Raw genomic sequence first — 72,089 nt, 5'->3', positions numbered from 1 at the left:
ATGTAAACTTGATCTGAAGTGGAGAGAAGGCTAATATGTAAACTTGATCTGAAGTGGAGAGAAGGCTAATATGTATTGTTAAAGATGTATAAACTTCATCTGGAGTATAGAGAGAGAGAGAGAGAGAGAGAGAGAGAAAATTTGAACACGTAGAGGAGAGCATTCTTCAAATCAGTCTTCAGTGAACCATCATGAGTTCCACAAGGAAAGTTAGTTTACCGGACAAGAAAGTGACGCTGGAGGATCTAAAACATTCCTCCAAACCAGTGGCAATAGTGAGGCCAATTGTGAGGCAGCAGCAGCAGCAGTCAGTGCGAAGAGGGTATCGCACGATACCCGAACAGCAGCAGCCACTGCGGCGGCCACATTCGCTGCCCATAGCCCTGCGGATGCTGCATGCAGCGGAGCAGCCTGCAGCGGAGCAGTCTGCAGCGGAGCAACCTGCAGCGGAGCAGTCTGCAGCGGAGCAACCTGCAGTCTCGCGTAGGCTGTAATTAATATTACGTTTACCTAATATGTAGCCTATGTGAGCTGCTAGGTTGTGTGTGTGTGACAGGCAGTCCCCACCAAATCGGTAAGAGTTAATACAAAAAAATAATAATAATAAATATTAATAATAAATATAAATAATTTTTCTTTTTAATTATAGATGCTGTTGCTGTTTTTATTGCGGTACCTATATATATATATATTTCATATGTATTTCAATAAAGAGGGTTTTTTATGCCGAAAGGCTTTTTCCCTTAAATTTATGTTTTTTTTCTATTACATTACCTCTCCACCAATCCACTGTATCCCGTACTAGAAATATTGCAAAGAATCAGCTACAGAGGAACAAAGATGGAATCTCTCTCTCTCTCTCTCTCTTAGACGTACACTGCTTAACGTAAGAGGGGGGAGGTCGCATCATCGCACTACTCTCTCTCTCTCTCTTGTATGGCTTAACGTAAGGGGGATGGGGGGCTCTCTCTCTTGTACGGATAAACGTAAGGGGGACCACGTGTGTACCCTACTATTCTGCTGGAATCTCTCTCTCTCTCTCTCTCTCTCTCTCTCTCTCTCTCTCAGGCGTCCACTGCTTAACATTAGAGGGGGGGAGGTCACGTGTGAACCCTACGAGTTTAACGTCGGGGGAGGACGATGCGCATGCGCACAACCGCGCACGAGGAGAGGGGGCAATTCCCCTACTTCCCTTGCCCCCGCGGGACCCCGACCCCCTCGCCACGCGGTCCCAGAACCATCCTAGCCTATCTACTAGTGGTATCAGGTAGATTGTAGTGTTGCAAACAATATTGATATTGCTGCACATCCGAGTCCGCGCGAATGTGCCGAGGTAATCTTTCCCACACACTCGCGATACTGTCTGGAAAGTACTCGAGCAATACGATCTTCGGTATGTGTTCGAGCTGATGATTCGTCAAGTTATGCAGAGAATCGACGACGACTAGCATGAACGCCATCGTAATGGCAACTGACCGAATAGTTCCGTAATTCGCGAAATATAAATGAACGATACGGCTGTTCCCGAAGGTTAATAGCGAGGATGCATTTCGTGAAGCACGTGCCGACTATTCGCGGGGACAAATTTGGATGCTCACAATGCTACCGCGCAAATAAAAAAAAAACGTCACGGATCGCTATTACCATCTACGATACGCTGCATAGTTTGCGGTCCGTCGAATTGCGGTAAGACAAACGTGCTGCTGAGCCTCATAGAGAGTCCGCACGGTGTGAGATTCGAGAACCTGTACGTCTATTCGAAATCGCTGCAGCAACCGAAGTATCGATATCTGGAGCAGCTTCTGCAAGAAACGGAGGAAATTGGTTACTTTCAATTTTCCAACAATTGCGAGGTTGTGAACGTCGCGGATGCAAAGCCGAATTCCATTTTCATATTCGACGATGTGGCCAACGACAAGCAGGACAATATAAGGGACTACTTTTGCATGGGTAGACATTCCAACATCGATTGTTTCTACCTCTGTCAGACTTATGCGAAAATACCGAAGCATCTGATACGAGATAACGCAAACTTGCTAATAATATTTAAGCAGGATGGAACTAATCTGAAGCATATTTTCAACGATCACGTCAACAGTGATATGTCGTATGAGAAATTTCTCACATTGTGTTCGACCTGTTGGAGTCGCGATTACGGTTTCCTAGTAATAGACAAGGATAGCTCTCTGAGGAACGGTCGTTATCGCAAAGGTTTCAACGAGTACGCCACGATCGAGTGAACGGTCTTGTCAGGCCGGTAAGGTTTCGACCTTGCCGGTAAGGTTTCGGCCTTGTGAATGTCGATAATCATGCCGGTAAGGTTTCACGATCACGGCCTTGAGTGTCAGTTTGATACTGGAGCGCAGGCTCTTCGGATCACCGTGTCAGGTCGGTTAAAACCCGTGTCGGTTCGGGGAGAATACAGCATCGCAACAGGTCGGTTAAAAACCGTTCAATTCGGGGGAAAGCTGTTTTATACAGCATCGCGATGGATGAAAAATCGCTTCTGAAGAGGATCGCCAAGACGAGCGAGGTCATTCGCGACAAGCATCGTGCCTTGAAATCGGAGAAGGCGATAATGGAGAGCAGTTTGAACGAGACATTCAAGCCTATAGTCGAACCATTGAAGAAACTCGTTTCGCAAACGGAGGATAACACAAATAATAATAATAATAGTTCGTTTGTCAAATACAACGATAAATTGAAGAGGGGAGCCTACTTCACATCGACACCGCATAAACGAGCAAAGAATCTTAGTAGTAGTAATATTAGTGAAACTATTACGAATCCATTGGATTTCATGACCGACGACGACGACGAGTCTTCTATAACCGATCAACCGTCGTCCGATTCAAAAAAAAGTTTGCTAGAAAAATTAAATGTTGATGAAAAACAGGAACCAGGCTTGTTTCAACATGTCTTTCAACATATTCAATTACATCCGATCCCTGGCAAGTATATTAAATTACTTCTGACTGATAGGGATAACTTGATTGATCGTGCTTTTGGACCTCGTTATGAAGATGATCAACTGACGCTTGGTAAATGTAAATTTGAAATAAGTCATGAGGGAGATATTATTCTCGATAAGACGTTATACACCGGTACAATGGGTACTTATGAACTAATTTTCATGAGAGAACCCAATCGAGCCATTATAAAACCCGACGATTTGGAACAATACAAGAGTATTCTCAATCAAACTAAAGCGCATAAACTGTTAAACGATAGTCTAAAACAAATCAAAGGTAATAGAGGTGCAAAATATACAGAAATTATGAAACCATTGCTATTGGGAAAACCTATTTTACCGCCTTATCGGTTACCATCAACATCACGCGCAAGAAAATCGTCAACTTCTGACGCGTCAACATCGGGCGCAAGTAAACCGTCGGGCGCAAGTAAACCGTCGGGCGCAAGTAAACCGTCGAGCGCAAGTAAACCGTCATCAGCATCATCGAAAAAAAAGGGTAAAGGTCTTATGCGTGTCACCGAGGGACCAATCAACTACGTACATTGGAACGATCCGAATGAATTGATCGAACGTTTGAGACTTTTGATCGCGTCAGTGGCTGCCGGTAATACGAGTCATCACAACGAGATACAGTCGATAATCGAGGAGTTGCGCGACGAGGATCTCATCGTATAAAGAAAGTTGCACGTTACACTCTTACCTCAGTGTAATATCAACGTCTTTCGGTAGTACGAGGTAAAAAAAAATAAATAAATGTCTGACTCCTGCTGCTGTGAAATTTGCATTTGTTTAACATACATCGTAGACTGTATACTCTCGACATTACGAGCCATCAAAAAGAGGAATAATAATAACGAGGAACAGGAGACTGATTTTTGAAATGTCGATAAATAAATTTGGAATTGGACTGGATGGTGAGAGTAGGAAACACGAACCAAATTTAGAGCATTTACTGCTTGAATTCAAGCAATATCTGACAATGGCATTGAATAAACATAATGAACAATTTGAGAAAAAGATGGACCAAATTTTTCAAACAATTTGTGAAAAATTGGATGATAAAGTGAGTAAAAGAGATCTGGAAAGAGCAATACTTAGCAACACTTTTCATTAGGAATTTCGAAGAATCTGTCTATTTTTGAAAAAATGAGCAAAGAAAAGATACAGTTGGTGGAGGAGCTCCACGCACCGGCGAGGATAAATTTTCCACGCAGAAGAGTCATCGTGCGCGGCTTCGACGATCTCTGGCAGGCCGATCTTGTTGATATGCGCAATTACGTCGATGCGGGTCACCAGTACATTCTCACTGTAATCGATACCCTCTCGAAATACGCTTGGGCGGTGGCATTGAAGACCAAGAGTGGCGGAGAAGTGACGACGGCAATGACGAGAATCCTACTGAAGAACGGCAGATGTCCGAAAAATTTACAGACCGACAACGGTAAGGAGTTTTACAACAGTGACTTTCGGGCGTTGATGAAGAAACGCGGGATAAATCACTACTCGACCTACAGCGTGATGAAAGCGTCGATAGTCGAGCGCTGGAATCGTACGTTGAAGACGGAAATGTGGAAACGATTTACGTTGAACGGTAATTACAAGTGGCGCGCTATGCTGCAAGAGTTGGTGGACGCGTACAATGCGCGAAAGCATCGTACCACGGGAATGCGTCCCGTGGATGTGAAACCCGAGCATGCAGATAAGCTACTCAAGACAGTATACAGCCACATCAAGGTCGCAGGTCGTGCCAAGTTCAAAGTCGGTGATTTCGTACGAATCAGTAAATACAAGCAGATGTTCGCCAAAGGCTACACGCCTAATTGGACGACCGAAATATTCGAGGTGGCGAAAGTGCAGAGGACCAATCCCGCTACGTATCTCCTCAAGGATTCCAGGGGTACGGAACTGTTGGGTGGATTTTACGAATACGAGCTTTCGAAAACCATCAATCCCGATGTGTATCTGGTGGAGAGAGTATTGCGTAGAAAGGGCGATAAAGTGTTCGTTAAGTGGCTGGGATTCGACAGGACGCACAATTCCTGGATAAATAAGAGCAATGTTTTATAATAACTTTTATTAAGATGTATCAAAATATAGAATAAATAAATAAATAAATAAATAAACAAATTATTTTAGACTATAATGTCCCCAGGGTAGAGTCGCCGCGGTGCCGGGTGTAACGAAACGCTTGTCGTCGTACGGACTGAGGGCGACCTTTCTCTGACTGATCGAGAAAACCTGGTGCAGCCTCGATCGAATCAAATTTTGACTGCGAGACTGTACGGTGAAATTATCCAAGCAATCCTTGTAGTCGTCAAATGTTATATTTCTATCGATAACGTAACCTTTGACACCTTTGGCTTTTTTGGTAATTCTCGCACAGTCCTGCACCTTGAAAGTATACATTTTTGCCCTCAGTCCTACGAACTCGGTCATGACACGACCATTGTTCTCGTCCTTCATCAGACCGGGTATCTTTTTGTTGACGCGTGGCAAGTCATACCGATTATCGTCAGGATAATCGCTGGTGTCGAATCGCGCGAGATCGCGTTTCATGACCGAGTAAACGTCGTCGCACTCGACACTGTATATCAGACTGTCCGTGTCGGTATACATCGCTCTACATTTACCGCCGAATGTAGGAAGCATATAGTCATAGTGAAATTCATACAAGCAAATTTTTGAAATATCTAAAATACTCATTCCCACGTAAATGGGTTTATCAAATTTCGCGGACAATTTCGACAATTGAATCGCGACCAAATTCTCGTTGAAAATCGCGAGACTGTGAAAATTCGGTTTGGAAATCAGGCTTTCCGCCCCGTATCTTCCCTCCCACTTGGTTGCGAGCCTCACGTCAACTCTATTCCTCACGTTCTCCATTGTTTTACCGAAAACCGCGTTGTTCATCAACTTGAAGAGATTCCTCTCAAATTCGTTGGTGGACGCGGTGCGCAAACGCGTGTTCAGCTCGATGTAATCGCGTAGCCAGGTGGACTGCTGAAACTCTAAACCGCGATGTATACGCTTCAGTACGAGTCCATTACGCATACATTGTTGCAGAGCGCGATAATGTATTACGTAACGGGTCTTATCGTTTAAAGTGGCCAGCAGCTTCTCCTGGCTCGCGCCCGGCGGCTTCTCGCGCACCATGCAGAACGGTAGGTCCGCGTGTTTGTCGTGAAGCTCGCGCGGATACTCCAAATCGACCTCCAAAATATAACCCTCGGGATGATCCGTGGGTATAGCGGAGACATCGAGATTGGCAGCGTCCTCGATCCATTGGAATCCATGGGTGGGCAGCGGCTGACACATTGCCCACCCATACAGATTGTTTACGTCGTAATACATGAGATATTTCGACGGTTCCGCCGGATCGTAGTCCCGCATATACCGATTGTTGGCCCTCTCGTAACGATGGGAGCACTGACTCAAACCACCGCGTATACCGCGCTCCACGAACAGCAACATATCCACGTCCGTGAAAAGCTCCAGCCTGATTCCCGTATGCTTCAACATCGCGTCCCAGGTGAAGCCCGGTAGCGTATAATAATGGGCTGGATCCAACTCATAATTTAGCATGCAACTATCGCGAAAACTTTCGAAAACATCGGTCAACAATAGGACATCGGTCTTCAGGTACAGGTCACTGTACTTCCCAAGTGTGCGCATGTGGAATTTGGTCCATACCTCTTCGGCATGATTGTATGCTTCCTCGCTGATATCGCTGTCGGTCAGTCTGTTGCGAAACGACTGTCGCGGTGGTAAAGCCGTCTCTTCCAATCTAGCCGCGCTATCTATATAGTCGTAAGGAAAAATACCTTTCCTCGTAAGCAAGTCGAACTGCTCGACGCTCAATTCCGAAAATTGTGACCTCAAATTTGTCAGCTGAGATTCCGCCAAGTACGAGCTCAGTTTGTCCAAACTGGAGGCCATAAATTTGAACGAATCGATAAATCTCAACTGTATATTATATTTTCGCAAATATTTGGTAAATGAAATGTATTTTTCCTTATGTACAGGCAGCAGATGTACCGATCCCTCGTACAAATTAGCGATCGTCTCGAAAATGAAATGTGAATCATAGCCGGAAAAATTGTGGAAAATGACTGGAATGACATGCGAATCTTTGAAATTTAAATTACAATTATTGTGAGCCGGTCCTCTGTATCTGCCGGTCAGATGATCGTGATCGCGAATTCGTAGTTGATTCGGAAGAAACGGCTTTTTGCATATATGACAATTGGGGTCATTATAGTGACGCGATCGTTCGGTAAGACTAAGATCACGCATGGGTACGATAGTGTCCAGTTTCTCGCTCGCGATGCGCGCAAGGACCTCGAGCTCGCGTACGAACCATTCGATGCAGTCGGCACCCCGATGAGCATCGTATTTCGAGAGTGACGCATCGCGAGCACTTTTTAAATAATAGCCTACACTCATAGGTTCATGCTTCTGATAAATATCACTACTGTTCGATTGTTCAACTTTTGATAATATGCACTCCAGATCCGCGTATACGACGAATGGCACTCGTTCCCCATTTTTGATGTTCTTGAAGGAAACCCAGCGATCCTCGGACTCTCTCGGTAACATCAATCGGAGATTATCGTTGAGCTGCGCGCAATCCTGCTCGTGCGACTCCAGCCTCTCCACTGTGCGAAAGTAGTGGAGACATCTAAAAAATTTAATATAAAACATATGCAGTTATATTTGTATTTTTTCAGTATTATTATTATTATTATTAATACATACCGATCGCATACATAATGAGCATTTTCTCTCTTGGTGAATTGGCTTCGCACCAGTCTCGAGAGATTCCTTATGCACATAAAATGTGCAGCTCCCTGTTCATCGTTGACGAGAAGAAGATTAGCATGCCTCGATCTCTTCTTCTTCGTCACCTGAAGAGGCACAATTCTGCTTTTTGCGTCGCTATTTTGCTCTTCATTCTCCAAGGTGAAGATGTTCACCGACACGTCGTTATCCACCTCGAATTTCGGAATCTGTTTTAGCGTAGTCGGAAAGGTTAGGCTACCGACGTCTAAAACCGTCCGAAAATGTGGATAAGAGGACGTGCGCTTTGGATTAGCCGTAGGTTTTGCCGGATAGAGTGCCGCCGTCACGGACCACGCGAAACATGCATTATCACTGGTTTCTAAATTTATCAGAGCTTTCCTACTCGTGATAGCGGATGGCAGATTAATTTTACAACCCGCGTGGAACGGGTTAAAACGATTAATGTTAACTATTAAATAATGAATTTTGTGCAAAGCCCATCCACTATCACGCTCTTGAAATTCACTTAATTTTTTCATTATAACGTCTAAAATGTTTTTCCTATACCAATCACTAAAATTATCAGTCTTATACAATGTAGCATTAGTCGTACTAATGTTTTTATCATCACTCTGGTCCTTAGAGATGAATTGTCCGTTAAATACACAATTAACCTTAACACTATTTGCACTAACAAATACCTTATCTATACGCGTACGCACTAATACTTCCGCGTCTACTAAAAAATCCTTAGGCTCTATATAATTTCTATTAACTACCATGCCGCTGCATATTCGACTTCGAAACGCCGAATCAAGCTCCTCCCAGGTAAGTCCTTGTACGTCATTGCTACAACCAGCCCCTGATTTAATATAATTCAATTCCCTCTGCGCTCGTAGCAACAGACACTTTATACACGCGATTTCGGCAAAATTCTTCTGACGCGTTCCAACGGGTAAAGCTCGATCCGCGTTGCTCAATCGTCGAATATGCTCGCGACATTCCAGTACCCACGCATCGTACTCATTCGCACTATTAATTGTAAAAAATTTTCTTCGCAATTCAGTCGACATTTTGTGTGTTTCTTAAAGAAATGACTCTGTCATACGGTGAACAACAACAACAATAAATTAATAATTGCGAATGCGTCTCTCGCGAAGAGTAACGCTTATATATATCGAATAGAGAATGGAAGTAGGGGTATCTACACATCCCATTGTTTCGTCCGAGATGCATACTGACATTGATATACATTGTTTTTTTTTTTTTTTTTCAGAAGTCTTTTATTCCTTTATATATTGATCATATACAGATTTCATAAAGTAAACATTTTGCAGTGAACATATACCATAATGATTCATACACTTGGGTAACGGTGGTTCGAAATTTTTACTCCATCCAAGACTAAATTTACCCCACTCACACTCCTTCGCATTGTATATATTTTCTAAGTTGCAAATTTTTCTCAACCAATCATATTTCTCCCGTCCTTTCACGAAAATCCAATCCTCTCCCTCGTACGACGTTACATACTTTCTTATTACATCTTTATGCTTGTAATAAGGTGAATGACCGTCGGTCCAATTGAATCCATGTCGATTAAAATAAAGCCAACTTTAAAAAAGAAAAAATTTTATATAAAACATTACATTTAAAAAAAAAAAAAATTCTTACTCATTCTGTTCTCTCTCGAGATCGCTCAACCAAACTTCTTGAAATGGTGGTGAAAATACATTGTGATACACTTCATTATCACGCAACACCGCAAATTCTTTAACTATAAAACTCTTGTCGGTCAATACAAAACCTTGAAAATCAACGAATGTCGGTGTCATTATCGTCGTCGTCAGTCGCTCGATGCAATACTGAACGATCTTTTTTTTGTTGCATTTAAGAAAATATTAAAATTTAATGTTTTTTTTTAGGAGGGGATATTTTCTAAGAATTTTTTCCCATTGTTAGTTTCTTCGGAAAAAAAATATCTTCCAGAGATTAAGAAAGAATGGACTCCTTATCGAATGTAACTTTATATTTTTAAACAATCTTTCTCTCTCTACGGAGATATTTCTTCGGAGATGCTTCATTTCAGTTTTTATCTTCGTCGAGAATAGCGCAACAATGCATAGAATAACTCACATAATGGATATAGAAGGTTTCTTAGTTTATAAAAAAGAACTTAAATATAAAGATATAGCTATAATTGATTTAAAAAGTAACCAAATTTCTTACGCATCTTTTCGTTTGCGTGACAGTATGAAAAACCTTAGTGAAAAAGACAAAAAAACTGTGTGGTTTTTGCTAAATATGGTGCATGGTATAAAATACAGTGATACGGGATTCGAGAAATACGAGCAGGAGGATGTGGAAGATTTTATTAGAGGTTGCCTAACGTGCGAGAATCCCGTAGTAGCCTACAAGGGAGGGAACATTGAAAAAAATCTATTGAATAGGATGAATGTGGATAATATTAATTTAGAAGTGTATGGTTGCCCTAAGTTTAAGGATTTAATTGAATTATATGATTTTGAAAAAACACCGTGCAATTTACACGTTCGAGAGAAGAACTTGGACAATGAACGTATCCACTGTCCGTACGAGGAGGTGTCAGTTTTTGCCAAGTGGATAAAAGCAAATATGTGATTCTTTAAAAACTATTTAGAGAAATAAAGAGGAGAACACAAGTCCTCAAATCTTCATTCAATCTTATACCGTCGTCGGTGCTGCACACAGGAAAAAAAAATGAGCTGCGAAAAGTGTAAATTAATCATGATTCAAGAGGATATTGTTCCTCTTTCACCCACTCCTCCCAGAGAATTGACAGAGGAATACGTGAATCGAATTAACGATTTCTTCAATCGTTACTTCGAAGAGTATGAACGGAAACTGCATCATTATTTGCATAAAAACTGTAAGTATTTATTTTATAATATTTTTACATTTCCATAATTATTATTTGTTTGTAAAATTATTTCTTCAAAAAAATAAAGTGAAGAAAGACGAAGAGACTGAGGAAAAAGATATTGAGTCAAAGGAGACGAAGAAGGAAGAAGATAAAGAGGAGAAAAAAATAGAGGAGAAGGAGGAGGAGGAGGAGGAGGAGGAGAAAATAGAGGAGGAAGAATGTAAGTATTTACTTTATTTTTTTACCTTCTCATAATTATTACCTATTTGTATTTTTAAATTAAAGTGAAGAAAGACGAAGAGAAACAGACCGGGGAAGATATTGAGCCAAAGGAGATGAAGAAGGAAGAAGAAGAAGAGAAAAAAATAGAGGAGGGGGAGGAGGAGGAAAAAGATAATGCGTCAAAGCAGACTAAGAAGGAAGATGAATCACCACATTTCTTTTTCTTTTATTATTAAATTTTTATAGAATAGTTTAAAAATTATTGTAGAAATATTATTGTAAATATTCCCCTTCCTATTTCATCAGGGGTAAACGGAAAGAAATCTAATACGTTTTGATTAAGAGATGTAACTCAATCTAGAGTAGAGATAGATAAGGATTATTCGTACTGGAGAGCAATGTCGACTTCAGTAGTGTTTCTGACAGTAGACAAAATGAATTCGAACCAAAAAAAAATCAGTTTACCAGACAAAAAAATGACATTGTTGGATTATCAACAAACAGGAAAGCCTGTAGCTATAGTAAAGCCAACACCGCGGTTAATAGTAGGACGAAATACATGGAGGCTTCTGCAGCAGCAGCATCAACCACTTCGAAGACCTGCACCGCTTCAGCCTAATGCTGCTGCTGCTGCTGCTGCTGGTGCTGGTGATTCTGATAATGTCAATAATCAACCTATTGGGATCTGACACGTGGGCGGAGTCAATATATATAGATATATAGAAAATTCAATATGGCGCAGAAGTGCCTAAGTGTCTAAATGTCTATTGAAATTACAGGAGGGTTATAATGATTTCGATGGAAAATATCTGTACAAACTTTTCTCCCAAATTCAAAAGTTTTAAGGTTTTCAATAATAAATTGCAATTTATTGAAAAATATCCATAAGAATCAATGTAAAACCCGGGCTTCCTCTGCTTTCATTTTTTACCGCTTGGAGCGCTTCAACTATGTCAGATCCCAATACCACGTCTTTAGCCACCAATCGGTAAGAAAAGTTTTAACTCTTCTAACATTAAGTACTTCATGAAATTAAAATTTAAGACTAATAATAATAATAAATCATTTTCAATTTTTTAATCGCAGATTCTGCTGCTGCTGCTGCTGCTCCAGTTTAAGACCAATATTATCATTACTATTATTGTTATTGTGTGTATATAATATTATTATTAAAAATATATATTAAAAACTACAACGATTGTTCAACTAGCAAACCCCTGCTCCTCAACCTTGAATTCACGTGAAAAATGATAAAACGATATCATCCAAAGTATGGACGAGGTAGTAGAAGAGGAGGATAATAACCTGTTAATAGCTATTGTGAAGTGGAGAAATCTAATACGTATTGATAGAGAAAATAATAATAATTATACATTTCGTATTGAGCTTACATCTCTACCATTCTCAGTCTACCGAGTTTGCTTGACGTGATAGTTTCTACAAAAAAAAATGGGTGTAATTAAATTGTACAGATTATCTACTGAACAAAATATTGAAAACATTCTAAATATGGATGAATTAGTGGAGGAAGAAGAAGAAGAAGTAGATTTGGAAGGAGATTGGGGTGAAATAGAAGACGTGAATAACAACGCGTTGACCGCGATTGTGAGAATGTTGAGGAAGAAGCTTCAGCGGCAACAATCCACATCAAATATCCAGTCTGATGGGGATAATGACGATGATGATGATGATGATGATGATGATGATGATGAGGTTCATCTATCAGATTTTAGTAGTGAAATGGAGTGGGAGGGTATTGATATGGAGCAAGAAATTTCTCCAGAAAATATATTACGGTTCGATGAGGATAATGACGTTCTCCAGCTACTGGAAACCATCAACAATCGGTAAGAATCAATGAAAAAAAAAAAAAAAAAAAAAAAAAAATTTTATCAAGTGCTTGGATAAGTAGTATAATAAATATTTTTTCTCGTAGATGATACCGCTCCTACTGCTACTCTCACTACCACTTCATTTTTATAATATTTTATTATTAAATTCAATTATAACTTTTTTTTTTATGTGTGTTATTAAAAATATATTTATAAATTTTAATTAAAAAAACAAAAAAAAAATATCGTTCATTTCACAACCTCAAAATTCTATTTCTCCTTCTCCTTCTCTTTGACTGCGTTCCGCTTCTCGGATAGGAGGCTAATACGTTTTGATAAAGAGTAGACTAATATGTATGTATTGATAAAGAAGAAAGAAAGGTATCAGATTAACTACAAAATACGTGTCTAATCAGTAAGTTCATATTTCATTGGAAGATCGTTTTGCATCTGAGCGACTAGTGACGAAAAATCTTGAGATCATTTTAACGCTAGCAACGACAGTGACAATGTTCTGTGATACACCTAAAAAACGAGACATTTTTAAGAATAATCCTGATTTTGATGCCTTGATTGAAGACCTTGTGGGGATAATAAGTGAAATAGAGGAACAAATAGAGGAAGAGGACGAAGATTTGTTGAGGAATCCGGAGGATAATCCTGAATTTAGCGCCTTGGTTAAAGAACTTGTGGAAATAATGGGTAAAATGGAGGAAGAAGTGCAAGAGGACGAAGATTTGTTGGGTGACGATCCTGATTTGATAGTACTAGTTGAAAAACTAGTGGAGCTCAGAAATCGAATACAAGAAGGGCTACAGCAAGCGGAGCAAGAGCAGGTGGAATAAGAGGAAGAAGAAGAAGAAGAAGAGCATGAGGAGGAGGAGGAGGAGGATGAAAACGAAGGAGAAGCAGCGAAAGCCTAAAAATCTTTTTGTGATTTTTGTAAGTATATTTGCTTTGTTAAAATAGTTATTACAATATCAAAAAAAAAAAAAAAAAAAAAAAATGTTTTTCAAATATGTCCCAGGTGAAAAATATGGCCACACAAACGGAGTCCATTGCTACAAGAACTGAGGCTACGCAAATGGAGCCTCAGATAGATCTCACACCACATTACTGGTGTACAAATTGTACAAAATATGGTCACCTACGCATCAATTGTTCACTACCAGAGTGGTGTAGCATTTGTCATAAATATATACATCATGCAATTGAATGTAAAAAAAATTTCTAAAAAAAGCATTGTAAATAAAACCTTTTTAATACTTCAATAAATTATAATTAAAAAAAAAAAAAGATTCCCTTTTTTCTAACTTACGAAAAAAAAAAAAAAAAAATATGGGGGAGCGATCACTGGATCGCTCTCTACGAGTATTCTCTCTCTCTCTCTCTTTCTCCAAAGCGTCTACACTATTCGCCTTAAAAGAAGTCGGTCGCGCGGGCACCCAGGAGCGTAAAGACTCGGTTGGGCACCCCCCCCCCCAACTCTCATCCCAGGAGTGTCAAGATTCGCTTGGGCACCGCTCTTTAAGGAATTTAAGGTAAAAGGGGGAGGCCACATTTGTACCCCCCCACCAAAGGAGTCAGAGGGGGGATACACGCGACAACTATCGGTAGTTAGCGATACCGACAATCATCGATGGAATCTCTCTCTCTCTCTCTCTCTTTCTCTCTTTCTCTCTTTCTCTACGTCCACTGCTTAACGTAAGAGGGGGGGTCACGTGTATACCCTACGAGTTTAACGTCGGGGGAGGAGGATGCGCATGCGCACAACCGCTCGAGGAGAGGGGGCAATTCCCCTACTTCCCTTGCCCCCGCGGGACCCCGACCCCCTCGTCACCCGGTCATAGAACCATCCTAGCTACTCTACTTATTTCTTTTATCAAATAAATTGAAAAATATTATTGTAAATATAGCTTTTACTAATTCATCTGGAGTGAACGGAAAGAAACCTAATACGTATTGAGAAATGGATATAAACTTCTCTCCGCATTGATAATGAGATGTAAACTTCATCTGGACTACGTAGAGGAGAGCACTCTTTACTTCAGTCTTCAGTGAAACATCATGAGCTCCACAAGGCAAATAAGGTTACCGGAGAAGAAAGTGACGCTGAAGGATCTAGAAAATTCATCGAAACCAGTGGCAATAGTGAGGCCATTTGTGAAGCAGCAGCAGCAGTCAGTGCGAAGAGGGTATCGCACGATACCCGAACAGCAGCAGCCACTGCGGCGGCCACATTCGCTGCACATAGCCCTGCAGATGCTGCCCGTAGCGGAGCAACCTGCAGCGGAGCAGCCTGCAGCGGAGCAACCTGCAGTCTCGCGTAGGCTGCAACTACTATTACGTTTACGTAATATGTAGCCTATGTGAGCTGCTAGGTTGTGTGACAAGCAGTCACCACCAAATCGGTAAAAGTTAATAAAAATTGTAATAAATATAAATATATATAAATCATTTTTCCTTTTTCATTATAGATGCTGTTGCTGTTTGAAAGCCGAGTGACAGCAAATACATATATCTTTATGAAGCGTGTAATACGAGGGCCTTTTCGGAGATGCAGCAGTAAATATGGGGACATTGATCACATGTTGGGTCCAGGCCAGTATTTCCCTGTTACAGAGTGTGAAATAAAACGAACGGTCCCAATTTGTCCGATGGTACGTTGCATTAAATATGTGGACCTATATTATCAGATGTTAAATTAGAATTGCGAGGACCAGGTTCTACTATCTCTAGAAATGTATAGTGAAATACAGGAACCGCATACAATCATCATTGAGAGGATCGAATTTGCCGAAAATATTTTTAATATCATTTCATTTGGGAAGAAAATAATAGCAAGGATATTTCAAGAGAAAAATAAAGGGCATTAAAGGTTATAGACAAGTTTTAAGATATTTTCAAACATAGACCGAACAACAGAAACTAAGCAAATTACAGATATGCCTAATAAGCGTTGGAACTGTGTGAATCATAAGAAGTCATAATTAGCATTACATCCTTCGCGAAATAGTATTCTCTACACAATTTTATAATCTCCATTCAGATATGAAAATGTAGCATTCTTTCCTGATAAGTGTATAAAAAAAAGCAAATTCATAATTAATGATTTCAGAAAGCTTTGAACATAATGCATACTATTATATATCTGAAAGCATCTTGAAACTTGTGAAATATCAGGAGTTTCCCAACATATATAAATATAAAGGGGGCCGGGGTTTAACATAGATATTTCCATTTACATTACAGGTTAAACAGAATATTCAGATTCATTAAAATATGCGTAATAATAAATGACACTCTTATTGATATTTTCATTATATTATTTAATAAGACCCCCAATCCGAATGATTCAGAGTGAAATATAAGTATGACTAAAGAATATTATCATTACATGAATGATTGAAGGTAGCATCAGAAATTCTACTAATGCGATACTATGTTGTAAAAAAACTAAATTTCTTGATTAGAAATAGAAACTCTATTCATTAAGCATGAAATCACACTCAAAACAGTGAAAATCAATAGACCTGTCAAATAGCCAGTTACGGGCCCACCATGTTCTACTGTACAATAGCTTGTATTATAATAAACAGTAAAATATCAGGACGGATTTCGAAGATAAAGCGGTATAAATGGGGATCGATTGTAAAGTGGACATTTCCATTAATATATAGCCTAAAACCACATAAACATTCATCTGAGCATGTTAAATATAAATTTACCCCCTCCTTAATAAAATCTTTAAATGCAATTATAATCCTTAAAATTCGACAAATGCCGTGAGTGTTACAACTACGCCTTGACAGCGTTAGCATTATATGCAATGTTGAACTTAGAAACAGATATTTTTTCGATTAAAGTCAGAATTTTATGAAAAATCATAACTCTGTTTATAAGATATCGGAGGACTATACGCTTAAAACAGTTAATCAGGCACAGAACAGTGAAAAATAGTAGAACTGTGAAAAACCTAGTTTAGGTCCCACTATGTACTACTGTACAACTGCATGTATTTCAATATAGGGTGAAATATCAGGACGGATTTCGAAGATATAGCGATATAAATGGGGATCGATCGTAAAGTGGACATTTCCATTAATACATCGCCTAAAACCACTCAAAGATTCATCTGAGCATGTTAAAAATGAATTTACACCCTCCTTAGTATAATCTTTAAATGCAATTATAATACTTTTAATTCGACAAATGCAGTGAGTGTTACAACTACGCCTTGACAGCGTTAGCATTATATGCAATGTTGAACATAGAAACAGATATTCTTTCGATTAAAGTCAGTAAGTTTTGAAAAAATCATAACTCTGTATATAAGATATCGGAAGACTATACGCTTGAAACAGTTAATCAGGCACAGAACAGTGAAAAATAGTAGAACTGTGAAAAACCTAGTTTGGGTCCCACTATGTACTACTGTACAACTGCATGTATTTCAATATAGGGTGAAATATCAGGACGGATTTCGAAGATATAGCGATATAAATGGGGATCGATCGTAAAGTGGACATTTCCATTAATACATCGCCTAAAACCACTCAAAGATTCATCTGAGCATGTTAAAAATGAATTTACACCCTCCTTAGTATAATCTTTAAATGCAATTATAATACTTTTAATTCGACAAATGCAGTGAGTGTTACAACTACGCCTTGACAGCGTTAGCATTATATGCAATGTTGAACATAGAAACAGATATTCTTTCGATTAAAGTCAGTAAGTTTTGAAAAAATCATAACTCTGTATATAAGATATCGGAAGACTATACGCTTGAAACAGTTAATCAGGCACAGAACAGTGAAAAATAGTAGAACTGTGAAAAACCTAGTTTGGGTCCCACTATGTACTACTGTACAACTGCATGTATTTCAATATAGGGTGAAACATCAGGACGGATTTCGAAGATATAGCGGTATAAATGGGGATCGATTGTAAAGTGGACATTTCCATTAATACATCGTCTAAAACCACACAAAGATTCATCTGAGCATATTAAAAATGAATTTACACCCTCCTTAGTATAATCTTTAAATGCAATTATAATACTTTTAATTCGCCAAATGCAGTGAGTGATACAACTACGTCTTGATAGCGTTAGCATTATATGCAATGTTGAACATAGAAACAGATATTCTTTCGATTAAAGTCAGTAAGTTATGAAAAAATCATAACTCTGTTTATAAGATATCGGAAGACTATACGCTTGAAACAGTTAATCAGGCACAGAACAGTGAAAAATAGTAGATCTGTGAAAAACCTAGTTTAGGTCCCACTATGTACTACTGTACAACTGCATGTATTTCAATATAGGGTGAAATATCAGGACGGATTTCGAAGATATAGCGGTATAAATGTGGATCGATCGTAAAGTGGACATTTCCATTAATACATCGTCTAAAACCACACAAAGATTCATCTGAGCATGTTAAAAATGAATTTACACCCTCCTTAGTATAATCTTCAAATGCAATTATAATACTTTTAATTCGACAAATGCAGTGAGTGTTACAACTACGCCTTGACAGCGTTAGTATTATATGCAATGTTGAACATAGAAACAGATATTCTTTCGATTAAAGTCAGTAAGTTATGAAAAAATCATAACCCTCTTTATAAGATATCGGAAGACTATACGCTTGAAACAGTTAACAGGGCACAGAACAGTGAAAAATAGTAGAAATGTGAAAAACTTAGTTTAGGTCCCACTATATACTACTGTACAACTGCATGTATTTCAATATAGGGTGAAACATCAGGACGGATTTCGAAGATATAGCGGTATAAATGGGGATCGATCGTAAAGTGGACATTTCCATTAATACATCGTCTAAAACCACACAAAGATTCATCTGAGCATATTAAAAATGAATTTACACCCTCCTTAGTATAATCTTTAAATGCAATTATAATACTTTTAATTCGACAAATGTAGTGAGTGATACAACTACGTCTTGACAGCGTTAGCATTATATGCAATGTTGAACATAGAAACAGATATTCTTTCGATTAAAGTCAGTAAGTTATGAAAAAATCATAACTCTGTTTATAAGATATCGGAAGACTATACGCTTGAAACAGTTAATCAGGCACAGAACAGTGAAAAATTGTAGAACTGTGAAAAACCTAGTTTAGGTCCCACTATGTACTACTGTACAACTGCATGTATTTCAATATAGGGTGAAACATCAGGACGGATTTCGAAGATATAGCGGTATAAATGGGGATCGATCGTAAAGTGGACATTTCCATTAATACATCGTCTAAAACCACACAAAGATTCATCTGAGCATGTTAAAAATGAATTTACACCCTCCTTAGTATAATCTTTAAATGCAATTATAATGCTTTTAATTCGACAAATGCAGTGAGTGTTACAACTACGCCTTGACAGCGTTAGCATTATATGCAATGTTGAACATAGAAACAGATATTCTTTCGATTAAAGTCAGTAAGTTTTGAAAAAATCATAACTCTGTTTATAAGATATCGGAAGACTATACGCTTGAAACAGTTAATCAGGCACAGAACAGTGAAAAATAGTAGAACTGTGAAAAACCTAGTTTGGGTCTCACTATGTACTACTGTACAACTGCATGTATTTCAATATAGGGGGAAACATCAGGACGGATTTCGAAGATATAGCGGTGTAAATGGGGATCGATCGTAAAGTGGACATTTCCATTAATACATCGTCTAAAACCACACAAAGATTCATCTGAGCATGTTAAAAATGAATTTACACCCTCCTTACTATAATCTTTAAATGCAATTATAATACTTTTAATTCGACAAATGCAGTGAGTGTTACAACTACATCTTGACAGCATTAGCATTATATGCATTGTTGAACTAAGGAGCAAGGATTCTTTCGGTGCGATACAGTATGTTTTGAAAAATGTTAACTCTGTTTTTATTACTATCCGCTGAACGCACTTTGTTAAAATGGTATTTTTACGGCATTTTGCTATTGGACATCTGCGATCAATTCCGTACGCTTTAGTCAGATTGTATATCTGTATATATATATTTGATTTTGCACTTACAAAAGGAGGGAAAATGAACTTTAAACAGCACTGATATTTAGTATATTTACCATTTTAAATACCTCTTTAATAACAATCTTCATTTTAGTGTACATAGTGTTCAAACATTTACTACTAAAATTGTCAGTAAATAACAACAGATAAATTAATTTTTTAAAATCAAAATTGGAACAATTTTTTTTTTCTTTAATGGATGTATTATATTTGTTGGGCCGTGTTGTATATTAGAAAATGACGATGAGTACATATTCTCTAAATCAAAAAGCAGTTAAGAAATATTTATATTAACAGTTTTATTAGCTTTACATCGTTCAGGTAAATATTAATAAGAATTGTGTTTTCAAAGTTAACTAGTATATTTAAAATTTACTTAAAAGAATTTAATCTTAATGTAATTGTTTGAAACACTAAAGGAGAAGCTGGTTCTCATGCAAGGGTAGCTTGCGACATGCAGTTATTTAATGCTCACGTTTGAAAATAGTGTATTAAACTGATGCTTTTGGAATACTGTTTTTGCATGAGCAGTGGAGTTTCTGTTATGTTTTCAAGCAAATTATAATTTCATCGACACCCAGATATTACCCAGTGAAATCAAGTTATTAAGTCTGGGATATATCGTAAATATGTAGCAATGGAAGGTCGAATATAAACACAATTTAACATTCATTCAGAGAAAATAATAGATCTATTTAATAAAGTATTAAAAAAATATCACAAAAGATTTCAATATTTTCTAAGAAATTAAAAAAAGTATATTAAAAAACGCTTCGATAGATTTTAAGAATTAATATTTAGTAAGAACGATTTAAGAAAGTTTAAAGCATAATCAATGTGCCAAGACTGTTAAAATTATTTACATTAAGTTGAATTATTTTTTCGAAATTGATTATGCACCCATGTTTTTATGGTCGCATAATTTCTGTTGAACATATCTGGATAATCATGTTTTAATTGTTTTATTTCTGTGAAAGATGGTAGTTTTTTCTCTTTTATATGTCTTTCAAATACTTTGCTTGCTATGCTTTTTTCTTGTGCAGTCCATTTTTTTCGGATGCATCTACCATATGGTGAAGCTGAAAAAAAATAAATTTAATTAAATTTATCATTATTTTTTAGTAAAGTCAGCAGATAGTCGAAAAACTCCAAAATGAAACGTTTCTCAGACAAATATTTCTTATAAAATAAAAGTAGAGCCTTAATAGTTTGTTTGTGGTAGTATCTACTTATTATATTCAACCTGGTATCATAAAAAATCGAATACACACACAATTTAAGAAACAATGCTTTTGAGTTTACCTACGCCGAGTAAAGCTAGTCTGGGTTTAAAAGGATCCCCCAACCTGATCACCAAGTCCGTTCAACAATTTTATAGGCTTGGTGGTCAGAGTAGGGTATCTATTTATACTTAAATTGTCTTCATTACCTGAGCCATACTTTTAAGGTTAAGCGGTACGATTATATATTAAATTTTTTAAAACCCTACTATTTTTGTATGAAGCATTCTTCTAAGAAACGTCATGTTTTTATGGTATTCGACATTCCCTTGATTATTCTAACACTTTAACTAATGAAAATACACTTATACTTTCAAAGTTTGTTGAAAAACTGCGCATATGACAATTCAAACATTTTTGGGGAAAAAATAGCTGATGCTTTAATGTAACCTCATCTTTTGGTAGCTCTGCATATGGATGATTATTTTAATAATTGTAATACTCATTCCTATGTAAAATTATCAAATGATAAATCTACGATCAATTATCAGTTTTGTACTCCTTAAAGTTTTCAAATTGTCTTATGAGCAGTATTTAAATTGAATTCCTGACTTATTCTTTATCAATAACACAATTATTCATATTTGTTTGTGACTTACTGGATCTTTTCTTTCCTTTCTTATGCTGCTTTTTACCACATTTAGTTGGAGTTTCATTAGAATTATTGTCAGAATCCATACATTCATCATTTTGTTTGCCACTTAAATTTGAACTAAACGAATGTGATTCAGCTAAAATTGAAAATATAATAGTAAAATTATTTTATAAAACTTGCTATTATATATTAGCTTATAAATACTGACCTTGAGTGCTATTTCGAACACAATTATCATTTGATTCATAGTTACTTTCTTCACTTTCGTCGGTGGTATTATCGCCGCCCTGTACAATTTCTAGTAACTTAGATATATTCAATATTTGCTTGCTGAGAATAGGTTGGCGATAATACTCTTTGTGAATTTTTTCTGCGTGACCCATGAAACTAGTTATATCGGATATTTCTTCATCGCTTAATTTCATCACGGAACACATCGTAGCAAAATGTTTCCGTAAATTTGTCCCTCGAATCGTTTCAGGATTAGAAATACTACAACTTTCCGAAAACTTTACAAGCAAATGATAGGCTTTCAAATAGCGATAATCGCCTTTTAATACTCCAGGAATACCAAATAGATAAGGATTTTTTTTATTTACATTTGCTTCTTGTCGGTACTTTAATATTAGCTGTAGGTATTTATACGTTGTATCCCGATGTAACAATACTGGTACTGAAGATCCCAATTTTCCACGTATTGTAAAACGTAGAAATTGATTTCCTGCTTCTTTCTGCTCTTTAGTAAGTTTCTTATATGATTCACCGATGGTACGCTCACTTAATTTATCACAATTATTAAAATCTTCTAACAAACAGCGTTCAATTTCTCCTGCTCGACGTTTAATAAATAATTGGATATAAATTAGACAACATTCAGCCAAAGATTTCCAAGAATTAAAACAAAATCCATTTTTTAACGTATCATAAGCACTTTTTAATTGCTCTGTTAAATAACGTAATAATTTTTTAATATCACTGCGGCTTGGTAAAACTTTTTTACTTTGTCTCCTTCTCTTAAACTGGGTTTCTACTGCTACTCTAGCTATAGATGATGCATAATCTTCATTTAGTAATTTTAAAAAGCACTTCGCTTTATCCAGCTTCTCCTTATCTTCTCTTTGTATGTAAATCGTTATAGCTCTTTTACATACTTGTTTTAATAACGTCCCTAGAGAAGTAGCCAAGGAAGGAGTCTTAAAATCGGTTCTAGCTTCGTTTAAACCGGCTAGAGACTGAATTGCCCGAACGCATATTTGATAATATTGTGGAGACAATACAGAAAATAAATCATTAATATTGTGATGAAGTTTCCTTATTTCAAGTAAAAAGCGACCCAGTTGCCGTAGTTTTTGTCTGATCATATCATAAAAATGTGGGTCTTTATACTTATCACATAACTTGTTACCGAATTCTATACATAATTCATCGAATCGAATACATTTTGATATATCATCGTCTCTTATTGTAGGAAACACGCGTTTCTTTAGAATATGACAAGCCACTTCGTGAATGCGACCTGTAATTTGTCTAGATTTGGATAATAAGTCTCTACTTTTTCCATTTTGCTTATTGCATCTTTTATAGTGATGACGTAGAGCAGACTTAGAATACATTCCAGCACATTTTGGACATGCATAAAAGTCAGTTGCTTGTTTCCCATATTTTCCATTTGGTCGTCTCATAACCTTAAGCTCACCGGTGTTAAAGGACGAGTTCGTATTAAAAAAATATTGTCCCTTTTTACGAATTACTCTTATAATTTCTTTCCGCTCCAAACGCCCTTTCGGTATCAGCATTAATGTTTTAATTTTATCAACATCAGCATGCCTCCTAATCAAATGGCGACTTAACTTTGTCTGCTCTGACTTACAATATATACAGAAATCTTTTTTTATTCTAGATTCGGCTACTTGGACTGTCATGAATTCGTCATTAGGTACTACACTTTTTGAAGTATTAATAGAAGTTGTCAGCTCCAATGTTGCATTTTTATTGCTCTTATTGAGATTTGAAGATTCCATAAAATTACTATTGCTAAGATTGTAATTTTCATCATTTTCTGAAATACCACTTTCTGGTTTATAAGTAGAATCACTGCCTGCTTCTGATGCATTTTCCTCAAATTCAAAAACCTCTGTAAGATATGAAGTAATTAATATATATAAGTAAATTTTATTTTATATTATAATGAAAATAAATTAAATGATTGTTTAAAAATAATTTTTATTACCATCATCACATATTTTAGTTAATGAAAATTGTGATGAAAATGATATATCTTCTTCGCTATTTCGCTGATAATTTTTCCCTATTATTATATCTTCAATTATAGTAGGTCCATTTCTATGAATTATTGAGTTTGAATATATTAGATGATATAAATACTTATATAAATGAAAGGATAATTTAAAGCGTGAAGTTTTACCGAACATTACTAGAAACACCCTCCAGAGATTTGCACTCATTGTTTATATCTTCAACTAGCTGATTAAAACTATTCCATACATTAAAACTTTCACTATCTTCATTTAAATCTAGAATACACAAATTAAATTAAAACAAAATATGTAAGAAACTAAATGGTTTAAAAAATTATATTACTATTTTGATTCAATTGGGGAGCAGCACAAGTAATGTTTTTTGAATAATCTGCAGCTCCAATTATATTATTAACTGACTTAAAATTATTATTAATTTCAATATCACTTGCGTATTCTGCATCTGAAATAATCAAAATAAATGCAATATAATAATACAAATATTTTTTTAATGTCAAGTAGAGATACGTATAAATAGTATGCTTTTTAGCTGCACTGGATAAATAAGTTAGAATAAATAGAAGTTCCTTTTTTAAGGCTATCTTGCTTCAACTAACTTATACCAGATTGACAGTGTACTAAAAAGGAAAGAATCTAATGAGTCTACAATCATGCAGTATGCTAAACAGTAGTAACAGTGTTGCGGCGTACGTTTGCACGCACGGCTGTATAACCCATCTCTTTATCGAGAACAAGTATAAAGAGGTGAGGCTCAGTGAAAAATAATCTCAAATTTGCATATTTTTTCTGAATTATATACATTGGGGGCCACACAGCCAAAGGAAAAGGCGTACACAATAAAACTTGTTGAAACACCGTTATTGTGCCGATCAGTATATACTTGGGTATAATTGATTTGCTTACATTTCAAGTAGCATTACTTTGTACTTCATACATTGAAGAATATTAATTCATTGATCTTTTTATTAATACCTGCGTTTAGCAACAACATTATGTTTTTCATGTATAATATTTTTGGCATAAAAGTTTGCATTATTGCACGAATTACTATTTGCAGAATTTATATATAAATCTTTCAAAGGATATACCAAAATAGATGCTAATAGATATTTAATTGAACACCAATAACAGATGAATTTTTAAATACTACCTATTTGAAAAATAACAGAAAAAGTATAACTTAAATAAACTTATTCTTGAGAAAAACTGTTTTGCAATAATCTAATTGCTATAATCATCATTACTGAAAACTGAAGTGAGCAACGAGCAAGCATATCATAAAACAATATATAATTTTATTTTAATATTGCTCGGCTGAAATTAAAACATGTTATTCAAACATATGATATGTTGATTGTATTATACGATGTCATATCATTACTAACTTCAATGCTGCATGTGTATTATGTTGAGTAAGATCTATTTTCCTAAACATTAAAATAAAATAACAAAATTTAATTCAAAAACATTGTTCGAGATCGGGAGGAGCAAAAATGCTGAGAAGTAGATTCCACATTTTCTGCGATATCTCCCTATCTCTATTGCGTTCACAGGGGACGGCTATACCAACAGCGTATAGCCGCTACCTCTATCTCACTCTATCTCTCACCGCGGCGCGCTTGCGCGTCTACTGGCCCTGGCGCGTCGCGGCCGCGGCACAGCTTGCGCGCCTGGCCACTAGGTGGCCAGCGCCACGAGCAGCTCTCTCGCTGGCAAGTTTCGTGCCGCGGAATTATATAGATGGGTCCTTGATAAGGACCCATCGCACCCTCGCCTTGCTCGACCGCTGTATAGCAGCAGCAACCGCAGCAACGAAGCAGCTTTTGTTCACCTACACGGCACTTAACTGACGCCTCAACGGCAGCGCCTCCACTTGGGCAACTTTTTGGGATATTTTGGTAAGTATCACCCACCACCCACTGCCTACCAAGAGGGGACTACCCCTCTGCGGCACATTCCTCCCTCCTTAAGGGAGATTTCTCCGGGGACTGCCCGGGAGAAATTCAACCCTCTCCTTCCCCTCCACACTGCCTCCGAGGACTACCTCGGACCCAGTGTTCCGACCCCCAAGTCCAGGGCTCTCGACGAGTCGGGTAGTGGGAGGGGTAGAATTCACCCTAGGGGTTGGGGTGGCTCGGAGCCACTTGAGCTCTTGGAGAAGGCGGCCGAAGGGCAAGGGGACTTCCCCTTCCCTAAAACCACTTCTCCAACTTCGCTTCCTCCCGGGGCTGGGGATTTTACTAGGGAATACCCTAGGGAAATTGTCCAGTCCGGGAGCTTATAAGTCCGCGCTCCTTTCTGGGGAATTCTAGTCTCTGGGGTTCTTGGGAAACTTCGTCTACCGAAATTCCCTAGAATTTGACGACGACAAATTCCCTAGGAAGACGATCATTTTTAACTTAGCGGTTCTTTTGTAAAAATATTGTAAACTTTTGTATATATTTATTTATTAAATAAAAACTCTTTTACCACATAACCTGGCTTTGAATACTTTATTTTAGAATAAGGCCTTCCTTTCTGACCACAGGTTCGGAGCCAACTTGAGGCACTGTTTCGCACAAATTTTTGGTCCTTCGAGCCGGATTTCCGGCAAAAAACGTTCGAAGTGCATCAGTGTTTTTAAGTTGGAGATTCTGACTGGGTTAAGATTGTGGTTTGTTCTGGAATAGAGATTCAAGATGACTACGCCTAGCTCAGGGGAATTACTAGAAGCGATCAATTACGTGCCCATGATTCGGGATGAATTCGTTCGGTTGGTCGTTAACATTAAGAAACGTGGAGTACGCAACTTCACCCTCCCTTTCTTGGAGGATAGGCTTGCGGCCGTCGAGAAGTGGCTTAAGGTGTTGCATAAAACTCACGTTAAGATCACTACTCATACTAAACCGGCTGAATTAGCTAAAATGGATTACGTAACCGAAAGCTGGTATGAAGCGTCCCTTGATGCCCATAGTGACGCGGAAGAATACATCCTAGGACATTTAGATGAACTTCGCTCCAATCAGGTGATGCCAGCATCAGGTCCCACGGCGCCTTCAGGCGAAATAAACCACATTAGGCTTCCAATTATCGATTTGCCGAAGTTTTCCGGGGATTATTTAGAATGGAACAACTTTTATGAAACATTCAGTTCCATTGTTCATGAAAAGGCATATGTCTCCGGACGAGACAAGTTCCACTATCTAAAATCTTGCTTGCAAGGTGAAGCGGCTACGGTTATTAAATCTTTAGCGATCACCTCCGAGAACTATGAGATAGCATGGGACACTCTAGTAGCTAGGTATACTGACAGACGAATGATCACGGATACGTTCTTGGACCAGATCTCGCAAGTCCCCACGCTGCGGGGTGACAATTTTAAAGTTCTCAAGGAAGTTAGGGACTCGGTCACGGTTGCGCTCAACGCCCTCAAAACTATGGGTTACGGCGTTGATCATTGGGATCCCATCATTGTTCATTCACTGAAGAACAAACTGGATGACACCCTCCACTTGGCCTGGGAGATGTATCTGGGAAGCAGCAAGGATTATCCCACCTTTCTTCAATTTTCGGAGTTTCTAACGCGTCACATTAACTCTTTGCAATCATTAGGTAACAAACCTAAAACTTCCAAAAAGGAATCGGGGAGATCCTTGAAGTCACACGCTACTAGCGTGAATAGTACCGGTTGCGCTCACTGTGGTAGTAACCATTTCTTGTATGAGTGCAAGGACTACCTTGCATTGACCCCTCAGGCCCGTTCAAAGTTCGCATTTTCACAGAATCTTTGCATCAACTGTTTGAGGCCCGGGCATAGTTGCTCCAATTGCTCTTCTTCGTCACGATGCAGGAAATGTAGTAAAATGCATCATACTTTATTACATTTTGACAAATCTGGCACCGGGGGGAGCAAGGCACGGGGGTCTACCCCCGCGGTCAACTCCTTTTCCGAGCCAGAACCCTCTAGCTCGAAAACTACAACACATCTTAGTGTTTCCGACACCCGATCAGTGCTTTTGGCCACCTTTTCTGCCAGAATCGAAGCTCATGACGGTTCTCGTATTATAGTCCGCGGTTTAGTTGACACGGGCTCCGAAACTTCCTTTATTTCGGAAAATCTAGCTCAACAACTACGGGTATCACGAAAACGTGTCAACGCAACCATTCATGGCGTCTCTTTGAATTCGGCTCAAAACGTTCGAGCAGAGGTACAGATTACGCTTCATTCTCTATCACGACACGGTGTCTCGTTGGACGTAACTGCATTGATCTTACCAAGGATTACTCAGTATATGCCTCCGACTTATTCTCCGTCGTCCTTTCCAGCACTTAGCAAAATTGATCTGGCTGATAACTTCGTTTCAACCAGGGCTCCAATTGATGTGCTCATTGGTGCAGACTATCTTGCAGCATTGATGGAAGGCCCGTACATGCATTCTCCTGATCATACGTTGCTTGCTCAGCGGACTATTTTCGGGTGGATCGTTTCGGGGGTCGTACCCAAGGCTGGTCGCTCTCATAGTGTCACGGTGCATCATTGCTTTGAGGTAGAAAAAACTCTTCGCGACTTCTGGGAACTGGAAGAAGTTCCGGAAGTCAAACCCATGTCCACAGAGGACTCCCTCTGTGAACAACATTTTGTGAATACGGTATCACGCACCTCTTCAGGTCGTTTTGTCGTTGCTTTACCTTTTCGATCAGACATCGAGAAGCACAGTTTAGGTTCTTCCTCTCGGGTAGCAGAGAAAACCTTAAAACGAATACTTCGGCGATTGGAAACCTCTCCAGAACAAGCTGAAAGTTATTCTCACTTCTTACAGGAGTATCAAGTGTTAGGACATATGTCTCCTGTTCCTTTGAACTCTGATTTTCGCGTCTTTCTGCCTCATCATGCCGTTTTTAAGACCGAGAACCAGAAAACAAAGATTCGCGTTGTATTCAACGCATCTTCTAAAACCTCTACTGGCGTCTCGCTTAATGATACGCTATTCATTGGACCCAAACTCCAACAGGACATCACGCGGATCCTGATGAATTGGCGTTCCTTTCGTTATGTAGGCGTCACTGACATTGTTAAAATGTTCCGACAGATTCTTGTGCGTTTTGAGGACCGCAAGTATCAGAACATTTTATGGAAGTCTGATTCCGGTGAGCTTCAGGCCTTCGAACTCAACACGGTGACCTACGGTACTGGACCGGCACCTTTCCTATCCTCGCGAGTTTTGCGCGAATTAGCTTACACGGACGGAGCTAACTTCCCTCTCGCGCAGGATGTGCTATTAAATTCTACTTATGTAGACGATATACTTTTTGGGGCCCATGACTTACAGCAACTTAGTTCGGTCAGGGAACAACTCATCGCTCTACTGGCAAAAGGGGGCTTCTCCTTAAGCAAATGGGCATTCAATCAACCGGGGTCTTCCCCGCTTGAACCTACCGAGCTGCATTCTTTCTTTGAGGATCCTACTGGATCAAGTAAAGTCTTGGGCATATATTGGGATCACGGGGATGATAGCTTCCGCTTCCGTGTTTCTCCTTCACACATTGGTGTACTAACCAAACGCATCCTCTTATCAGAGAATGCTAAGATCTTCGATCCATTGGGATGGATTTCTCCAATAGTCATCACTCTAAAGCAGTTAATGCAATCCACCTGGTTGCTTAAACTCTCTTGGGATGAAGAAATTCCTGACCCTATTCAGTCAAAATGGCTCAAGTGCTATGAGCATCTCCGAGACTTACAGACTTTACGGATTCCACGGTGGACCGGACAATCACTTACTACTGGAAAACGCGAATTAATTGGATTTTGTGACGCCTCAGAACTTGCGTACGGCGCAGTCGTTTATGAACGCCTCACTGATGAGGACGGTAACCTCTCGGTACATTTAGTGATGTCCAAAACAAAGGTCGCTCCGATCAAGACCACTTCAATCCCTCGTCTGGAGTTGGTCGCAGCTGCCCTTCTAGTCAAGTTATTGGTTCACGTCAAGGGAAGCTTGGTCGGGAGTTGTGATGCGATTCGTTGCTATTCGGATTCGCAGGTCGCTTTAGCCTGGATAGCAAAGCAACCTGTGCATTGGAAGACGTTTGTGGCTAATCGCGTTTCATATATCCAAACACATTTATCGGAAGCCAGTTGGCATCATGTACCCACTAAGTTGAATCCTGCAGACTTGTGCTCAAGAGGAACCAGTGCTCAACAGTTATCAGAGGACTCACTTTGGTGGCATGGGCCTGCTTTTCTCCGTGAGCACACCGCAAATCCCGTTCAGGTCTTTGAAACCACGGAAGAAAGTCGGAAGGTAGCGTTAACCGCTCAATTCGACACAACTGAGTGTTGGTTTTTTGATAAGTTTTCGTCTTGGTCTAAACTGGTCCGAGTTATGGCCTATGTTCTTCGATTTGTCCAGCGGACCAGAAAAAACGACCAATGGGAGGACTCCCTCCTGTCTGCAACGGAAATTCGCAGTTCGATTGAAGCCTTGGTAAAGGTTGTTCAACGAACACACTTCGCGAGCGAAATCTCAGCCTTGAATCATGGGTTACGTTTACCGTCGCGGTCAAAGCTTCTTTCCTTACATCCGGTCATTGATTCACAAGGAATTTTAAGAATAGGGGGGCGGCTTCGGAACGCCGAAATTTCTGAACAAATGAAACACCCCATTATTCTTCCGGATTGCCACTTAACGGCCATACTCATTAGGCAAACGCACCTAGAGACACTTCACGGGGGGCTCCAACTAACTTTGTCCACGTTGCGACAAAAGTTTTGGGTCGTGAATGCGCGAAATCTAGTAAAATCATGCGTTCACAAATGCGTCACGTGTGTTCGCGAACGCGCTAAACTCGGTAACCAGCTTATGGGATCACTCCCTGCCGCTAGGGTTTCGCGAAGCTTCACTTTTGAACACACCGGAGTAGACTATGCTGGGCCTTTCTTGGTTAAATTGCATCACGGTCGTAACGCAAAATCCATGAAATGTTACGTGGCAGTGTTCGTATGTCTATCTACCCGTGCTGTTCACTTGGAACTCGTTTCTCGATTGGATACCGAGGCCTTCCTCGCTGCGCTGTCTCGATTCATTTCTCGTCGTGGAAAACCCGCCGTTATGTACTCAGACAACGGCCTTAATTTTCAAGGAGCGGACGCGGAACTAAAACGCGCCTACCGATGTGCCTTAGAAGCCGCCCGCGCTCAACCCACCGAGTCCATCCGTGAAATCGAGTGGAAATTCATTCCGGTCGCTACTCCCCACTGGGGCGGTCTTTGGGAAAGTGCTGTAAAAAGTATGAAACACCACCTGAAACGCTCCCTCGGAGTTTTCGTGCCTAATTTCGAGGAAATGACCACACTACTGACGAAGATTGAGGCCTGCCTAAATTCACGACCTATATCGCGGTTACATGATGATCCAGAATCGTTGGACGTACTCACTCCGGGGCATTTTTTGTCAGGACGGGCGTTAAATTCCCCACCTGAATTATCCACCTTGGATTTACGAGAATCATCATTAAATCGTTGGCAAACCGTAAATCGAATCACCGAGACCTTTTGGAAGAAGTGGTCTTCCGAATACTTACACACGTTGCAACATAGACCGAAATGGCAGAACTCTAACTCGGAATTCGGTGAAGGAGATTTGGTGCTTGTCAAAGTACCTAACAATCCTCCCCGTATGTGGACCTTGGGGCGGATTCTCAAACTAGTTCCTGGGGTGGACGGAGTAGCTCGCGTAGCTGTCCTTAAAACCGCGAGAAAAGAGATTCAACGGAGTCTCTCGCAACTCTGTAAACTCCCCTCTTAGCCCTCACTTTGGGTCGTATCAGGGTCTAGTTTCACCCTACTTTCCGGCATCCTGGGACTCTTCAGGTTGTCATCTCTCCTTCTCAAGCTTCCTGGGACTCTTCAGGTTGCTTAAACTTTCTTTCCCCGGTTTCCTGGGACTCTTCAGGTTACCACCTCCCCTCTCGGGCGTCCTGGGACTCTTCAGGTCGTCCTGTTTCCTGTTCCAAACCTTCGGAACACCTATGATTTCCGCCATGTCTTTTCTTCCAAAACTCCAACAATACTTACTGAGTCTTCGTACTCATCATTTGCCTTTTTTGGTGCAGCGATATTTGAGCATGGCGGATTATCCATGGGCCCACCTACTGGGCGTAGGATATGAGGACGAGGGGGACGACGTCCTAGAATTACATGCCCCCCGGGAGGAAAGTGAATTTCGGCGGCTGTTCAGCCATGTCCTCCCGGCGGGGCCGAATGAGGAGCCGGCACCACCACCACCATCCAAACCGCGGGTCAGACGGCAGAGGCCCGTTATGGCCTCACAGAAGCGCATTGCCTCAGTGAACTGGGCTGGGAAAACCCTGGATGATCCCAGTGCCAGGGAGCTTGAGCGCAATGCGCAAAAAATCACAGTACGCGCATTCGGGCAAACCATAGAGGTGCCCCTTTATACGGCCCTTAAGTTACGCCGATGGAAGGCCTGGGCCCCACAGGGCAAGATCACCCTACGGTGGCCCCCGCTTTGGAGCTTCACTCCGCAAAGCTTCAAATGAAGCCCAAAAAATAGTCGTCTCGTCCCTATCTGTTTTGTATATTTTATTTTTATTTTTATTTTTATTTTTATTTTTGTAAATAAAATCGTTAAACTCAGTTAATTTTATTCTTCCTTCTTGACGCCATCGCGTCAACGGGGGGAGTTTGTTCGAGATCGGGAGGAGCAAAAATGCTGAGAAGTAGATTCCACATTTTCTGCGATATCTCCCTATCTCTATTGCGTTCACAGGGGACGGCTATACCAACAGCGTATAGCCGCTACCTCTATCTCACTCTATCTCTCACCGCGGCGCGCTTGCGCGTCTACTGGCCCTGGCGCGTCGCGGCCGCGGCACAGCTTGCGCGCCTGGCCACTAGGTGGCCAGCGCCACGAGCAGCTCTCTCGCTGGCAAGTTTCGTGCCGCGGAATTATATAGATGGGTCCTTGATAAGGACCCATCGCACCCTCGCCTTGCTCGACCGCTGTATAGCAGCAGCAACCGCAGCAACGAAGCAGCTTTTGTTCGCCTACACGGCACTTAACTGACGCCTCAACGGCAGCGCCTCCACTTGGGCAACTTTTTGGGATACTTTGGTAAGTATCACCCACCACCCACTGCCTACCAAGAGGGGACTACCCCTCTGCGGCACATTCCTCCCTCCTTAAGGGAGATTTCTCCGGGGACTGCCCGGGAGAAATTCAACCCTCTCCTTCCCCTCCACACTGCCTCCGAGGACTACCTCGGACCCAGTGTTCCGACCCCCAAGTCCAGGGCTCTCGACGAGTCGGGTAGTGGGAGGGGTAGAATTCACCCTAGGGGTTGGGGTGGCTCGGAGCCACTTGAGCTCTTGGAGAAGGCGGCCGAAGGGCAAGGGGACTTCCCCTTCCCTAAAACCACTTCTCCAACTTCGCTTCCTCCCGGGGCTGGGGATTTTACTAGGGAATACCCTAGGGAAATTGTCCAGTCCGGGAGCTTATAAGTCCGCGCTCCTTTCTGGGGAATTCTAGTCTCTGGGGTTCTTGGGAAACTTCGTCTACCGAAATTCCCTAGAATTTGACGACGACAAATTCCCTAGGAAGACGATCATTTTTAACTTAGCGGTTCTTTTGTAAAAATATTGTAAACTTTTGTATATATTTATTTATTAAATAAAAACTCTTTTACCACATAACCTGGCTTAGAATACTTTATTTTAGAATAAGGCCTTCCTTTCTGACCACAGGTTCGGAGCCAACTTGAGGCACTGTTTCGCACAAACATATATTCGTACCTCTTTCTCCTTTTAATTTATTTATGTAATCAATGTCCTTTTCTAATGCTACCAGTATGTTATCATTTACTTTTAGCTTACATACTTTACTAGAATTATTGGATTCAATAATTGCAGAAATGCACTCTAGAAATGAAATATTTAAGTTTATTATTAATTATTTATATAGGTAAAATTTAATTGCATGAAAAACTATTGCATACATCATATGCCAAAAGCCTCAACTATGTCATATATTTGAGAAACAAGATAGATATTTAAAGAAGAATAATACCTGTATTATTATTAACTTCATCTTCTTTATGAATACCATTTGTACTATTTGTTAGTGTATTATTACAAAATTCAATGATTGTGGAACTGTGCTTAAATTCTGTAGATGGATCCATCAAAACAGATGCTGAAAGGGTTTTAATCATATAAACACAAAGTAACATACTAGTTAATTTTTAATTAGTATTATCATTAAAACAATTAAAAAAAGTTAATTATATATGTTTGTATTAAAATACATTTTAAAAAGATACAATTTTTACACTTAATATTAGTTAGAAGCAAAATCAACAGCGAAGCACCATAGTACAGATCAATACTTCTTACATAGATGTTCCTCATCCAAAATCAAAACAATTACTGGAAAATTATCATTTGCTGATAGGGTTAATATCTGTCATATTACAATAACTTCGATATTCTGTACTGTGTTGAGTAAAATATCTATTTTCCTAAATTTCCATTAAAATAACAAAACTGTATGCCAAAAGCATATTCGTACCTTTTTCTCTTTCTGATTTATTTATATAATCAATGTTCTTGTCTAACACTACCATTGCGCCATCATTTACTTTAAGATTACATTCTTTGTTAGAATTGTTGGATAACGTAATTGCTAAAGTGCACTCTTAAAAAAAAAAAATTATTTTTACTATAAACGATTTTTATAGGTAAAATTTTCTTACCTAAAAGATAGAGCTGTACATGTAATTGAATGTTGTAAGTCAAATCTTCAACTATAGATTTGCTTGCTCTACACTATCCAATGAGATTTGTTTTCGTTACCTACAGTTTCTTCTTTACTCAGAAGAACTATATAATATATTATACCATACAAAATGTACACATTTAATAAACAGTGTAGAAATTGCAAGCAGCAAAAATAAACCTATAGTAATATACAGCAAGTACAATCTATAGCTGTGCACTATTCAACTTTCTGCAATATAAGGTAACTATCAGAATTGCATTAACTACTTAGGAAATAATATAGGGTAGTCAAGAATGACAAATAATCAGCATTATTATCACCTTTGTGCTCTTTATAAATAATAATTCTGATTGTTAACATTGTATTGGCAGGAAAGTCATTAAATATTGAATAGCCATTTGAATCTTTATACAGAGCTACCAAAAGAGATTTTGAAAGAGATTAAATTTCACACAAAATATTATAAGTAAATTTTTAAATACTGTTTTATAAGATTAAAATAAAAAGAATGAATATAGGCTTAATTTCATAGAAATCTCCCGTACTACATTTAAAGTGAAAGCTCGAATATTTCAAAAATTGGAGAAAACAGAACAGCTATTCATGAGCAGAGTATGCATTTGAAATTATAATATATTTAAATTATACTAAAACTATTTTTGAAATTGAATAATAGGTAATCACAGAATTACATCCATAAGAATATATTGTTTTACATGAATGATGTTTGTAGCAGTCATTCATAAAAATAATTCCCTTAATTTAGAATATATGTTAATATTGAAAATAGGAAATAAGATAATCATACCAGCAGCCTTTTTAAATCTTTTTGTAGATTGTATATTGACAGTTTTACTCATCTTCCTTCTCAACTGTTTTTCATAATGCTCATCTTTGATATTGTTTAATTCTTTAACTGGGTCTGAAATTTAGTATGAAAAAATAATAATTATTTATACAAATTCTTTCTTTTATCAATATTTTACTTTAGCATATTATACAAAAATATTATCTTTAAGAATTCTTTATAGAAACATTAAAATTTCAGCGCACTAAAAGATAATATACACAAAAATGCTTTTGCAATATTAGATACAAAATTAATTTCTTACTTAGCAGAAATTATAATGTATGATAACTAGCTATACCTAGTAAACTGAGTTAATATAAGCTTTGTGAGATAAATATGAAAAGTACAAGTAAAATAATTTAAGATTAAAAAATCTATAAAGCAAAAATGATAATAGTTGACTGAAGGTAATTTTTATATTTCCACATACAGTGTTATACCAAACGTTAATAGCTGTGTTTTATTTAGTTAAACTTTACATATTTCTGTCTTTATTCATTGTATACGTTAACGCTGTAAAAATTGCACAAAGTGTAAAAAGTGTAACAACTTTCTGCTATAACGAACAGACTTAATGTCTCCAATATTGTAGTTATTTTTCAAAATAAAACTAATATATGATAAATCAAATAATAATTTCCCAACTTGAAGTCATTGATGTTGTTTGAAAGAGATTAAAGATTGTTTAGAACATATTTTCTTACATAATTCACAAAGCTTACGATTTTACTTTACTCCACCATTAGAGTTAACAAAAATATTGTATACAGTTATTTTTGCTGCGACTCAATAGATCTACTAAAGAACTTGTACGGTCTATAAAATTTCCAAAAAAACTACAATCTAAATTTTTACACTTACCTTTTTCACTGTCACTCATCTTCTGTTTGTTGTTCTCCAGTTGTGATTTCATATTTTCCAGCTTACCATAATCATCTGCAATTAATTTCAGCTCATGAATCTGGTTAATAATTATTTCTGAGAAAAAAACCAACCTCGTTTTATTACGGTTCTATTTCAATTATTATTAAGCACACATTGCACTTATATAAAATGACTTGTATATAAATTAATTTATTAAATATTTAGCGAGAAATAAAATGAGGTATTGTTTATTATTTTATACATACCGTCACAGCTTATAATCTGACCATCGTAGCGATTTCCATTTTTGTATTTTATGGATGTTTTATTTTTTTTAATTATTATATCCGTTCTGTTACATATATAAAAAATATCGTCCGTAAACAAAACTAATGCATACATTTTTAAATTTAATAACAAATATAAAGGAAACGAAACTAAAAAGATCACAGATGATCACAGATCACCGGAAAGACACCTCTCGTATACCTATCCTGTCTTGCAAACTCAATAGAAGAACTGAGAAATACAAAGGGAGGTAGAAGGCGCTGGCGATATTCGCCACCGTTTACTATAGTATATGCCAGTCCCTGACAATAGCTGTGTTTCAGAATTCACTGTACGTTATGCGAAAGTTATTTATATTCATTTAATGCTTCAAATTATTGACATAATAGGTAGTTTCCCTTTATATACCTAAAGTAAATATAGCGACTCATTTTTACACAGTTACAAGTTACATAAACTGTACTTAATTGAGTTTTAGCGTAAAAAGAAAGCACCTGGTCTTCGCAGTAGTATTTATTTGCAATACATTTTTAAACACGGCCATCCCATATACTTTTGGCCAGCCACCTCAAAAGCTTTATGATTTAACCATTAACTCGTGAAGCTCAGAACACACCCTCTGGTTAAAGTTAAATCGTAGTTAAAATAGTATAGTTCCTGTCACTAAAACTACTATAACCACGGGCTAACTTTAACCGGAGGCTTTGTCCTGTGCCTTAAAGAAAACGGCAAAACATGTTGAACATAGACACAAACTGGCAAAGATCCGCCAGATGGCGCTGGTAACATTCACCACTGTTGATGACATATATAGGACGTTTACGTTCGTGATCCGATCCAGATCACGATCCAATCTAGCCGCAGGAATGCAATGTCGAAAAAAAAAATTACTAAATGGATCAGAGGTTTCCGCGAGAGCTCGATCCGATCCAAGCAGGAGATTCAGAAGGTTGATGATCAGACTGATCAGACAGATTTGGCTACCGCATTGGGGTATTACTGACGTACCAAAAGCGAACGGCATTGACGTAATTGAAGTGACAATAACTATTATCCAAAATAATTTTGATTTAAAAATATATAAAAAAGATAAGGTGATATTATGGAAAGCAATTATATTTAAAATGACATAAGCTTAAGGCATATTTTTGAAAATTCTTTGATATGGATATTGTACAAAGTGATAGAGTTAATATTGATTTCTTTCTTTAGATTTATGAGATAGAATAATGAATAGAAGTTGACAATAGCATAGGTATATTAATGATATAGAATAAATAACATCTGAAAATATTTGTTTTTTTAATTACTATTTATATGTAACACATCAGATCCAAGTAAAAGTATAGATTCTACTTGTTATAATAATAACTTAATTCTACATATATGTTTAATGTATGATAAAAAAATAAATAGCATTTATAATTCTTGAAACAACAGTATAAGCTTTGCTAATACTATGTGTCAAATAAAAAATTACCCACTTTATACATTTTAGTAATAATTTAAAATTTACTATTATTTAGAAAGCTTAAAAAATTTCTTTCTGAAGTCATATTTGAGCAGTGTCTCCTCTTCACAATTGCCTTATCAAGAACAAGCATAATTAATGGAATCAGTTGTTGAAGGCTTTTATACATGTAAAAGGAATACGCCTGAGGTAAAAACTTTTACGAAAACATAAATAGTACATTTTCTTATTTCTGGTAGCTCATATAGTCATATCACCTCTTCGTAAAAGGTTTTACCCCATGCGTAGTCCTTTACATGTGTAATATGCCTTCAACAATTGATTCGACTAATTATGCTTTTTCTTGATAAGGCACTTGTGAAGAGGAGACACTGCTCAAATATGACTTCAGAAAGAAGTATTATAAGCTTTCCAAATAATGAAAAATTTTAAATTATTACTAAAATGTATAAAGTGGGTAATTTTTTATTTGACACATAGTATTAGAAAAGCTTATACTGTTGTTTCAAGAATTATAAATGCTATTTATTTTTTTATCAAACATTAAAAATATATGTAGAATTAAGTTATTATTAAAATACAAGTAGAATCTACACTTTTACATGGATCTGATATGTGTTACGTATAAAAAGTAATCAAAAACACAAATATTTTCAGATATTATTTATTCTATAGGGTGTATTAGCAATGATGCTTTTAATTTTAACTACATATTCTTGAGCATAAAGTAAGTCGAAAAGTCCTATACTATAAGGTCCGGAAAAACATCATTGCTGAGATAAATAAATTTTAAACCGATAAATCAGGGCTTTGATTCAACGGAAAAATTACTTTACTCTCACTTTCGTTGACAGTTCCCATTTAAAAAACAAAAGAAGTCTATACTTCTCCAACGATCCGTATTGTCGTACACAGGCATACACATACGCACGCAATTATGCCGATATTAATATTACCTCCTAATGTCTTACATTCCTGATTCTGGTGCTAATGAAATTCATTTTCTGCCTATTTTTAAAAGGATCCTCGAAAGCACCCATTTAGTTGAAAGTTCTGGATAACGATACCGCGTTATTTGTAGATTATTCTTCAAGTCGTTTTACCTTTTCGGTGACGCGGCATATGAACTGCTCTAATCAAGGTAGTCAAGAAATAAGTATTATATTAAAGAAGCAATTATAAGAAATTTTATTTTTTTCTGTTTTACAAATATCTTACTGCTTTATCAGATAGAGCAGTTTGCTGTGTGCATCATTGGAAAATCAAAATTACTCGAAAAAAGATTCCCAAGTAAGGCCATAGTTTTCACTAGAAATTTCAATCTAAGTGAAGAGCTTGAGGGATCCCTTTAAGAATAAATAAGGCTTTTTTTATTTTATGAAGGGACAAGCCAAAATATTAAGAATAATTTTTTCTTTACGCCGTAGATTGCCCATAATTTTTACTTTACGCCGTAGATTGCCCATAATTTTTTCATAGTGTCTGTCTACATGCACTTGCCAGTAAAATTAGCCAATTTCTAGATCAGATTCTAGTTTATAGTGACTAGAAGTTGATATGGTCACCAAAAATAAATATTTTACAATTCACCAAACAAATCGTAATAAAGTGAAGAGAAAAGCATAAGCATTCACTAACTTGTCTCTAAAATCTTCTCGTACCTAAGTGTATGCAAAGACTATAAATAATCATTTACAGCATTACCAAAAAATTATTTTTAATTTTGTGCCTTGTCCTTTCATAAAATGAACAAAAGGCTTATTTATTCTTAAAGGGATTCCTCAAGCTCTCCACTTAGATTGGAATTTCTGGAGAAGACAATAGCCTTTCTTGAGAATCTATTTTCGAGTCATTTTCCTGTTCAAGTGATGCAGCAAACTGCTCTATCTGATAAAACAGTAAGATTTTTAAAAACAGAAAAAATGCAATTTCTTATAAGAGCTTTTTTAATATAATACTTATTTCTTGACTACTTAGAGCAGTTCATATGCCGCGTCACCTAAAAGATAAAACAAACTTAAAAGTTAATCTACAAATAACGACGTATCGTTATCCAGAATTTAAACTAAATGGGTGCTTTCGAGGATCCTTTTAAAAATAGGCAGAAAATGAATTTCATCAGCACCAGCATCAAGAATGTAAGGCATAAGGAGGTAATATTAATAATCGGCATAATTGCGTGCGTGTGTGTATATGCGTGTACAATGACCGCCACTAATGGCCTGCAAGATTTTATTGATGCGTTTAGGAACCATACTTCCTCATGGATTTTTCCCCGCCTGGACTGAGCGACTGGAAAGAGTATAGGATGTGTATGATAGGCTATCCTTGTTTAAATGCCTTAAAGAGAAAGAGAGAGCCTTATACCGCGTTCAACGTGGTTTCTCCAGGCCTTCGTTTCTTATTTTCCTATCTCGGACGTCGCCATTGCTCTTCTCTCTCTAACTCATAGATTTCTATCTGCGTCTTTGTCTAAAATAATTCTACGCCACTGGGTGATTTTTTGGTGAGTCTATACCACTGGACCTATCTGTGAGTCTTGTGAGAGTGTAAAAAGTGCAGAAATGTCAGTTTGGCAGCGCGGATTTTTAATTAAACGAGTGTTAGTATAAATTGTTAAAGAGTTTTAATTTGTTGGAAAATGTTAACCAGTTATAGTGAAGTTATAAAATTTTTAATGACTTTTCTGGATTATCGAAAAAAACAGGTATAATAAATTTTTTATACTTTTAAAAACTTACATTACGTATTAAGGAAATATATTAAGTTAATTCTTGTCAAAATTAACTTAATATGTAAATGTATGAAACAAATAGATTCATGAATTTAAATAAGAAATACATAATAAAAAATATTATTATAATTTTTTAAATAAAATGCAGATCCTAGTGTATTTATTATCATGTATAGTTAATTGGTAAAATTACTGCTAATTATAATGTCTCTTTTTCCTAGGTGTAAAGGTTCTATGGAAGGTCCTACCAGGAGTAAAGTGCATACGTCATACTGATTTCAACCAGAGGAATTAAGCAACGCTAAGGAATGGAACACAGATTCATATCACGCAGCATGCTCTCCACATCTATAATAAGCCAACCTGTTTTCTTAGATAAGTAATATTACTGATAACCATATATAAAATGTATTCAAACATGATCCTTTGTGGTTTCCCTTATGTTTCGCAGGTCAAATGTTCTAATAAGGCTGATGAGCTGCATCCAATTGGTGAATAAAAATGAGGCCAGGCTATGTGTCAATTCTGCTGCTTCAAATTTGGAATCTCCATGCAGAAGCCAAATGGAAATATTAAAAAAAGATTTGTTATTCAGGTATTATTTAACAATGATCTAAATGCATTAATATGGCTATTACTGGTAGTCATTTTTCAAACTTGTTTATATCTAAACTTATTTTCTTTGCTGTTTTAGGTCCAGTAAATATTAATAGATTTGGCTGTCAGTATTTGGTCTCAATAACTGTCCTGCATTACAATAAATGGAGACTAGTAAAGCTGATGAACTGCATCCAAGTGGTGAATAAAAATGAGGCCAGGCTATGTGTAAATGCTGCTGCCTCGAATCTGGAATCTCCATGCAGAAGCCAAATGGAAATATTAAAAAAAGATTTGTTATTCAGGTATTATTTAACAATGATCTAAATGCATCAGTATGGCTAATTTCATTTACAAATTTAAGTAAACTTATCCTCTTTATCTTACACTTTTCAATTTGAAATAAATGATTGATATTCCATGAATGGATAGTCTCTTTTAATCAATATTATTTGTAACAACAATTTATTAATATATACTAATAAACTGCGATTATTTATAATAAATAAAATTGAAATAATCTTTATACAATGCATTTTATTTTATTAAAACCACATATAGTTAATACCTTATAAAATAGTAATAATTTCATTTATCAATTAATAATATTTCAATAAACTAATACATTTTACAATAATCTACAAAGCTTTACTTCCCGAACACAATAAATACATTCATTTACTATGATTATAATTATTTTGAGCATGGATGCAAATACATATTCAAAGTAGAATTACCCATAGGTAAGTAAAAATATAGATTTATCTGTGGGATTCATGACAAATAATGACGTTTAAACATAAAAAGGAGAAAAAGTAAGAAGCTAATTAAAATCGTCAGAAAAAGGTATATTGCTCTTGAACCTATTGCAATAAATCTTTTATAATTCACAGTATAATATATAAACGTAATCTAAATAAAGAAAAGAAGAATATTTTGAAAGATTAATTCATTATCCTGTAACCTACTTTCTATATATAAGATTTTCTTTCATCTCTATTTATAATCTAGGACAGTTATTCAAAGCAAATACTGATAGCCAAATCTATTAATATTTACTGGACCTAAAACAGCAAAGAAAATAAGTTTAGATATAAACAAGTTTGAAAAATGACTACCAGTAATAGCCATATTGATGCATTTAGATCATTGTTAAATAATACCTGAATAACAAATCTTTTTTTAATATTTCCATTTGGCTTCTGCATGGAGATTCAAGATTCGAAGCAGCAGCATTTACACATAGCCTGGCCTCATTTTTAATCACCACTTGGATGCAGTTCATCAGCTTTACTAGTCTCCATTTATTATAATGCAGGACAGTTATTGAGACCAAATACTGACAGCCAAATCTATTAATATTTACTGGACCTAAAACAGCAAAGAAAATAAGTTTAGATATAAACAAGTTTGAAAAATGACTACCAGTAATAGCCATATTGATGCATTTAGATCATTGTTAAATAATACCTGAATAACAAATCTTTTTTTTAATATTTCCATTTGGCTTCTGCATGGAGATTCCAAATTTGAAGCAGCAGAATTGACACATAGCCTGGCCTAATTTTTATTCACCAATTGGATGCAGCTCATCAGCCTTATTAGAACATTTGACCTGTGAAACATAAGAGAAACCACAAAGGATCATGTTTGAATACATTTTATATATGGTTATCAGTAATATTACTTATCTAAGGAAACAGGTTGGCTTATTATAGATGTGGAGAGCATGCTGCGTGATCTGAATCTGTGTTCCATTCCTTAGCGTTGCTTAATTCCTCTGGTTGAAATCAGTATGACGTATGCACTTTACTCCTGGTAGGACCTTCCATAGAACCTTTACACCTGGGAAAAAGAGACATTATAATTAGAAGTAATTTTACCAATTAACTATACATGATAATAAATATGCAAGGATCTGCATTTTATTTAAAAAATTATAATAATATTTTTTATTATGTATTTCTTATTTAAATTCATGAATCTATTTGTTTCATACATTTATATATTAAGTTAATTTTGACAAGAATTAACTTAATATATTTCCTTAATACGTAATGTAAGTTTTTAGAAGTATAAAAAATTTATTATACCTGTTTTTTTCGATAATCCAGAAAAGTCATTAAAAATTTTATAACTTCACTATAACTGGTTAACATTTTCCAACAAATTAAAACTCTTTAACAATTTATACTAACACTCGTTTGATTAAAACTCCGCGCTGCCAGACTGACATTTCTGCACTTTTCACACTCTCACAAGACTCACAGATAGGTCCAGTGGTATAGACTCACCAAAAAATCACCCAGTGGCGTAGAATTATTTTAGACAAAGACGCAGATAGAAATCTATGAGTTAGAGAGAGAAGAGCAATGGCGACGTCCGAGATAGGAAAATAAGAAACGAAGGCCTGGAGAAACCACGTTGAACACGGTATAAGGCTCTCTCTTTCTCTTTAAGGCATTTAAACAAGGATAGCCTATCATACATATCCTATACTCTTTCCAGTCACTCAATATAGAAACTGCTCCAGGCGGGGAAAAATCTATGGGGTGATAAGGTTCCTAAAAGCATCAAACAAATCTTGCAGGCCATTAGTGGCGGTCATTGTACAACAATACGGATTGGCGGAGAAGTACAAACTTCTTTTGTTTTTTGAAGGGGAACTGTTAACGAAAGTGAAAGTAAAGTCATTTTTCCGTTGAATCAAAGCTCTGATTTATCGGTTTAAAATTGATTTATCTCAGCAATGATGCTTTTCCGGACCTTATAGTATAGGACTTTTCGACTTAGTTTATGATCAAGAATATGTGATTAAAATTAAAAGCATCATTGCTGATACACCCTATATATCATTAATATACCTATGCTATTTTCATCTTTTATTGATTGTTGTATTTCATAAATCTAAAGAAAAAAATCAATATTAATTCTAAGAATGTGTAGGTATTTCTGCATTGTCATTAGATCCGGCAGCTTATATTTGATATAAAAAGCATTTTTTGTTAAAAAAAAAGCATGAGTCAAACAAAATCTATATAGGAGAGAACATCTCTTCCTACAAAATATATTCACTTTTAAACTTCAGAAAATTTGGACACCGATGGTTGATCAAAACTCCATTTATTTATGCGTTATATGACTGAGCAAAAATCATAAACTTTGCAAGTGACAATTTTTTAAAAAAAAAACCGCCATACTTAATTCTGTAGTCAGCATTTTTTTATTTTTAGACTGCATTCTGATTCAGCACACCTAAAAGCAAAAAGTCAAACCGTAGACCCAACTACTGTTTCGTTAAATATTTGAAATTCAGTTACAAAAACATAATATAAAATCGACCGTCTTCATCGCTAATGGGTTCTTAAAAAAATCATTTACTATTACAAATTTTGATAATATACGAGTATTCGGAAAAGGTTTTATGGTCTTCAAATATACCGTCTTATAAATGAATATGATTTTGGTGTGAGTAACACTTAATTTCATTTAGATTCTTGAATAGAACTATGAAATATAATTGTTTTTAATTTAAAAAATAATGTATACAGGTTTTAATGTTATGTACGCTCTATAATTGTCATTTTTCATGGTTTCTCATCTTGTTCCTGTATTTCACGTTGCATATTGGAAATTTTTTTTTTGATATATCTTATTAAATAATATGTACATCCGAAAAATTAAGATAAATTGTAATAGCTGAAGACTATGTAGATCTATGTATATTATATATCAGTACTTTCTATATGGTCTTCATAATTCACGCTTTATAAACATATATATATATATATATAAATAGTCAATATGTATTTCAATAAAGAGGGTTCTTTATGCCGAAAGGCTTTTTCCCTTCAATTTTTGTTTCTTTAATTACCTCTCCACCAATCCATAACCACTTCCGGAAAATTCTAAAAGTGTGTCATAGAATTTATAAAAAAAGAGAAAATAAGACAAGCAATAAATACACACAGTTGTTAGAAATATACTATTAATGTTAAAAGAAGTGTTTTATATGAATTCCTAAAAGTGGCTACATTAGTCTAAGTCAGAATGAATGTACGTCATTGTTGTACAGGATTTATTAAAATATATGTATATATTTCTTGAAAAGTGTTAATTATCCCTACAATCGCAACCCCCCCAATCTCTTTCTCCTTCTTCTCTCTCTCTCTAAGGCGTCCACTGCTTAACGTAAGAGGGGGGAGGCCACTTGTGTACCCCACGAGTTTAACGTCGGGGGGAGCAGGGCGCGATACAATGCGCACAACCGCACGAGGAGAGGGGGCAATTCCCCTACTTTCCTTCCACCCGCGGGACCCCGAACCCCTCGCCCATCGGTCTCAGCCGAGGAGTGGGGCATTCTTTGGGGGTACCCATGTGACGTCTCCCCTCTTACATGAAATTCCTATAGTGGATCTGTGGATGGGTGCGCTCATTCTAGTTTGTGCACTTCGACCGAAAAAGTCTCAAAGATAATTATTATTTAAAAAAAAAATGTACGACGAAATCTACGCACACCTCTACGATTTCATATGGTATTTAAAAAGGATAAATCCTGATAAAAAGCTTCTGGAGAAAATTAGAGACCGTAAGTTACGACAAATTAAATAATATTTTTTTGCTTATAACAAATTAAATAATATATATTTATTTTTGAATTATCCGCTTACAGTTTTAAGGGATAAAATTATTGAGAAGGAGCATAAAAAATATTTACGTAAAGGAATTGAAATAAGGAATGCTCAATGGGAAGAAGAAGTTATGTACAATTTTAACTTCCAAGAAGATTTTGATTATTTTGGAATCCGTTGGATGCAGGAAGGTGTTTGGGGGTCACCCAACCTCCAATACAAAGACCCTGATGATGAGGAAGGGTGGCCCCAATTAGGAGCGAAAAATATATTTGCAATTTTTTTAATATTTAATTGTTATATTTAATTATACCTTTTTTAAATTACAATGTTTAAAAAAAAAACATCTTTATACAATTCTTTTCTTTATTAAAATACATATGTATAATTTTCCTCATCCATGTCCAAAAGTTCCACTACCACTGTTAGAATCACTACTGAAGTGATAATTGCTCTCCTCTCCGTATTCAAAGAATAAAAGACCCTACATTAGCATTATGAAACACTCTATACCTAGTAAGATAATATAAGCCCTCTCTCTCTCTCTCTCTCTCTCTCTCTCTCTCTCTCTAAGGCGTCCACTGCTTAACGTAAGAGGGGGGAGGTCACATGTGTACCCCACACCAAAGGAGTTTAACGTGGGTGACACACATACACACACAATGCGCATAACCGCACGAGGAGAGGGGGCACTTCCCCTACTTCCCCTACACCCGCGGGACACCGACCCCTTCGCCCATTGGTCTCAGCCGAGGAGTAGGGCAATTCCCCTACTTCCCCTACCCCCGCGGAACCCCGACCCACTCGCCACCCGGTCCCAGAATCCTCCTAGCCACACTACTGCTACATAACTTGAAAGATCCAGTAGGGAGATTAAATCGATGAGCCCTCGAATTACAACATCATTCGTTCGATGTGGTTCATCGTAAAGGCGCATTGCATCACGTACCCGATGCATTATCACGCGCCCTCCCAGTAGGCACCGAAAATGAATGCGTCTCCGCGGTTAATGAAGAGAATAGCGAAAATTTGGTCACACATTGGCGTATCGACTTCGAGAGCGACCCGTGGTATACAGCACGACGCGGAAAGGTAATTCAGTGACCACGGGCTTACCCGGACTGAAAAGTTGAGGGAAAACGGCTGTATTGCCATTGGCCGGACGTGAGACTCGAATTGATAGGTCGCGATTATGATGCGTGGAAGTTGGTCCTCCCGCGATAGGCTCGACTTTTAGCCCTACAGGAAGCTCACAATAATACTTCCACAGGACATGCTGGCGTTCAGGAAACTCACGCTAGAATCTGCAAAGATTACTATTGGCCGGGAGTTTTCAAAGACGTCGTAGCATTTGTACGCGGGTGCTAAGTCTGTCAGCAACATAAAGCTGTACAGCTTGCCCCTGTAGGACTTATGGGAACTCGGGTAGTGGAGCGACCATGGACTGTTGTTGCCGGAGACATAATGGGCCCCTTCCCACCGAGTAAGGCCCAACAACGTTACGTAGTAGTCTTCCTCGACAACTTCAGTCGTTACGTGGAAATGCGAGCAATCCGCACAGCCGACGCCAAAAGCATCTTGGAAGCTTTTAGCGAGCTGGTTATTTACCGTTGGGGATTTACCAGAAATATTTCTTTGCGATAACGGTACCGAGTTCGTAAATAAGGAAGTGACCAAATTTCTAAATGAGCATCAGATTAGGCAATTTACTATTCAGCCGTATCACGCGCAGACTAACCCGGTAGAACGCGTGAATCGGGTAATTAAAACGATGATTAGGATATTTGTAGAGAGCGACCACCGAGACTGGGACGGACATCTCGCAGAATTGCGTTTCACGATTAATTCCGCGATGCATTCGTCGACTGGAGTATCTCCCGCGTTACTTAACCTCGGTCGAGACCCAGTAATTACTCCGAATCTACGGCGAGAGATTGAAGGTTCTCGTACAATACTTAGGAGCGACCCCGAGAATTGGGTGGCGCGACTAAAACGTCTTCCTTTGATTCATGATATCGTGCAGGTAGAGATGGAAAAAGCGAGTGCCCGTCAAGCCCGTTATTACAATCGTGGCCGGCGCGATATCAGGTATCAAGTAGGAGACTTGGTGTGGCGGCGCAGTAGACCGTTATCGTCGTCAGCCGATAATTTTGCCGCGAAGTTAGCACCACCGTACGAGGGTTCGTTTAAAATAGTTCGCGTAATATCACCGGTCGTCTACGAGCTTGAGAATCAAGGCCGTAGTAATCCGAAGGTCCACGTTTCGGATCTGAAACCGTTTGTCGCGTCGTTCTTCGTTCCGGACGTCGATGAACCGGGTGAGGTAACCGTTGCGGGGGAAGGGAACGACGACCCTGCACCTTCCCAAAAACCGACCGGTAAACGGAAAGGGGCTCCGGGAAATCGGAAAATGTCGGTCGTGAGCGATTCGTCGGATTCCGCCCCGTATACGTGGACGTCACGCCTGCGTCCACGTCGAGACCCAACCTAACTCCCTAGCGAACCTGAGTGCGGACTTGTGTGTGTGATAGATGGATGAGTGTGTTGCGTGAATTTTTTTTCGAATGCGTGACGGTGCAATTCTCCTTGCAGAATGGATCTCTACCTACAACAGGTGGTAACCCACTGCTGGTTACAAGGGATTCCCTTGCCCGGACGCCTACCAGCAGGGGGTCCACCCACCGCCGCCTACCTACCACCCTCCCACCACCAACAGGGGTTCTGCCTTCCTCCGCCTCGCTACCCTGAGCGGGGTACCCCCTACTCCTGGCCTGCCACAAAGTCCAGGCCTCTGGGTACACCGGACCCCAGCCCGCCGACTGGGAGGGGGAGAATCGCCGTCTGCGGTGGGTGAACGAGATGCTCCGGCGGGGGGCGGGTTACTCCCGCACCCGTACGGACATTCGTACTCCTCCGCAGAGGGTGCCTCTGCCACCAGCGGCGGGAATCGGACTGGCTGTACCTAATCCAAAGAAAAAGACGCATCGGGGCAGACGGGGTGGCCGGAAGGGCCAGGGAAGGGCCTAGCAAAGAAGGCGGGCGGAGGAGAGGAAGAAGAAGGAGGAAGGGGAGGATGAGGCTCGGCGGCAGCGCATTCGCGCTGCCGTCGAGAAGAGATGGGAGGAGGAAAGGGAGAGGAAGAGGGAAGAGGAGAAGAAGATGCAGGAGGAGGCGGTGGAGGAGGCCCTCCTCCTTAACATTTAACCGTCCGTGTCCGCGTCAAATGTATTTTTTTTTATCGAGTCCCGTTTTTCTTTGTATTGTTAAGTTTTAGTATTTTGTATCGAGCCAGATATTTTTTTTTTGTGTTATAGGCCGAATTGGTGTTTTTTCATAAAATATGTGTATGCGTATGTGTGAAGTGAGCGTTTTTTTAGTTTTTTTGTGTAGGATTGCGCACAACGGAAAAATAGGATGGAGATAGGAATACCCTAGAGGCCAACTTCAACCGGGAGGAAGTTGGCCACCCTCAGGTTGGTCCTAACGAGGGGGGAGTTGTAACGTTGCGTTCCCGCAGCGTTACAATAGCTGCCATCTAGCGCTTTTCTAATCTCAAGCGCTAGATAGGCGGGTCGCGTGCGAACTAGGGAGTTATCAACCGATAGGTATTGATCTAGGATCGATAATTTGTCGGCTTCCTAGTGTCGCGCGATGGATGTAGCGGGGCAGCGGAGGGACAGGCGCAGGGCCTTACCTGCTCTCGCGAACTGCCCCGACACACGTAGTTTGGAGGTTCATAGGAACAGTGTTAAGAATAACCCCGCTGCCGTAATAAACCGCAGCAAGGCAGCAGCCGCCGCAGCGAACCAGGAAAAAGTGCAAACAGAAGTGCAACGACTGCCACCTTGCCGCGAACCCATACCGGAGAGCGGAGCCTACCAGCCCTTCGGGCCAGTGTCAAGGGCGAGAAATAGAGAGAGACGAGGGCCAGAGCGAGAGCGAGGAGAGAGAGAGAGAGAGAGAGAGAGAGAGCGGCGAGAGAGATAGAGAAGAGAGCCAGCCCTTGAAAGCAGAAGTAAGGGTGATTATTCGTTTCGTATTAAAGTCCAGTGACATCCCGGGGTGTGCCAGGGCTCTAGGGCTCGTAGCACCGATCGGTTTTATAGGGAACCGCTGGCCCTGCTCACCTGTCACGGGTAAGCGGATAACCTAGCGGAGTGGTCATTCCATCGGACCGATAACGAAAGCACATTGTGTAGAAGCGCGAAGTAACCGAGTGTTCGCGATTACATATATTCGTTGTGAGTTGACCGTTGACAGGATCGTTCCCTTGAGTGGAATCCAGGCCGCGGACTAAGTATAATCATCGTGAGGACTCGCGACCTTAGACTCCCCAAACGTAAACGATCCGGGTCGTTGTTGTGTTTGAGTACGCGGGAACGGAGTAAGTGTGATTAACCGTCGAGTGACGCGCACGCGTGGGGATAGGGACTTATCCGCATAGCGTCACGTAGTAGTTAACTTAGGAATCCGCCGGCGACGCGCGAGTACCGCGCGACTCGGTGGGGGACCACCGCGAACGCCGACTAGTGGCTCGAGCGCGAGGTTAGCTACTACGTCATCAGGGCTTCACCCGCGTCCGCACGACTTAGGCCGCGCCCATATTTAAGACTTAACGTTAGCATAACAGAACCGTGTACGGCGAACATTGTATAATATTAAGTGCGGAATTGATAATAAATACAATTTAACTAGAATTGAGGAATTATAGTTATTAGCACCCCCTCCCCTATATTCGAGTACGAGGGTTAGAACCCCCTCTGTATAAATAAATATTCAGGTATTAGTAATAGTACATCGAAGGCGCCCGGGTCTTGTAGAAAGTCGCCTATTGGGACGCGAACGCGATCGGTGAGGGATCACTCCTCCCTCCCCTTCTACGCCATCCCTCGGGATAGACAGTAGCGTCACATCCTAAATAAAATAAATAAAAAGATGAAAATAACATGGAAATATGATCTGGCTGGAGCAAGCTCACAGTATGGGAACTAGTTGAGGATCAATACAAATAAATAATCATTTATTAATTATAAAAAAACAAATTATTACGTAATTTCAATGTAATTATAAATTAACTTTTATACAAACATTAATACTTCTAATGTCTATTTCAAAAAATAGTATACCTTTCGCAAGACATTTACTTAGGACCTTTACATCTGTCGAAGAGTATGTTTCTTTTCCATCGCCATTGCTTAAACTTTCTTCTTTTAACATGAAAATATCTACTGTATCTAAAAATATAATTATTTACTGTCAATACTAATTAATTAATTAAATAATTATTTCTAAAGTATTCAAATATATTCTATGAGTATACAATAAAGTTTTCATAAATAGTGAAATTCTCATTATTACTGAAAAAAACGTTCACTATAATATTAAAATTTTTAAATCATTTAAATTACAATGTACTGGTATATTGAAATCTACAGTATAATTGATATTACTTGGTGCAATAGATTCCACTGGGGCTTCCTTGCTGCTTGTAGAAAATCTTAACTTTTTCAGGTTTGCTTCGCTTGAAATTTTCATTTCTCTCTCCATATTTAATTTTTCCTTATTCAACATGCCATCATCTTTGATCTCTATATAAAGTAAAATTTATTCATATTAATGCATTTTCTTCTTAAATTCAATAAGTTAAATGCATTAAATTCGATCGTAATTAAATGTTTAGTAAACCTATTTATTGTAACTGCCAAAAGTCTATTAGAATCATTTTAGTCTTACTCGAAAGCATAAAAGTAAAACTGGAATATAAAATTACTTAACATTTCTTATCTCACCTTTCGTTAATTATTGCATTTCATGATTTCCAAGAGTACTGGAGTATGAAGATTTCTTGATTGTTCCCACATTCAAACTTTTCCTCTTCTTTGTCATATCAATTTTTTTTCTTTTTAATGATAGCTCATTTTCAACATCTGAAATAATTGATATAATAATTAATAAAATTTGACTAGGAGAAGTAAAATTACTCATGTAGTTTAATTTAGCATAACTAATAATTGGAAAAATGATATCAGTTACTATAACTAAAAAAGTTTTCTAAGAATATATATTTTAATCTTATATAATTGATATAACATTTTATCTATTCACATCATTGTTATACATCTTACCATGTCCTAATGTCTCTATTTTTGTTTCTCTTTCTTGTAGCATATCCTCCATTCTTAGATTCTCCTTCATACCTTCCATCGTTAACTGTATCAGTGCCTCCTACTTTAATCACCAATTTTTGTCTGCTTTCTGAAATTAAATATAATTATTATAAATCCTCGTTAACACAAGCTTATCTGTTTTTTCAAACCATCTGTCGTATATAGTTTTTTGTTTTGAATCTCACCACTTGTTTCTTGGTTTCGAATAGAAAGTAAACTTTTCTCCAAAGTTGCTACGTTAAGAGCTTTTTCATTTTTTGAATGTTTTCTTTTCTTCTTCTATAGATTCTCTTGTAATAAGTCTAAAGTATTTTTTTCATCTGAAAAAAAACACATAATGGTTTTTACTTTTTCCATAACTATAGTAAACATTAAACCCACCAAACTCAATATTACTGTTCGAGATCGAGGGGAGCGGAAAATGTTGAGAAATAGATTCCGCATTTTTCCGCTATATCTCCCTTTCTCTCTTGCGCTAAGAGTGACAGCTAGACCGCCAGCGTCTAGCTGCTCACTAGACTGTCTCTATCTCTCCGCGGCGCGCTTGCGCGTCTTCTGGCTCTGGCGCGTCGCGGCCGCGACAGCGACACTACTTGCGCGCTTGGCCACTAGGTGGCCAGCGCCCGCAGCAGCTCTCTCGCTGGCATGTTTAGTGTCGCGCAATTACTTAGATGGGTCCTTGATAAGGACCCATCGCACCCCAAACCTGCTCGACAGCCGCGTAGCAGCAGCAAACGCAGCAGTTTTTGTCGCCTTCTCGGCTTCTTTTTTTGACGCCTTTACGGCAGCGCCTCCAACAGGCCATCCAAGAGCGCCTCCACCGGCGAACTCATCGAGTCGAATACTTGGTAAGTATCACCCACCGCCTACCAAGAGAGGACTGCCCCTCTGCGGCAATCTCCTCCCTCCTAAGGGAGATTTCTCCGGGGACTTCCCGGGAGAAATTAAACCCTCTCCTTCCCCTCCACACTGCCACCGAGGACTACCTTGGACCCAGTGTTCCGAATCTCAAATCCAGGGCTCTCGACAGAGTCGGGTAGTGGGAGGAGTAGACTCACCCTAGGGGTTGGGGTGGCTCGGAGCCACTAGAGCTCGTGGGGAAGGAGGCTGCTGGGTAAGGGGACTTCCCCTTCCCCTAACCACTTCTCCATCCTTGCTTCCTCCTGTGGCTGGGGATTTGTCTGGGGAATAACCCAGGGAAATTGTCCAGTCAGGGAGCTTTGTTGTCCGCGTACTTTCCTGGGGAATTTTAGTTCTAGAGTTCTTGGGAATCTTCTGAGGAAGAAATTCCCTAGAATTTGACGGGGGCAAATTCCCTAGGAATTCGATATATTTAAGTCTCGCGGTCTTCTTTGTATATATTTGTAAAATTTGTACATTATTTATTTATTTAAATAAAGATTCTTTTTTCCTGTAAATCGTCTTTTAAACTTTTATTTGCGAGAGAAAACCTTCCCATCTGACCACTGGACTGGAAACTACTTGGACACTATTTTGCACAATTACAGTAATATAACTGTTAGTTGTAATTTCCTATTCAACAATATAAATGCAATATAACAGGCATGCATCTTTTATAACAATTATATAGTTGAGTAAGAAATTACAACTAACATTTATATTATTGTAATTTTATGTTTGGTGGGAAATAAACGTATATCTGCAAATAGATAATATAGTTGATCTTTTTAAGTAATATAGCAGTGTGAATATTTATATTTCTTTTATATAATTATATTCATCATCTACTATATTATATATATTATAAAACAAATTAGACTATATCTGAAGCTTGATGCAATAAAATTTTTATTATATAGTTAATGATTTACCTCCGCTCTTCACGCAGAATCCTTCGTTTGATGTAGCCTTATATTTTACGATGCATTTCGTATCACAAATTATTTTAACGTTTTTCGAGGGATGGATAGAATACTCATTATTGTTGAATTTTATTAATGAAAACATATTGTCTTGCCGAAACTAATATTCCATATATAATTTAAATTCATTAAAAATGTTAAAACAATTGTGTCCATAAAAAAAATCGTTAATTTTAATCATACACACTCCGTATTCAAATGTACTATTATATAATCTATACCACTGTTCGCGTTTAGCAGGTTTCAACCGCACAACTTTTCGTATTCCGTAAGACTATCTACAAAAAGGGTCTCAGTTTTTTTTACTATTTATTTTCTCTCGAATTCTCTTGCATTGTTACTTGTAAACAGTGATCGCATATTTCTCACCCATAGTAACAATTCACATATACAAGTCGCCGTATCTGTGTGATGGGACAAACGTTGTAGCTTCATACGGATACGGTGGTTGTATGAATGAAAAGTTACTCTGGGTGGAAATATGTGATCACTGCTTGTAAAGAATAACAAATACGGTTGATAGTTGAATGAAACGAATTTTGTACTTGAAGAGCATAATAACGATATAATGAGTGACATCAACACAAACGGAACTAATTAGAGAAGGTAAAATGTTGTTGAAAAAATTTTCATAAATTCTATTTCGAATAAAGTCTTCGGCAATTAGCACACCATACTAAAAATTGGTGGGTCAACTTGCCGTTATTAGCAGAACCAATCAGGTAATTCGAATTTGCTTACAGTAGCGTCCCCATTGGTTGTCGCAAATCCTGCAACCGCGGGTAACTTTAAGTTTCTCGCTAAAGATTTTGATTATTTAGGCATCAAAATGTTCTCTATGTACTAAATTGCTGTGGTTCTCCAAAGGTGCCTATATTGATAAACTACGAAAGGATAATTTTAAAATAGCAGTATACAATACTAGATCCCTTAATGTTACACGCGTTTGCAAGAATTGCGAGGACCAATGAGAACACGGCTGTAAGGTAATTCCAATTATCTGGTTGGTTCAGCTAAAAATGGCAAGCTAATCCAACATCTTTTAGAATCGCAAACGAAAGGTTGTGCAGACGAAATCTGCTAAACGCGAACAGTGGTTTAGATTATATAATAGTACATTAGAATACGGATTGTGTATGATTAAGGGGGGAGACTCATGTAAAACGCTAATATTTGAAGAGGTTATTGCAAATTAATGATTCCAGTTATTATTTTCTAGTAAAGCTTATGATTATATTGACATTGCAAGGAAAAAGGATCAACTTCGTTAAAAAAAAAAAAAAAAAAATGGCTTCGCAATAGCTGTCAAACTTGGCTCTTTCGATTTGCGCCGTGGAACGTCCACGTCCTTGTAATTGACGAAAGTTAAAACAAAAAATATATTCTTTACTGTATACTCTCCTGCTTAGCATGAACCTCAAATTAGCAAGAAATACAAAAAAATAAATATTTTAAGACGTTTGGTAAAAATAAAGCCTTTGTTTGTTTAAATAATGGGTTAAAATATTTGTTTATAATTATTTTTTAACAAATTTTTAGGTTCATGCTGAGGCTAATCAATTGACAAATATCTGTGCCAAATTTGAACTAAATCGGGCAATTAGTTTTTGAGTTACATTCTACAGCGCGGAAAATTTTACGTTTTCAGAAAAACGCGTTTAAAGTTTTCGAACTGAAAAATTTTTAAACGTATTCTTGAGCTGAGCGCTTTTCAAGCGCATAGTTTTGATGTCTCTAAAAAGACCTTTATAATATTTTTTAGAGACTCAGACTTTGGGAATACATTCTTTACCTATTAAATACAATTTTTAAGCCATAAAAAAACGCAAAAAAAATTTTTTTCATAGGAGTCTCCCCCCTTAAAATTAACAATTTTTTTATAGACACAATTGTTTTTACATTTTTATTGAAGTTAAATTATTTGTGGAATATTAGTTTCGGCAAGACAATATGTTTTCATTAATAAAATTCAACAATGATGAGTATTCTATCCATCCCTCGAAAAACGGTAAAATAATTTCTGATAAGAAATGCATCGTAAAATATAAGGGTGCATCATATGAAGGATCCTGCATGAAGAGCGGAGGTAAATTATTAACTTTATAATAAAAATTTTATTGCAACAAGGTTCAGATATAGTCTAATTTGTTTCATAATATATATAATAGAGTAGATGATGAATATTGTGCGAAACAGCGTCCAAGTAGGCTCAAAACCTGTGGTCAGATGGGAAGGTTTTTTCTTAAAATAAAATGTTCAAAGACAATTTAAAAGGGAAAAACTGTCTTTATTTAAATAAATAAAATGTACAAAATTTTACAAATATATACAAAAGAAGGAACCGCTAGACTTAAAATATCGACTTCCTACGGAATTTGTTCCCGTCAAATTCTAGGGAATTTCTGCAGAAGAAGATTCCCAAGAACTCTAGAAACTAAAATTTCCCAGAAAGGAACGCGGACTTACAAAACTCCCGGACTGGACAATTTCCCTGGGGTATTCCCCAGACAAATCCACAGCCACAGGAGGAAGCAAGGGTGGAGAAGTGGTTTAGGGAAGGGGAAGTCCCCTTACCCCGCAGCCTCCTTCTCCACGAGCTCTAGTGGCTCCGAGCCAGGCCAACCCCTAGGGTGAATTTACCCCTCCCTACTACCCGACTCTTGCGAGAGCCCTGGACTTTGAGTTAGGAACACTGGGTCCGAGTAAGCCCTCGGAGGCAGAGATGTTAACTTGTGGGAATTCGGTATCCCCACCACGCCGGCACTAGCTAGCACGCACGCAGTGCCAACGGTACATCGGTGAGCCAACCCCACTACTGTCGCCGCTCGCTGGTCACGCACACAGCTACATCGATACGTGCGTGTATCGGCTTTCGCCGTTGAAGTTCGGTTAGCTCCGGTGAGGTATGAGTACGAGAGGGATGAATATACTTTTCTCGGACCTCTTTTTCGCTCTCTATTTCTCCCAAGTTTAGCCAACGACCCGCGCCAAACTCCTTTTCCACGGTATCGGCCGGCTCGATGCAATGGGAAAAAAAATTTACTTTTTGACAATTATAATTCATGAAAATTTTTAAATGTTATTACAATTTAACAATTATTCTGAAAATGGTAAAAAATTTTAATGAAAAAAAAAATAAAAGTAACAAATAAATAATATGGTCCGTGACAGTAATTGAAAGAAAAAATCCTTGTTATATTGCACAAAATGATCACAGAAGTGTGACATTTAAAATTTATAAAATAAAAAAAAAATATACGAAAATACATTAAATATTGATTAATTTGAAAAAATGGTTAAAAATTAGGTAAAAACTCGACCATTCTCTTACAATATCACTGCACCGATAGCAATTCGGATTTGCTAATATGACCAAATTCATTAATATGTACTATGAAATGCAAAAATCTGACCTAATTTTTATGTTGAGAGCCTAATAACAGAAAATGTGGGGCTTCTCGGAAATTTCTTCGGTTATTTTCCAGTATGGAACACCTAAGCGATCTGAAATATCCTAAAATATATGCAAAAATAATAATAGGAAATAAAAATAGGACTTAATATATCACAATGTGAAATAATGTGAAGAAATAGCTCAAACCAACTATTTTAAAACATTTTTTATGCAAAATTTGAGTGTAGAAGGTACTTCCGCCTTGAAACTTTTGCAAATTCATATATAATTGTTGATAACTAAATAATTATTGCTCCAGAATGTACTTAAAATAAAAGTTTATTGAAATTGAGTTTTACGCTATGATATTGATAAATCTGACTTTATCTCTGCATTGAGAAGCAAATAACTCAATTTCTCATGCTTCTCGGATGTTTCTTCGGCTATAATCTGGTATAATATGTCCGAATGAACACAAATAGATGCTATTAATTATCAATAACTTATGTGGGAATCAAAATTGGGAATTCTAAGCTATGCTACAAAATAATAACCAGAAATGGCTAAAATTGTCCAATTTCAAATTGATATTCTACAAAATTGGAGTATCGTAGGCGCTTTCGGTTTGATTTTTTTGCAATTTCAGTTATGTCCGAAGACTCATCCGAGAAATACGAGAAATTCAGTTATTTGCCTCTGAATATTTGCATAAAGTCAGATTTTTCAATATCATAGGGTAAAACTCAATTTCAATAAACTCACCATTTTAGAGCTTTCAGAATTTCGGGCAACTTCAGCTTTAGAAGAAGAGCGACTACCGCTAACCAACCAACACATTTTTATATGTCATCCGTGTAAAGTGATGTAGCGTTTACCAAAAACTCTAAGCAAATCAAAATCCTTTTCCTCATTTAGTTTTTAATTTTTATAAAATGCTTATATGTAGCCATTAATTAATAAGATTTGGTAATAAATACATAAAATGCGTTCTTTTTATATCAAATAATAAGTTGAGGTACAATAAATTCAATGTTTTTATATTAATCTGCTAACAAATACATTTTTTGTATTTATTTTTGAGTCCAATAAGTTAATGGTTATTAAAAAAAAAATTACTTGTAATGAAAAAAAATGAAAAAATTTTAAGGTTCGCCAAGACTCGAACTCGAGCCTGCCGCGTACCAACCGGCTGCCTTACCATCTGCGCTACAGTGCTCACTTGGTATACCAAAAGCAAAACAGCCTTTTAAAGACTGGCTACAATTCTTTCATTAACTCGTCATAAACGATGAAGAAATAGCTGCCATAAAAAATACACTTATTTACACAGCATTATTACACTAAATTTATTATATTTTTAATTTGAAGCATACATTTTGCATGAAGATATGATAGTTTAACGGTAACCATGCAGTACACTAAATACAAAGCTATTCATATGCTACATTGTCCTCAATTAATTAAGTAATATTACAATATATGTTACGTGTAGTCGAATAATTTACGACAATGTAGCATATGAATAGCTTTGTATTTAGTGTACAGCATGGTTACCGTTAAACTATCATATCTTCATGCAAAATGTATGCTTCAAATTAAAAATATAATAAATTTAGTGTAATAATGCTGTGTAAAAAAGTGTATTTATTATGGCAGCTATTTTTAATCGTTTATGACGAGTTAATGAAAGAATTGTAGCCAGTCTTTAAAAGGCTGTTTTGCTTTTGGTATACCAAATGAGCACTGTAGCGCAGATGGTAAGGCAGCCGGTTGGTACGCGGCAGGCTCGGGTTCCAGTCTTGGCGAACCTTAAAATTTTTTCATTTTTTTTCATTACAAGGAATTTTTTTTTAATAACCATTAACTTATTGGACTCAATAAATACAAAAAATTTATTGTTAGCAGATTAATAAAAAAACATTGAATTTATTGTACCTCAACTTATTATTTGATATAATAAGAACGCATTTTATGTATTAATTACTAAATCTTATTAATTAATGGCTACATATAAGCATTTTATAAAAATTAAAAACTAAATGAGGAAAAGGACTTTGATTTTCTTAGAGTTTTTGCTAAACGCTACATCACTTTACACGGATGACATATAAAAATGTGTTGGTTGGTTAGCGGTAGTCGCTCTTCTTCTAAAGCTGAAGTTGCCCGAAATTCTGAAAGATCTAAAATGGTGAGTTTATTGAAATTGAGTTTTACCCTATGATATTGAAAAATCTGACTTTATGCAAATATTCAGAGGCAAATAACTGAATTTCTCGTATTTCTCGGATGATTCTTCGGACATAACTGAAATTGCAAAAAATTCAAACCGAAAGCGCCTACGATACTCCAATTTTGTAGAATATCAATTTGAAATTGGACAATTTTAGCCATTTCTGGTTATTATTTTGTAGCATAGCATAGAATTCCCAATTTTGATTCCCACATAAGTTATTGATAATTAATAGCATCTATTTGTGTTCATTCGGACATATTGTACCAGATTATAGCCGAAGAAACATCCGAGAAGCATGAGAAATTGAGTTATTTGCTTCTCAATGCAGAGATAAAGTCAGATTTATCAATATCATAGCGTAAAACTCAATTTCAATAAACTTTTATTTTAAGTACATTCTGGAGCAATAATTATTTAGTTATCAACAGTTATATATGAATTTGCAAAAGTTTCAAGGCGGAAGTACCTTCTACACTCAAATTTTGCATAAAAAATGTTTTAAAATAGTTGGTTTGAGCTATTTCTTCACATTATTTCACATTGTGATATATTAAGTCCTATTTTTATTTCCTATTATTATTTTTGCATATATTTTAGGATATTTCAGATCGCTTAGGTGTTCCATACTGGAAAATAACCGAAGAAATTTCCCAGAAGCCCCACATTTTCTGTTATTAGGCTCTCAACATAAAAATTAGGTCAGATTTTTGCATTTCATAGTACATATTAATGAATTTGGTCATATTTGCAAATCCGAATTGCTATCGGTGCAGTGATATTGTAAGAGAATGGTCGAGTTTTTACCTAATTTTTAACCATTTTTTCAAATTAATCAATCTTTAATGTATTTTCGTATATTTTTTTCTTATTTTATGAATTTGAAATGTCACACTTCAGTGATCATTTTGTGCAATATAACAAGGATTTTTTCTTTCAATTACTGTCACGGACCATATTATTTATTTGTGACTTTTATTTTTTTTTTTCATTATAATTTTTTACCATTTTCAGAATAATTGTTAAATTGTAATAACATTTAAAAATTTTCATAAATTATAATTGTCAAAAAGTAAATTTATTTTCCCATTGCATCGAGCCGGTCGATACCGTGGAAAAGGAGTTTGGCGCGGGTCGTTGGCTAAACTTGGGAGAAATAGAGAGCGAAAAAGAGGTCCGAGAAAAGTATATTCATCCCTCTCGTACTCATACCTCATCGGAGCTAACCGAACTTCAACGGCGAAAGCCGAGACACGCACGTATCGATGTAGCTGTGTGCGTGACCAGCGAGCGGCGACAGTAGTGGGGTTGGCTCACCGATGTACCGCTGGCACTGTGTGCGTGCTAGCTAGTGGCGGCGTGGTGGGGATACCGAATTCCCACAAGTTAACATCTCTGCTCGGAGGCAGTGTGGGAGGGATGGGAGAGGGTGGATTTCTCCTGGGCAGTACCCGGAGAAATCTCCCTTAGGAGGGAGGAGAGTGCCGCAGAGGGGTAGGCCCCTCTTGGTAGGCGGTGGGTGGTTCGGTGATACTTACCAAAGTAGTCGACCCGTAGAATTGGCCGGTGGAGGTGCTCGTTTGCTGGCCTGGTGGAGGCGCTGATGCCGTGGAGGCATCCAAAAAGTGCCTGGTGAAGCGGTGATGCCAAGAAGGCGCAAAAAGGTAGCTAGCGGTGCTCGGTTGTTGCGGTGATAGCTGCGGCTGAGCGGGTTGATTGCTGCGATGGGTCCTTATCAAGGACCCATCTATATAATTCCGCGGCAGAAAACTTGCCAGCGAGAGAGCTGCTCGTGGCGCTGGCCACGTAGTGGCCAGGCGCGCAAGTCGTGCCGCTGCCGCGGCGTGCCAGGGCCAGTTGACGCGCAAGCGCGCCGCGGTGAAAGAGCGAGTGAGACAGAGTGCGCAGCTAGACGCTGGCGGTCTAGCCATCACTCTGAGCCCAAGAGAGAAAGGGAGATATAGCAGAAAATGCGGAATCCACTTCTCGACATTTTTGCTCCTCCAGATCTCGAGCAAATATAATTATATAAAAGAAATATAAATATTCACACTGCTATATTACTTAAAACAGGGCTCCGAACGGTTTGCAACTTTCGGCTGATTTCCAAGCTCTATCCCCTCCACCAAGTCACGTGGGCTCGCAGTCGCTGGTCGTATCTGGGCGCCTAAAACATAGCCAGGGGCGGCACACGCCATTCTGGAACAAATAAAACACATGGGACCAAATTACTGTTTATCAGCAATAGTATAAAAAATTTACCATTTATTGGCTCAACGTTATTCTAAATATAGTATTACCAAATAATAAGTCGAAAGTGTATTACACTAATGTAATTAGTTGATTTTAATAAACATTAAATTTATTCGATCTATAAAAGGATAGTGCTATGACCCTGCGTGTTGAATTTATAACTATTAAAAGTACGCAAATTGCAGTATTATTTTCCCTATTGTAGTTCTGCTGCTAAAAATAAATATACGTACGATTACAATACTATTTACCATTCCTTTCGAACGAAAGTTATACCTGTAATTATATACATATATATATATATGTTTATGGAATGTAATTTCCTAGGACCGATTATAATTGTTGTATATCAGAGTATACATAGATCTACATTTCTGTATACATTAAAATTACCATTTTTTTTTTTTAATGTATAAAACATATATAAAGATATATCAAAAAAAAATAATTTGATATGCATTGCTTATACATAGGACCATTATTAAAATTTCCAAATTATGATTGTTTTTAATATACATTATATTATTTCAAGTATACAAAGCATTAGTATAATACATTCTATGGTACCATTCACTTTTTATATAAACGTATATAAAAAAAAGGAAAATCTGTAAAAATTATAAACAATTTAATGAATTGTAATATACTAGGACTTTGTGTGTTTGTTTAGCAAATAATTCAAAGCTGAGTTATATATTTCGAAGCGATAAAAATAATACCTTAAAAGTTGATCGTATTGGAAAAAATCTTTTAAGCACCTAATCTTAAGGCATTTAAAAATCTATTGCTTGGTGATATAAGTTCAACCTTAGATAGAGTGCAATAAATACATAATGGTCACCTTTAGTGCTTCGTATAAAATTAATATTATTTTTGTTTAATTTGTTTAAAATAAATAAACTTTATTGTTTTTTATATTTCTCAATATGTTGTTTATTTATCTGTGTTATTTACTGCATGTTGCATATTATGTATATTAAAACACTTTTAATTGTTTATTTATTTATATCCTATAACTATAATAGGTATGTTACATTGACTTTTTCTTGGTCTCCAATATACCCACACTTAATCTATAATTTAATAAGTTTTCTAAATGCTAAAATCTTGTATTTAGTAAAAACGTAATAAGATATAAAAAATTTTAGTTTCTTTTCTTTTTTATTTGATTATTTATCCAAGTTTTAATCGTTGCTGCATTTCTATTAAAAATGCCGGGGTTCTTATCTTTCAAATTTTGTATATCAGAAAACGAAGGTAATGTTTTATTTGATATATTTTCTTTAAATGCATTGTATGCTATTTCTTTTTCGTTTTCTGTCCACCTTTGTCTTGTGCATTTGCCAAATGGAGATGCTGCAGGATAAAAAATTGTTTGGTTAAAAATTCAGGAAACCTAGAAATTAATTGTAACTGAACAGAATTTTATATACTGACTTGAACGTTTCTTTTTATGATTTTTTGATTGTATTGAGCAGGAATCAGATCCGCAGAAACTATCCGTCCTAATACCTGAAATTGATTCTTCTAGCAACCGGAAAAGAATAGAAAAATTAACATTTTTAATCTATATTATGAAAAGACAATGGAATTTACGACAGTTGCAGTTATTATTACCTAATAATGTTGAATCGTTTGCACTGTTATTTGTGTTTGATATATTACCTGCAAGATAAAAATTGAACACTTTGAATTAAAATGTTTAAACACATGTTTGTAATGAAACCATTAAAACACTTACGCATTGGAACTGCTTTCTCTCCAGGATCATCTACATCACTTCCATCAATTCCGTCCAGTTTTCCGTGTACTATTTCTAATAATTTGGATATCTTAAAGATTTCTCTCCTTAAAATGGGTTGGCGATAATGACTTTTGTGGATACTCTCAGCGTGGCCCATGAAGTTTGCTAATTCCGAAACTTCATTTTCTTTCAGTTCTAAATTAACACACATAGTAGCGATGTGTTTTCTTAGGTTAGTACCACGTAGAGTTAAGGGGTTTGGTGCTCCACATTTTTCTGAAAATTTTCTAAGTAGCTCGCAAGCCCTTAAATATCGATAATCCCCTTTTAATTTACCAGGTATACCGAACAGGTAAGGATTTTTTTCGCTTACTTTAGCTAATTTTCGATATTTTAAAACAAGCTGTAAGTTTTCCATAATTTGTTTGTGGACTAAAATAGCCACAGTTCGACCTAATTTCCCTCTAATTGTGAATCGAACATAAGTTTCTGCAGCCTTTTTCTCATCCTCACTTAATGTTGCATAAGATTCGCCTACAGAAGACTCATCTACCTTTTGGTAATTTAAAAAATCTTCGAGAAGTGCTCTTTCTGTTTCACCTGATCTACGGCCATTAAATACCTGAATCATTATAAGACAGGTTTCAACTAGCGACAACCATGCACTATAAGAAAACTCTTGCTTCAAGCTATCATGAGCTTTTATAAGATTATTTGTTAAATAATTTTCTAACATTTTTATGTCAGTGGGAGTGGGTAATCTCTTAGTGGTCTGTCGTTTTTTCTTATATTGTGTCTCTATTGCGGTTCGAGCTATAGAGGAAGAGTAATCTTCGGTCATCAATTGCAAGAACCTCTCAGCATGTTTCCTCTTTTTATCGTCCTCTTTTTTTATATAAATAGTTATGCAACGTTTGCATACTTGTTTTAGAAGCGTACCAAGTGAGGTAGCCAATGAGGGGGTTTTAAATCCAGTCCCCGACTCATTTAAACCGGCTAAGGCTTGAATCGTGGATTTACATAAGTCGTAATTACTGGGATAAAAAACCGAAAACAAATCATCAATCTCTCGGCTTCTACTTTTAAGCTCTATAAGAAATCGACCCAATTGACGTAATTTTTGACGTATCATGTCATAGAAGTGTGGGTCTTGATATTTGTCGCAAAGCTTATTTGCAAATTCGATAGCCATATCATCAAACCGTATTGTTCTCGTAACCATGTCATCTCTCATAGTAGGCAATATACGATTTCTAAGGACTGCACATGCTTTAACGTGGACTCTACCTGCAATACGTCTAGAACTAGTCATTATACTTCTGCTTTTGGCAGAATTTCTTTTCGCACATCTTCTGAAATGATGACGCAGAGATGATTTCGCATATGAGCCTTTACAGTTAGGGCATACAACAAAATCATTAGCTATTTTATTATATTTAGCATTTGGGCGTCTCATTGTTTTCAGTTCAGACGTATTAACGTTGGTATTTGTATTGAAGTAATATTGACCATCTTTACGAATTTGATTTATCAATCTCTTACGCTCCGGATGATTTTTTGGTATGAGAAGAAACTCTTTGACTTTTTCAACATTTGAATGTTTTCTATAAAGGTGTCGACTTAATTTAGCTTGTTCCGTATTGCAATAATGGCAATAATCTTTCTTGGTCCCAGATTCAGCCGTTTTAACGAACATATTTTCGTCATTGGGTGCATTAGTTGGCACCTTATTGATGATTGAATCATCCAATAAACTGTTGCAAGAATTGTTTGATAAATTGTATCTCTTAGATGTATCATGTTTAACATCTTTTTGAGATTCTGTATCATCTGATTCACTGTCTGATTCGGGCTTATATGAAGAATCACTATCCACCTTGTCTGATATACTATTGCTTTTCTTAGAATAACATTCTAAAAAGGAAAAAATTGTACAGTTCGATTCTAATATTATTTGTGCATATGAAAAGTCAAAATTTTATTATAATAATAAAAATATTGTGATTGTTAATAATAGTAGTCACTATAAATAAAGTGTTACTAGGATAATTATTTAAATAATTAAAAATTACAATAGTAATGTGTTTAACCATATGTATAATTAATTTTTGCGAAATGAAAACATTGCCACCTACAACTATGGATGAATATATTTTACTGCAATATTTTCTTATATTAACAAATATTTATCTTTAAAAGACTATAATAAAATATTTCATTATTTACCTTCATTTCTTAGGTTTTCCGTATTAAATTCTGAAGAATTGAAATTATTTTTAAGGTTTTCGTTTTTATATTCCTCTGTTTTCTTATTATTTATTATTAAATTATCATTTATATTTGAAAGATCTGCAAATAGTCCAACCGATAAATCGTTCCTAAAATTGAATTATAACATAGTTTTAAAAAACAATATTAGAACTTAGTTTATATTATGTAGATATATGAATACTGAATGAACGCATAGAACTAATGAACTACGGGTTTGTTCTACTCGATGTTCAGAACATTCGTCAAAAACAAGTCATTTCATACATCCACCCTTAATGGAACAGTAATTTTTACATGCAACTTTTTATTGTTTAAAGGTAATGGAAACTACATTCAACTATAAAATTTCAAAAAAGTTATAAATGCACTAGACCTACCAAGTGCCATCAGCCATATTAAAAAGTGAATCATTTTCTGCAATAATTAGTATAGGATCACATGATTGATTATTAGCAGAAATATTTCCCATTTTTCCATCAGCTTCATCTATGAAAGTGCCATCTTTACTACTGCAGGGCAAATCCTCCGGTAATTTATTTTTATTAATATCAAACTCATTTGAGCTCTGTTTTGAATCTACAATAAAAATATATAAATTAACTTATAATAGAGTATTTGAAATATAGTACAAAATATATAGAAACTTGAAGTGACGTGCTAACTCTGTATAGATTCAAATGATTTTTTACTTTTAACTGAATTATTTTCTGCAATAATTAGGACAGGCTCAAACGATTGTTTATTAACAGAAATATTTTCCAATATGCCAACAGCTTCATCCATAATAGTGCCATCTTTACTACTGCAGGGCAAATCCTCCAGTAATTTAATTTTACTAATATCCAACTCATTTGTGCTCTGTTTTGAATCTACAATAAAAATATATAAATTAACTTATAATAGAGTATTTGAAATATAGTACAAAATATATAGAAACTTGAAGTGACGTGCTAACTCTGTATAGATTCAAATGATTTTTTACTTTTAACTGAATTATTTTCTGCAATAATTAGGGCAGGCTCAAACGATTGTTTATTAACAGAAATATTTTCCAATATGCCAACAGCTTCATCCATAATAGTGCCATCTTTACTACTGCAGGGCAAATCCTCCAGTAATTTAATTTTACTAATATCCAACTCATTTGTGCTCTGTTTTGAATCTACAATAAAAATATATAAATTAACTTATAATAGAGTATTTGAAATATGATACAAAATATATAAAAACTTGAAGTGACGTGCTAACCCTGTATAGATTCAAATAAATTTTTACATGTAAGTGAATCAACGAATATTTCTTTTGACGCTTGCACTGTAGTAGAAGCTGTATCACTATCCGCAGTAATCGAGCATAAAGTCACAAAATTTTCTTCAGCAGTATTAATTCCATTTCTACTTTCAATCATAACTAAAATATTAATAATACAAATAAGATTAAAGGAAATCAATTTAATAATAATAATAATAAACTATATCAAAATAAGGGATAATATGAAACCTGGCATAGCGTCAATTGATATTTTATTTGCAGAAAATTCCCCCAATCTTTCCGCTGTAGCTTGGCCATTAATGTTACTGTTGACTACTATTTGTGACAAATCATTTTTTATTCTATCCAATTCAATTATCTTCTCTTCTGAACCTACATAATAATATAAATAAAGTTTTACAAAATCTTTATAATAATCAAACATTTTAAAACAATAAAAACAACCAAACCTTGCGTAGACTCAAGTAACATTTCATTCGCAGCAGAATTTATGACAGCTTCCACTTTATTTGTGATAGCTTCACTAGGTCTAATAGTGATAATTGATTTAATTTTTATACCTTTGTTCCTTTTACACATTTTAACAGGTGCATCATGGTCTTTTTCAACTTTTTTTGTTCGCTTTCCTAAAATAATAATTGTTAGTTTGAATAATCGAATACATAAAAACAATCAATCTTATATTGTGAATTATTACTTACTACTATTAGAATTATTTACTGCATGTTTTATTATTTTAGAGCTTCCAATATTCTCATTGTTTGTGCCATCTTGCACATTTTTTTTTAATTTTGTTTTTTTTTTTCTAATTTATTTTTTAGTTTCAATAGGTCTTCATATTTTTCTGAAAGGAATAACGAAACTTAATAGAAATAAAGTATGATTTGGAAAGATGTGAGACTTGTCTGCGTATAATACATTCAATATATCTGAAGCTGTATCTTATCGTAGCATTATTGATCAATTTTGCATTCATTAAATAAAAAACCAATACAAGAACTTATGTTTTTAACTTAAATTTACTGTAACCTGTTTAATATATATTGCATATTTTTACTACGTAATAAGTTTATCTGTAGGTAGTATAAGATTAAACTATTCGTAGCAAAATAAACTTAAATTCAATCACATCTCTTATAATTATAACTATATATGCATATATATATTATTTCAATTAAAAAAACTATATGCATTTTATTTTTTTAATAAATTTAAGCATTTTTAATTTCAACATGTACGTACCTTTGATATTAATCACTTCTCCAAGATATCTATTCCCATCCGAATATTTTACACTTGTGCTGTTTTTCCCATAAGAAACATCTGCATTTTTACATATATAATAGATACCGTCAGAAAATAAAACCAATGCAAACATTTTTAATTAAACAAAGCATATATATATTCGAATAGCTGCTATGTAAAACATAAGTACAAGCGCTTCGAGTTGATATAAGTGTGAATATATTATTGTTTTACAGTCTCCTATTCTCAAATAAACCGACCTTTAAGGTAGCTCATATAAGAAAAAACCAAAATACAAGTGAAGACTATACTGCTAAAAAATGTACATTCCCATATATATGGCAACAAGCTATGGATATTAGAAGATTCGTTGTACGTATTGATACATTTTAGGACCGTAAACCTAAAATAATGCTTATTATAAGGACCACTGAGTAAGCTAGATTCCCATATTTAACATTATATGTACATTATTAGTAGTATATAGAAGTATTGATTATTTCTGGTACCATTCATTATGTATAATGATGAATATAGGAACCAGTTTAAGGTGGTCCTGATAAATACCATTAAATAAGATTTTTGGTGCTCAAATATATTGATACATTCATTTATTAAGCACGCTGAGTAAACTATAAGAAAAATCGGTAAACAGTAGCTCGTTGGAAATTTAGCAAATTATTTCTGCTTTGGCACTTGCTTTACTATGGTAAGAAGACATAAAAATTCATTTATATTAATTTATAATCATATTTGTAACGATAAGAGATATCAAAGTAATAGACACATAGATCCTCCGTTGGATACAAATCAAAAGATTTCCTACTGTGCTTCCACAAAAGAAGAATATTTTTCATAACTATGTAGATGAAGGAATTCTTGTCAATGCTTATAGGAAACTCAAGTACCAAATGCTAAATCTGCATTTACAAAAATCTAGATAGAAATTGCGCTTAAGTTTAGCGAAAATTTTTTAAGGCTTATATTAACTTAGGCGACGTAAAAAGAGCAAAGCAAATATTAATTTGAATCATGCTGCAAAGAATTAAACCAGATAGGAAAACTGCATCTTATGGTAGACGATTTACTTAATTTTTTGAACTATTTTTACTGAAGAGGTTTTTACTCTGTTTATATATTATTATTCAATTCTGATAGTACTTTGAATAACTGCGTGCTATTTAGTGAAGGTATCGGTATTTTTCAGTACCGCACACCTCAATTAATGGTAATTATCAGGACCATCTAAAATTGGTTCCTACATTTATCATTATACATAATGAATGGAACCCGAAATCACCGATACTCCAAATACTCCTAATAATGTATAACGTTATATATGGGAACCTCGTTTTTAGCGGTACCCGTAGTTATCAATAGGGCTTTCCAAAAACCCCGAGCTAACTAAATCTCTCGAGAACTATTTCTTTTCGAAAATAAATTTGAAATACTTTTCTTTATAACTTAAAATATAGTATTTAATGGTAGCATTGGCTTGACCTTCAGCATAAAACTGAAGTTCACATGAATATCAACTTTTCTTTATAAACAGTAATCCCTACTTTTATTACATATTTTACAAGCTGACATCAGGAATTTTCCAAAATACTATATGAAAGTACCCTTTCATGTAGTAGTTCACTAGATGTTTTGAGTTGAAATTGTTTGTAGGTGAGTGACTAAACAGGAAGAAGCGTTGTGGTCACGTATAATATGTTAGGTAAACTTACATGCAATTTCAATTGGAATCATTTAATGATTTGATAGATGATATGGTGCATTCATGTAGTGCTTTGGTAAGGTGTCGATATCAGTTTGAAGAATATGTAATAAAAATGTGGCTTGCTATTAAAATAAAAACTTCATATTATCTGAACTTCAGCGTTATACCCAAAGTCAAGCCAATACTACCATTAATTACTCCATTTAAGCCACGAAGAAAAGTATTAAGATATTTGTTTCTGAAATAAATAACTCCCTAAGGTCCTAAATTGACACATTCTATATAAACGATTGTTAGGACCGGTCTTATTACTATACAGCTAATATGCATCAATTTTGGTGCCAGTATGTAACATAATATAACATTGGAATTAATAGGTCTGGTCTTCAAATATTACTTTGTATATAAATAATTGAGAGGACCGTCCTCAAATGTGCCAAAGGTCCCGGCATTAATCAAAATTTCCCTGAAATGGTCCTAGAAAATAACGACTTATAAACATATATATATATATATATATAGGTATGTCAAACGCATATTTTGGGGACACTTTTTTAACTGAACGCATATTTTAGGGACATTTGTATAGTTTGAGACCTGGTCTCAAAGTATCTATATACTGAACGCATTATTTGAGGTCATTAGGATAATCTATCGTACGCATGGTTTGAGGACTCAATTTTATATACATATATAAAAACGTATACGGAATGTGTTCTTTGGGACACTAGCATTTTCATCAATAATTCTATTAAACAGACCCTCAATAAGCTATATATGGAAGAAATTTTATTTATATGCATTTAATTACAAAATTATATTAATTAATGTACCTAATGCATACTTTCAGGACATTTTTCAAATTGAGTGATCGTTTAGTTTGAAGCCTCAATTTTATATACATGTATATAAAATATATAGGGAATGTATTCTTTGGGACACTAGCATTTTCATCGGTAATTTTATTAAACAGACCCTTAATAAGCTATATATGGAAGAAATTTTATTTATATGCATTTAATTAAAAAATTACATTAATTAATGAACCTAACGCATATTTTCAGGACATTTTTCAAATTGAGTGATCGTTTAGTTTGAGAACTCAATTTTATTTATATCAGAGAGCTTTAAGAAGAAACAATTTACTTGCTTTTAATTGGTCAAAAATAGTAAAAACACATGTTGTACATTTTTCCAGCATCTTTAGAAGCCGTTATTCAGGGTATCCGATTGAAAGTAATAGTCTAGTTGGGACATTCCACGTCATAACAGACAGATTTCAGAGTACAAAACCGATATTTTTTTTTAATATATGTTAATTTATAAGAAAATAAAAGACTTTTGGCACTAGTTAGAGTCGAAAATCTTTTTTCGTTCCGGAGATACGACTTATCAAAGTTTGCACTTTTGCTGATTTTGGCAAAAACACGTAATCTTTGAAAATTCATATCTTCTAAACGAATAAAGATAGAAGACTCTAGCTAAATCAAGTATACTCAGGAAGAATTATATTTTATTAGATAAATATAAAAAAAATAATTTATTATAAATGGTTAAAACTATTAATAATTAAAATAAACGTTTGAATTAACAAATATGTTGTCATGCTCTGACAATTATAAAAAATTATAAGAAATGTTCCCTGGAATGTCCTCTATTAGGAAAAAATATAAAACGCGTATTCTCTCTTGGTGTTCATAGTGAAAAAAAATATTTTATCACGACGCGCACGGCCAGAAACGTCGTTCGAGCGGCGAAAACCGGTGAGGCGCATGG

At 36.5% G+C, this 72,089-nt stretch overlaps 1 protein-coding gene across 1 annotated transcript; it reads right to left on the bottom strand.

Moving 5' to 3' along the window:
* Positions 1 to 33,628: 33,628 nt before the first annotated feature.
* Positions 33,629 to 68,723, bottom strand: LOC136774828 (uncharacterized). Its single transcript, XM_066729313.1, has 19 exons — positions 68,588 to 68,723; positions 67,795 to 67,971; positions 67,574 to 67,717; positions 67,322 to 67,483; positions 67,056 to 67,235; positions 66,763 to 66,942; positions 66,451 to 66,649; positions 66,029 to 66,180; positions 63,800 to 65,716; positions 63,676 to 63,723; positions 52,257 to 52,386; positions 51,999 to 52,135; positions 51,582 to 51,719; positions 51,258 to 51,365; positions 36,408 to 36,482; positions 35,505 to 35,618; positions 34,487 to 34,612; positions 33,986 to 34,111; positions 33,629 to 33,837 (listed from the first exon to the last, which is right to left on the bottom strand). The coding sequence occupies exons 1-19, from the start codon at positions 68,721 to 68,723 to the stop codon at positions 33,629 to 33,631; spliced, it is 4,458 nt and encodes a 1,485-aa protein (XP_066585410.1).
* Positions 68,724 to 72,089: the final 3,366 nt, after the last annotated feature.

The sequence above is a fragment of the Prorops nasuta genome, unplaced genomic scaffold (genome assembly GCF_024137725.1).
Source record: "Prorops nasuta isolate Cenicafe-Biocafe unplaced genomic scaffold, Cenicafe_Pnas_1.2 PNAS00007, whole genome shotgun sequence".
Classification (NCBI taxonomy): domain Eukaryota; kingdom Metazoa; phylum Arthropoda; class Insecta; order Hymenoptera; family Bethylidae; genus Prorops; species Prorops nasuta.
The sequence above is the reverse complement of the archived record's forward strand: the minus strand, read 5'-3'. Positions and strand labels throughout refer to the sequence as shown.

Coding starts and splice junctions, on each gene's coding strand:
- LOC136774828 (XM_066729313.1), bottom strand. CDS start 68,723: ATGTTTGCATTGGTTTTATTTTCTGACGGTATCTATTATATATGTAAA. Junction 67,718..67,794: donor GTTACTTGAGTCTACGCAAG/GTTTGGTTGTTT, acceptor ATTATTATGTAG/GTTCAGAAGAGAAGATAATT. Junction 66,181..66,450: donor AATATGGCTGATGGCACTTG/GTAGGTCTAGTG, acceptor ATTCAATTTTAG/GAACGATTTATCGGTTGGAC.